Consider the following 72,089-nt stretch of genomic DNA (forward strand, 5'->3'; position numbering starts at 1 on the left):
CACAAACGGTACCTCATCCCCCCCCTGGAAGCCGAAATGTGGAGTCCCGCAAGGCTCCCCCCCTCTCCCCTATCCTTTTCAACATCTACATGTCCTCTCTGAAACTACTTCATCTATCCCCCCTAGAAACTCTCTACTCCTACGCTGACGACATCCTCATCCTCCTTGAGACCGACTCGAACCTCTCTAACCTCACTGAAAACATATCCTCATGTATCACGAACCTCCAATCCTGGGCCCAATCTGTACAAATGAAACTAAATGAGTCCAAAACAAAACTACTTTGGCTCGGCCCTATTTCAGACCATTTACCCTCCTCCATTCCACTACCTTCCGGCCCCACTCTCCAGCTCGAGTTTTCAAGCAAAGTCCTAGGCTTCATCCTAGACTCCTCCCTCTCCTTCAGTGATCACCTCAACTCCCTGGTAAAAAAATGCTTCTTTAGCCTCCATATGTTGAGGAAAGTAAGATCCTACTTTCACCATTCTCATTTCGCCATCCTCGTTCAATCCACCATCCTCTCCAGACTGGACTACTGCAACTCCCTCTATATATGCCTAACTAAGAAAAACCTCCACAGACTTCAACTAATTCAGAACGCCGCGGCCAAGCTTATTTTCACAAAGGGCAAGTTTGATCACGTCTCCCCTCTCCTCTCCAAGCTTCACTGGCTCCCAGTATACTCCAGAGTCCTCTACAAATGTGCCTGCTTATCCTTCAAGATTCTACATGGCATCCTACCCCCCGTTATCCCACTCCTTTGGAATTCCTCTAACCCACTCTCCTCTAGATCCTCCCAAAAAATGAAACTATCTTTCCCATCTACAAAAGGTATATCCCGCGCGGGAAAACTTGGAACATCCCTCCCTTTTAGAGCCACAGAACTCTGGAACAACCTCCCATCCCCGCTCAGAAATGTTAGCTCCTTCCAATCCTTCCGTAAACATCTGAAAACTTGGCTCTTTTCAAAAATATAATCACCCCTCGTTCTCTAGTACCCTGTTCCCTCCCTATCTTCTTATTCCCTCTCCATATCCATCTTTGTAGTTTCCTTTTCCTCCTAACCTCTGTAAACCGTGCCGAGCTCTGCGCTTGCGGAGATGATGCGGTATACAAACCTAAGGTTTAGTTTAGTTTAGTTTAGTTTAGTCTGCCTTCTCACCAAAATTATTTCTATATTAGGTAACTAAACTGATCACCCAGTGGTATAGAAAGGGGAGCAGATGGGTAACCACCCCAGGCTCTGTCTTGGTGGGGATTCCAGTACCTCTCTACCTCAATGCTACATTCATACCCTCCCTTCCCCCAACCCTGTGCTTCTTTAATTCTTTACCAGCTTGAACAACCACTCCAGCCTGCTGCTCAAGGCCAGGGAGTGACATCAAATGGAAAGTCAATGCGAGCATGAACAGCAGGCTGAGGAAACTGTTCACGCTGGGAAAGATTTAATGTTTACCTGCTTCTGAGGCCTCAATGCAGCTTCTCTAGCTGCCATATTAGCACATTTCTTGCTATACATTTCATTCAGGGATAGTTCAAGAATTGTACTCCTGACGTTCTTCAAAATGAAATAAAGAACAATCATGCATTCATATGGCATCACACACAATTACTCAGAAATTATATGGGTATGGCTGATTCTCAGTTTTGTACCCACAAACATGACTGGACAAATATAGGACTCCTACATTATGGCTCTACAGTCTAGCAAAGCACTCATCATTTGCAGTTTCTCAATCAGAGCCATTGCAAGCTACATGTGGACTGTGGGACTACTACATATGCTGCCTCTTTGCCTGGTTAGCCATGCAGGTACCAGCTGTGAATATCATCAGTGCATACATAACTCCAAGCTCCACCATACTACCCCTGAAGCCTCCTGACACTACCCAGACAGTGCTTCAGGGGTCAGAATGGATATGTAGTGACACTACAATTAAGTTCCCCCTCCTGACCTATTCAGCACAATACAAGAAGGTTTGATATTTTGAAAATTGTGCTCTTTGGGGCAAATTATATAAACGGTGTCCCAATTGTAGACAGTGATAGGCATTCTATCACTGTCTAACCAGCCAATTGGGATACACATTAAAAAAAAAACCACCCCAGTAGGGTTGCCTAGATTATAAGCATCTTTTCAAGCCTAGGGAGGCATGTAGGGTCACTTTAGTAAGCCCAAGGCTAGGTGTGAGCGTGGTTTCACCTAGAAGTGACTTTAGGTGAGCTTAGGTGGCCTTAGGTGTCTCCCAAAGGCTGCAATAGGTGCCTGAAACTTCAATTAGATGCAGCTGCTATACTGATCACAGTAAGGAAATCTCCCTGCTGCAATCAGTTTAATGGCCATGGCAGGGAACCATCCATTCCCCTGTGAAGATGACCAGTAGGATGGATGCCCACTCCCTCCTGCTGGAATCCCCAAAGCCCCCCTACACCCAAATATCTGCAGCAGGAGGAATATCCAATCATTCCTGCCACCACTTCTAAGACATCCCCACCAGGAGGGATGCCCACTCCTCCTTCTGGAAACTCCCCACCCCCTAAGATCAGCAGGAAGAATGCCCAGTCCCTCCTGCTGTTACCTCCCACACCCCAACATAAAATCTGATGGGGTGGCCTAAGGGATTTGATCAATCAGAATCTTAGGCTACTCCCAGTGCATGCCAGTGCATACTTCTTATGGGAGGAACCATAGGCACCTGGGCCAATCAGGACCTTAGGTCTCCCCCGGTACATCCCACAATGCACTGGAAAGGGGAAGACCCATTCTGCGAAGGTGTACCTGCCGGCTAGAGGGAGGAAGTATCCCTCTGGTCAGCCAACTAAAAAAGGTATTGGTGGGATCACGTGACACCTTCCTATCGACTTTTACACTGGCTGCCGATGGAGGCACGTGTGAAATTCAAGTTTGGTTGTTTTTGCATCAAGGTACTCTATGGCTTAGCCCCCTAAATACATAACAGACCTTTTCTCTTTCACAACCAACAGACACAAGCAAAGCTCACACCCGAACTTTGTTTCTCCACCAGTTAGAGGTTGCAAATTTAAAAGTCATCACCTACATCTTCTTGCACATCAAGCAGCATTATGGGGTAAAGACCTTGAACAATTACTCGTGCCTACTACCTATGGAGAATTCAGAAAATGCCTAAAAACACATCTGTTCCTGAAATACTTAGGAAACCAACCTATTCAATCTTAGTCCTCAACAAACGATCGCAAGAACTATCAATTACTAAGTCTGTACTTTGTTTATTCATTCTCTTTAACTTTTCTAATCATTGTAAACCGCATAGAGCTTCACTGTCCTGTGGTATATAAATTGTTATTATTATTATTACTGAGACTACTACTGTGGGTCACAAATACCATTCTGAATCTTGGCCTGCAATGGGGCAGAAGAGTCTGGTGATCATTGCTGCCTTACCATTGACTCATCAGAGACACTCTAGTAAGTGCTTGGGGACCAGGATGAATGAAAAGATGGTTTAAGATATCATCAGGGATGGAGGAGGTCTGGAATTTCATCAGGAAATGAGAAAAGAGTTGGAAATCGCATCAGTGAAATGGAAGGACATAGGATTCTGATTGTGGAAAAGTGATTGTACTTTTACAGTGGGTTGTGATAAGTATTTTCTGGTAGTGAGTCTTCATAATGCCTGTTCTTAAATGAAGTTGAGTCGCCAAATACTCTATAAATCAACAGTACTGTCACTTCCTGGAACCACACCTTGGAAGTGATGTCAGAGGAAGAGCTGATCCTGGTGTGAGCAGCAGGTTTGGGCTGCTGCTCACACCTGGAATATTAAAGAAGTATTGGGGAAGGGAAAGGGGTTCATGCACATGGAACAGGAGGGGACAGGGAAGGAGAAGATGGGGTGGGGTAGATAAGAGGGCAGAGGGAGGGTTTCCCCCTGCCCACTTGCTACTCCACTAACTATAGAGCATAGACTATATCCATTCTCTTCCCATTATTCACCCAATTACAACCTCTTAAAATAGGGCAATAATTTATAAATGGCCTTGTAAGTTAAGCGGTGGTAGGTGCCCTAATAGTTTTAATGGATTTTAATTAGTGCAGTAATTGACCTTGTTGTTTAAAACCGATTAATAACTTGTTAAAAAAAAGTAGGTGCTTGACAGGCTAGAAGATATTGGTGGTAAATAATCAGCAGTTGTATGTGATGCAAAGGCATGAAGACTGTGATGGCTATATGAACAGTGAAACCCCAGATGAAGCTTCAATAGCGAAATGGCAAGCGCTTCTGTCTGGTGAAAGCTAAGTGCCAACTTATTTGAAACAAAGTTATAATTTGAAAAGTAAATGACACAGTCCGGGAGGGAATTTTGAGCCAATGATGATATTCATTACCCCAGTAAAAACATCAGTTGTTTGCGGGTGTTTGAGGTTCATATCAATGTGATTGGTTTCATTCAACTTGACTCAGATTTGAGGTATGTGCCAGCCTTTACATCAAATTTCAACAAGCATAAGCCCTTCTCCCAAGGTTCCTGGTGCTTAATTTTGTGCACCTTTTATAGAATTATCCCCAAAGTGTCCCCCCACCCTCCCATGTTAACTGCACAAAGAGACTATGGAGTTTGGGAGGGCAAAACTTGGACATCTGAGGCCAGACCTGTTTCTATAATGAATAAGTACCACAAAAGGTGGCCAAAATGACCAGATAACCACTAGAGGAATGAAGGTACTACTGACCCCCCCTCCCACCTCCGAAAGATGTAAATTAAAGAGTACATACCAGCTTGACAGCTTCAGATGTTATGACCAGTCCTAGTAGAGCAGCAAGCAGGTTTCTGTAGTAGCCTAGTGGTCAGAATAGTGCATTGCAAAGAAGAGGACCCAGGCCCCTCTCTCACTCTAATACACTTGTGATAGAAAGTATGAGCCCTCCAAAACCCACCAAAAACCTAATCTGCCAATTTATTAATGACACCTATATGCATATTAGGGTTATATTCAGTTGGGTATGATTGATTTTGGGTAAGTTTTGGAGGGCTTATCATACAATGTAAGGGGGTTGTGGTAAGATGTGTAATCGGGACCATTTATGTGAAGTTCACTGCAATGCTCCTAGGGTGCTCTACTAGTCTGCTGGCATATCTGTATGGCCAGTCTACTAACTAGGAATACTGGCCCTTCCTATGTCCCAATAGATTTTATGTGTCTTTTTCATTTGGACATTATTTTTCCAAATATGTTTCATAAAAGACACACTGAGAACAAAACACATCTAGGAAGTCGCTATTTTTGAAACAAGAAAATATTTTTCTGTTATTAAAATGGTCACATTCCTTACTGGAGGTTTGAACACTTTCTGCAACATGTCTAAAATCAGATTTAGGGCTCCTTTTACTAAGGTGCGCTAGCGTTTTTAGTGCACATAGGAAATTACCGCACGCTATGTGGCTAGAACTAATGCCAGCTCAATGCTGGAGTTAAGGTCGGCACGTGCGGCAAAGTAGCAAGCTCTATTCCTTGCGTTAAATCCCTATCGCAGCTTAGTAAAAGGAGCCCTTAGTTGTCACATTGAAAATGTTCCTCCACCTTGGGATGACCACTGGAGGAATGAAGGCATTACTCACCCCTTCCATCCCCAAAAGATGTAAATGAAACAGTACATACCAGACTGACAGCTTCAGATGTTATGGCTAGTCCTAGTAGATTTAGTTGTCAGATAGAAACTGTCCCTCAGTCTTAGGGAAATAATGTGCGTTAACTGTAGTGTACACAGTAGAGAATGACACGGGGAAATAATCTGTCCCCGTCACCGCCTCGTCCCCGGCTCACCTTCCCCTTCACCGCCCCATCACTGCCATTCCCTTCACCATCCCATCACCGTCACCACCATCCCCTTCACCGCCCTATCATCGTCACTGCCATCCCATTCACCGCCCCGTCCCCATCCCCGCAGCATCCATATAAGCCTCAGTACTGCGAAACACCATGAAGACAGAAGAGAGTCCTGCCACTACTACTACTGCACTGAGAATATGTTTCAGTGCCTCTGCCCTGTAGTAAAAACAGAACATAAAATAAATCAGTTGACTTGTCCTCCCTTGCAATGAGGTGTCCCCCATGTTCACCTATAGCTCAAAACAGGTCAACTGTGCACACTAAAAATGCCCACCTGAGCACATAATCATTCAGATGCTGCAGTACATTGAGCAACAGGAAGATCTGGAATGTGAGCGCAGGCAGGCAGTGATACAAAATCAGCAGACACCCGACTGATTGCAGCGTTCCGCCATCTCCCTCCCTCCACCTCACCTTAGATGTAGAGTATGCCGACTTTCTTTTTTGCCCAGCCGCACGCATTCAAAAAGCCGTGCACATGCAGCTGCTCATTTGTTCTCTGATGCAACCGGAAACAGGAAGTTACAGGAGAGGAGAAGAATGAACAACTCAAGCAGCTGCGCGAAAAAGAAAGCCGGCATACTCTACATCAGTGTTTTTCAACCTTTTTACACCCGTGGACCGGCAGAAATAAAATAATTATTTTGTGGACCGGCAAACTACTAGGACTAAAATTTTAAAACCCCATTTCCGCCCTTTCTCCGCGAGCTCGGTCACCTCAGCAACTATAGAAAAATAGACAAATATAGTGCACAATATAGACAGCAGATTTAAATTCTCAAAACTGACACGGTTTTGATCACTAAATTGAAAATAAAATCATTTTTCTTACCTTTGCTGTCTGGTGATTGATTTCATGAGTCTCTGGTTGCATTTCCTTCTGTCTGTGTATCCTTTCTTTCATTTCTTTCTTTCTGCACTCAGGCCCAATAATTCTATTCCCTCCCTCTTTCCTTCCTATGTCCTTAGTGCCTCCTTCCCATGTCTTTAGTGCCCCCATTGCCTCCTTCCCATGTCTTTAGCGCCCCCTGTGCCTCTTTCACATATCCTTAGTGCCCCTTCCTGTCTTTAGTGCCCCCGTGCCTCCTTCCCATCTCCTTAGTGCCCCTTCCTGTCTTTAGTGCCCCCAGTGCCTCCTACCCATGTCTTTAGTGCCACAAGTGCCTCCTTCCCATGTCCTTAGTGCCCCTTCCTGTCTTTAGTGCCCCAGTGCCTCCTTCCCATGTCCTTAGTGCCCCTTCCTGTCTTTAGTGCCTCATTCCCATGTCTTTAATGCCCCCATTGCCTGCTTCCCATGTCCTTAGTGCCCCTTCCTGTCTTTAGTGCCCGCAGTGCATCCTTCCCATGTTTTTAGTACCCCTAGTGCCTCCTTCCTATGACCCTCTCACTGCCTTCCACACTTTGTCCCACCCCCACCCCCAAAGCTTGCCTGTCTACCTCTGTCCCTCCCTCCAAAGCCAAAGCAAGCCTGCTGCCTCCCTGCCGCTCAAAAAAAATAGCCTCCTTCCTTTTCCCCTTCTCTTACCACCATGCTGCAGCTGCTAAAGCCGACAGGAAGTCTTTCCGACGTCAATACTGACGTTGGAGAGGACGTTCTGGGCCAGCCAGGCAGCGATTGGCTGGCCCAGAACATCCTCTCCGACGTCAGAATTGACGTCGGAAAGACTTCCTGTCGGCTTTAGCAGCTGCAGCATGGCGGTAAGAGCAGGGGAAAAGAAAGAAGGTTGTTGTTTTTTTTTGCACCTGTCCATCTTGCCGGCCCTGCTCTACATCAAAGGTAAGGTGGAGGGAGGGAGATGGCGGAACGCTGTGATCGGGCGGGTGGGGACCGCGCGATCCTTGAATGCCTCACTGTGGAGACAAGTCCATTCACCGCTCCACGGGATGATAAATGGCCTTATCCCCATCCCCGCAGCGACCACTATTTTTTCTTCCCCATTTCGGCAGGTTACCCGCGGCTACTCACGGCTAGCCGCGGGTAACAACCACCGTGTCATTCTCTAGTACACAGTCCAACCCCATTCTCTTCCCACAACTCACCCAGATCGACTCCCCAAACACAGCTTGGACTTTACCCTCAAATTAAAGTGTACTGTCTTAACAGAGCAGTAACAGTGATTGAGCTGGGCAGTATCTGTGGAGGCGAATTCACTTGAAAACTACAAATTGCACTTAAATTCTCTAGATTGCTTTGCAAGAGAGAAAGATGAACAGAAAAGTAGACGTGGAGGCTGCTGATGTTATTTCAGTATAATCAGAAGGAATATGAGTACTCAAAGATCTTTCTCAAATTTAGTATTATTTTAATTAAATCAAATCCAAAAGAAAAGAAGCACAATTTCCTTTCAATATGGTATGAATTCCCTATAGACCTGTCTCTGATAAGGGGGTCAGCAATCACATATTCCTTTGATTTTGGAAATAACTTTGAGAAATCTGGCTCTAACACAGAAAATATTATTCTGTACATAGTGGCCTTTTTATTTTTAACTTTATTTTCTGTTCCTCTAAGCCATATGATTACACTCCACACCAAGCACTCCTTTCAAATTAACATTTGTATTGCATTTAATGAAGGCAAAGCTTCTGTAAAACCATATTTATAAACACAACTTATATTTAATATTAACTGCACAGAGCAGGATGATATCCCTCGAGCATGACCCTTTCAGGAGTAGAGTCCTATAAAAATCACAGGGTTTCCACATAGCTGTTGGATACCCTCTCATATAAGAGTCCACATCAATATCGACAGAAAACTTCTGTGATCATCTGCAATGTTTGAGTCAGTCTGACTTTGCTTGTTAGCATGTGGATCTTTTATGCTCATTATTAAAAGACTACAAAGGGTAGAGTATTCTTCAGTGTGACAATCAATGAATCAAGATCAGAGAGCAGCCGTTTTTCACCTTGAAAGATGGGAGTTCATCCTCTTCTAATTCTATTAACACTTTACGTTAATATCTGTAATACTATGAAGTGCCGATTTTCCCCACTAAATATGATTGGTTTAAAATATGACCACTACTATAGTCATGGGGACATTATTATTGGGGGATTCATTCAAGAGTTTGGTGCTCAGCTAACTAAATCCCTTGACATCCATGCCAATCATATTCAAATAAATGAGTAAGTATCATTGTGCCTTTCCTCCTTTCTGAGACACACTTATGAGTTTCATTGTGAAAGATGTAGCTTGATCCTTTATGAGCAGTAGCTTATTTAGGGGGTGATTCACCCCCGGGTGCCATATTGGTCACCATCTGTCCTCCTCTCTGCCCTCCCACCACTGTGTGCGTGTACCCATATCATTCCCTGTACCTCTTTAATGTTCCTGGTACAAGCAGCAACCCCAACTGGCTTTTCTGTGTGCTTTGTATCATCACTGGAATGTCCAGTCCTCTTATTCTGTGAACTGCCTAGAAATTTTTGTGTGTTGGCATTATAGAAAAATAAAGTTATTATTATTATCACTTCCTGGACCAGCACCTAGGAAGTGGCATCAGAGGAAGAGCCAGCACTGGTTCGGTCAGCATATTGTGGTTGCTGCTCATTCCAGGAACGTTACAGTGGAACAGGGAAGGGATTCATATGCATGGCAGGGTGGGGTGGGGAAGGCATGGATGGGGGTGGGGGCAGAGAAGAGGGCATGGGAGTGACGCTACAATTCCAGGCACTTCTCACCTTCACTACACTACTGTGTATGAGGAATCTTTTGTGTTCGTACTTTCTTGAGAGGTTACACTTTCTTGTCTCTATTCTATAAGATATTACAAAGTTTGAAATTACATTTTAGGGTTCATTGTCTCCATTGAAAGTTAGTAAATATTTTTGCCTATTGTTTAATATCTAAACAGATGAGAGAGTATAACAGGTCAGCTCTTACCAGCCATAAAATAAGCTTCTATACATTGTTCTTTTATCATATACTGGTTTTTTTATTTATAGATTCATATTTTTAAAGTTTAACAATGTTTAAACAAATGAACATGCCTTGATTGTCCTCTCCAAAAATGTCCTCTGTTCAGTACCCCATACCTTTCCTCTCTTCCTTCCTCTTCCATTTCCTTCCATCCATGTACACCATCTCATAGAAACAGAAACATGATGACAGATAAAGGCTAAATGACCCCTCTAGTCTGCCCATCCACAGTACCCATTATCTCTTTTTCTCTCTGAGAGATCTCACGTGCCTATCCCAGACATTCTTGAATTCAGACATAGTCTCTGTCTCCACCACCTCTTCCTGGAGACTATTCCACACATCTACCACCCTTTCTGTAAAAAAATTATTTCCTTAGATTACTCCGGAGCTTATCACCTCTTAACTTCAACCTATGCCCTCTCATTGCAGAGTTTCCTTTCAAATGAAAGAGATTCAACTCATGCACATTTATATTACATTATATTATTTAAACATCTCTATCATATCTCCCCTCCCCCACCTTTCCTCCAAAGTATACAGATTGAGATATTTAAGTCTGTCCCTATATGCCTTATGACGAAGATCACATACCATTTTAGTAGCCTTCCTCTGAATTGATTCCATCCTTTTCATATCTTCTTGAAGGTGTGGCCTCCAGAATTATACACAACTAGTCTTTAAGCCCGTTAAATTAACAGGTTCTAGAATAGATGTCCGTCTGTCTGTCTTTCTTTCTCTCTCTCTATCCTTGGCTAGTGTTTGTCTGGGGGGGAGGTTTCTTTCTCTCTTTCTCTACTGTCTGTCTGTGTTTATTCTATCTGTCTCCCTGGCCCCCTGTCTTTCTTTCTGTATGTCTCTCTGTCTTTCTCCCTGGCACCCCTGCCTACCTGTATTTATCTTTTGTCTCTCTGGCCCCCTGTCTGTTTGTCTTTCTTTATGTCTGTCTCTCTCCCTGGTCCCCTGTCTTTCTTTCTGTATGTCTCTCTGTCTTTCTCCCTGGCCCCCTGCCTACCTCTATTTATCTGTTGTTCCATGCTTGACTGTCTCTACGTGGCCCCCTTCTGTCTCCCTACCCCCTCCCAAAAGCAAGCCCGTTAGATTAACGGGTGCCCTGTGCAGCAGCATTAGCGTTTCCTCTACCCCCGTTTCCCTTCCTGCGGTCCCGACTACAAAGCTGATGATTCCAGCAGCGTGTGCAGCAGTCTTCACACACTGCTTTGGGTACTTCTACTGCCCTGATTTACTCTGGCACGTCCCTGATGACATCATCAGAGACGCGGCAGAGAAAATCAGGGCAGTAGAGGGCCCGAAGTAGCGTGTGAAGACTGCTGCACACGCTGGAATCGCAAGATTCGTAGTTGGGTCCGCGGGAAGGGAAGGGTGGGGTGGCAAAGGACTCGGGTCCCGGGCGTCGGGGTCAGTTTTTTGGTTCGTCCCGGGGGTGAGGGGAAGGAGGTGCTCTTTGTGCCCCAGTCCCGGCTTGTGGAGGCGATCTTCGGCTGGCTGGGAACAGGCTTGTGGAGGCGATCATCAGCGTTTAAAGAAACTTCCGTATTGTGAGGTGGAGAGCAGGGAAGCTTGTCTGGTGCGCATGCGCACTCGTGCCTCCGCGATAAATCAGGGAACACGCGGTGCAAGTGCGCATGCGCGCTTAGCGTTTTATTATATATGTTATTCTAAATTAGGTCTCACCAGAGTTCTATACAGGGGCATCAATACCTCCTTTTTCCTACTGGCCATACATCTCCCTATGCAACCTAGCATCCTTCTATCCGTCACCTTTTCAACCTATTTGGCCACCTTAAGATCCTCATCTACAATCACACCACAGTCCCACTCTTCTGTTGTGCACATAAGTTCTTCATCCTCTAAACTGTACCATTCCTTTGGGTTTTTGCAGTACAAATGCATTTTTTAGTATTAAATTTTAGCTGCCAAATTTCAGACCTTTCTTCAAGTTTTGCTAGGTCTTTTTTCATGTTATTTACACCATCTGGTGTGTCTACTCTATTGCAGATTTTGGTATCATTTGAAAAGAGACAAATCTTACCCAACAATCTCTTCCCTCCCTACCCTTCAAAACTCATAAGAACATAATTGGAAACCGCTGTGACTCCAGGCAGCATATTAAGTTTTTAAATAAATAAATAAAAATAATATAAGAACCTAAGAGCTGCCATACTGGTACTGGCCACAGATCCATCAAGTCCATGTATACCAATTCTTCCTTCTCTTCTCTTCCTCATTCATCCTTTCATGTTCACTATCCCTTTCCTCTCTTCCCTCTTCTGCATGTATCCATCCATGTACCCCATTCCTTCCTCTGTTCCTTCCTCTTCCACTTCCTTCCATCCATGTGTACCATCTCTTCCTTCTCTTTTCTTCTCTTCCCTTCCCCACTAATCCATGTGAACCAACTCTTCCCTCTCTTCATTCCTATTCCTCATCCCTCCATCCATATGCACCATCTCTTTTCTCTATTTCCTCCTCTTCCACTTCCTCCATCCATGTGCACATCTCTTCTGAGTGGAGTAGTGTGTGGCTCAGTGGTTGGAACTACACCATCAGCACCCTGGGGTTGTGGGCTCAAACCCTGTGCTGCTCCTTGTGAGCCTGGGCAAGTCACTCTGTCCTCTATAGCCCCAGATACATTAGATTATGAGCCCACTGGGACAGATAGGGAAAATTCTTGAGTACCTGATTATAAAAAATGCTTAGATAATCTTGATAGGTGCTATGTAAACACCTAATAAACTTGAAACTTCTGCCCTCATCCATTTCCCTTCATTCATGTGTCACACATCTTCCCTCCTATCAATGTTCACCAACTCCTTTTTCTCCCTTCTTGCCCTCCTATCCATCCATCTAGTTGCATCATCACCTTCCCCTCCCGTCCAGCCATGTGCCACATCAGCTTCCCCTCCCATCCATCCAGGTGCCCCTGTTCCTCTCCTTTCAGCCCCCCCCCCCAATTCAGCATGTCTCCCTTATTCTTCTCTCCCTCCCCACCCAGTTTTGAATCTCTGCAATGATGGCACCATCCTTGTAGTTTTTTTTATTCAATATCTTTATTGGTTTATCTAATCTAATCTAATATAAACCTAAGGTTTGTATACCGCATCATCTCTACATTCGTAAAGCCCGACACTGTTAACAAGAGTTAGGGTAGAAAAGAACTCCAATGGGGGCAAAAAGAGGAGAAAAGAATTAGAGGACTAAAATGACCAGAGAGGGAAGAGGAGTTACGTTTTTGAGAATAACCAGGTTTTCAGATGTTTACAGAAGAGTTGGCATTTTGAATCTGCTTTGGTTGTAGCAATTGCTCACAAATTATGAGCTGTTACCTCTGCCTTCTTATAACAAAAATCTATGCAATTAGATATCCAAGATTACAAAGTTCTTTTACTAACAGAACTATTTTCTTTTTGGATCAAAGGAAATTAAAAGCTTTGATGGCCCATACATATCTGTAGTTTCTGGTATAGCCCTTCTACAATCTAATGTATAAAGTTGACACTGGTAATTATTATCGCAAAAAAAAAAACCACAACGCACTGTAACTATGTTTTGCAGGATTTCACAATCATTAAAAAACCCCAAATTGACAGAAATAATAAACACACAAAATAGGTGGAGAAAAACAGACCTCATATTCAGACAGCCGGGAATAATGATAGACAAAGGCTGCCCCATGCACCTTCAAATCAGCAAAACGGTTCAGAAGGCATTCGCAACCATGCACAACTTAAGACGAGTTCGAAAATACTTCAACAACGAACAATTCAAACTCATAGTACAAGTGCTAATCCTAGGACTTCTGGACTACTGTAACATACTTTACCTGTCATGCCCCGTCAACATGCTAAAACAATTACAAACAGTCCAAAATACAGCCCTAAGACTAATATACTCGCTGAAAAAATATGACCACATTACCTCAGCTTTCCAAGACTCACACTGGCTCCCAGTACAAGCACACATACAACACAAATTCTACTGCACCCTATTCAAAGCCCTAAATGGAAATGGACCAACCTATCTGGATAACCGCCTAATCTGGAAAAACACATCCAGACCAAGGAGAACTCAACCAATCAAAGGCATGCAAAGCAAAAAAATATATGATGGTCTACTAGTCAACAGAGCAACAAAAATAGACCACTACCTCTCAAATCTGCTGACCACGACGCCCAACTACAAAACATTCAGGATTGAACTGAAAACCATACTATTCAAGAAATTTGTCAAATGATCTAAACAAACCGTATCGACCATTCCCAGATCCCAATGCATACTTTAGCCCAGGCTTATTTCTTGTTGTAAACCGCCTAAAACTGAAAGGTATTGGCGGGATAGAAGACATCAATGTAATGCAATGTAATATACCCCAAGCCGTCTGCATCATCACCGGTCCGAAAAAAAACTCCACACACAAATACATAATGTTTATAATGTTAAAACAATAGAACATCAGAAACAATGTCATCTTAACAAATAACCAATGTCTGTTAACAAAAATGATAGAAAAACAAGTCCAGATGTTGGCTCTCTATGGGCCAGAGTCATTAAGCAGGTCAAGAAAAAGTTCAGTAAGCCATATAGAAAGATATCATGCAGCAGTAACTCAAGGTCATGTTGTGTGAGGAATACATCAAAGCAATGGTAAATAAGTCTAAACACTAACATTATTATTAGCTATAAGTAGGGTAAGGTAACAGTGATTATAGTAACCCAACAGATAATAAAAAGACTCAACACATATTTGGCACAATGATCAAGTAGAGGGTCCCAGATATCATGGAACCTGTGCATTAACCCAAACTTTTCAGCATAAATCCATTTGTATTTAACTATGAGAAACATTAGACCACCAAGCAGAGTAGGAGATCATAGAAAAGTTCTTCCAGTTCATAAGTATAACCTACATCGCTAAAATAAGCAAACCTTTAAGTAATATTGCAGCAAACCTATCAACTTTGTGTGTAAGTGCACCATCTCCAAAGATAATCATAGGAAAGGATAAATGTAGCACCTCACATATTGTGGTCCATATTTTCTCCAGAAATTAATGAGTAATGTGCATTCAAAAAACATGTATTTAAAATTTCCCACTTCTTTATTACAAGACCAACATTTATTCTGGAAGTTAGATGCTATTTTAGCCAGTCTGTGAGGCACCCAGAATGCATGGTGCATTACAAAGAAAGCAGTTTCTGATAAAGTGGAAGAATGTAAGGCTTTATATGCAGTATCCCTAATAGTGGACCAATACTCTTCATCAATATTACAGGCAATATCCTTGTGCCAGGTTTCTCTGAAACTGTCATCCAGGCAAAATCTGAAATTCCTCACTATCTTATACCAATGTGAAGATTCATTTGGTTTGGAAGCAATCTGGTCACAATGAGTGAGATATGAGGGTTGCTCCATGCTAGTTTTATTAAGTACAAGGTCCTTTTTGATACAATGAGTAGGTTTGAAGCATCTGAAAAATTGAGATATGGGAAGCTTATATCTTACATAAATCCGCAAAGGGAATCCAGTTCTTGCCATCGAACAAGTTGACAATTGCCCAAATACTGTGGGGCTCATAATAAAAAAGTCTAAAAAGTGGCCTAAATTGGTACTTGGATGATCAAAAAGCTTGATCGTTCAAGTACCCATAACCAAAACTGGTTTTAGATGTATCTAAAACCAGCTTAGGCCTTTCCCTGCCTCTAAATACATGGAGAAATAAGAGGTATTTTTAGAAGAGGAGAAAGGGCGGAAGGTGGATGGGAGGTGGGCCGAACCAGACATAATCATACAGCAGGTATAACCAAAACTTAAAACATGCTGCCTAGTTGTCCTTATATGTTTTGACTTAGACCAAGTCAAAATAGGTATAAGTGCCGAAAAAGGGGCCACTGAGCTGATTGCAGCTGCCATGATGAGCTCTGCGGCCTGGCAACCTGCCCACCCCCTACCGTAACTACTGCCGTGATGATGATCTGCCACCCTCCCCTAAACCGCGCCACTTCGGGGTGAGGATCGCAATCCTCACTACAAAGTGCCACAGTTTGGGTGGTGACCGATTGCCATCGTGGAAGAAGAGATACACAATCTCTCCTGTCATGATCCACCCCGATCAGATCAGGCAGTAGGTAGCCCAACCCTTCCTGCCCCGGTGACCCAAAATCCCCCGACATGATCGGGGCAGGAGGGATCCCAGACCCTCCTGCCCCAGCAACCACCCCACCCCGATGATCCAATATGAGCAGAAGAGAGCCCAACCCCTCCTGCCCTGGTGATACAAGATCCCCCAATACGATCTGCAAGCCCTGATGTTAGAGGCAGATCTAGATATTGTCGCTATCACAGAAACATGGTTCAGTGAATCACATGGATGGGATACAAACATACCGGAATATAATTTTTTTAGGAAGGGCAGAGATGGTCAAAAAGGTGGAGGAGTAGCTCTCTATGTAAAGATCAATATCCTAGCGACCAAAATGCAAGGGACCTGGGGAGAGGAGGAAGCAATATGGATTGCTCTGAAAAGGTTTAGTTTAGTTTAATCTAATCTAATCTACTCTACAGCTTGGCTTTATATACTGAGTCATTATTCTAAGAAAGCTTGAATCGGTTTACAATAGTTAACATAACAGAAAAAAACATAAGGAATAATGAAAAAATTTCAAGAAAATTAATTTTCAAAATGTTTAGCAAATAAAGTGTTTTTTAAAGATTTATGAAAAAATTGATGTGAACCATAACTCCTTATAATAAGAGGTGCTAATCAGGAAGAAATCTATATGAGAGTATGTTGCATGTGGCCATGAACAGAATATGAACTCCTTATCCATGAGGTGAGTCGTCCTCAAGGGATCAATGAGTTGAAAGTCAGATATTAAATCATGTAGTTTATACAACATTCTGGATTTCTTATATGGTGAAGAGAATTTTCTGTCTTTGAAATCTCCTCCTATGATATAGGTGCGCTCCATGTTCACTGCTAATTGGTCAGACATCTCATCCAGGAAGAGAGAATCACTTATGATTGATCCGTAAATGTTAAATCAGATGATTTTTTGCCATTAATATCAATAACTGCTCTAACCAACCTCCAACAGGTATCTATACAATGGGAAATAGCACAAATATCCGGCCTATTTCTAATAATCATTAGAACTCCATTCCTCCTATCCACTGTTGAAGATTATAATGGGGCAGTGCCTTCAGCAATACTAGCAATGCAAAGTTTTTGTCTGATAAATGGGATGCTTGTAAAAAGACTGAAAACTGCTGATGTAGTCCAAAATTTCCTGTTTTTTAACTGGGTTGTTTAGCCCCTTAACATGAGGGTACAAAAATTTAGTGATGTAGAAGAGATTATAATAGTGTTTGTAGTTTCCACACAACATGTAAATAGGTAACCAGCGCCCTTCAGCTGATTGAATAATACTGTAATAACGTAGCACCTGGTAGCAGGAAGCCCTGCAAATCAAAACTAAACATTAACATTAACCTACACTAGTTACTGAAGTATATAAAAAGTAAATATACATGAACGACTACTTAAAAAAATTGCGAGCCAAGAAATCGAGGGTGATGTACTCACATGGATTAAAAAATGGCTGGTGGATAGGAAACAGAGAGTGGGGTATCGGAGAAGGTTATCAAGCCACTGTACAGGGCCATGGAACGACCTCACCTGGAATACTGCATCCAGCACTGGTAGCCATACATGAAGAAGGACACAGTGCTATTCAAAAGGTCCAGAGAAGAGCAACTAAAATGGTTAAGGGACTGGAGGAGTTGCCGTATAGTGAGAGATTAGAGAAACTGGACCTCTTCTCCTTTGATAAGAGGAGACTGAGAGGGGACATGATCAAAACATTCAAGATAATGAAAGGAATAGGCTTAGTAGATAAAAGGTTGTTCACCTTCTCCAAGAAGGAATGAGAGGGCGCTCTCTAAAGTTAAAAGGGGGGATAGATTCCATACAAACATAAGGAAGTTCTTCTTCACCCAGAGAATGGTAGAAATCTGGAACGCTCTTCCAGAAGCTGTTGTAGGGGAAAACACCCTCCAGGGATTCAAGACAAAGTTAGACAAGTTGCTGCTGAACCAAAATGTACGCAGGTAAGGCTAGACTTAGTTAGGGGACTGGTCTTTGACCTAAGGACCGCCACATGAGCATACTGCTGGGCACGATGGACCACTGGTCTGACCCAGTAAGGCTATTTTTATGTTCTTATGATATATTTCACTCCAATTTGTTTGAGCCTGCATTTAGCTGCTTGGAAAGGTTGGGGGACGAACAACGAATTACCCTTAAATTTCATGGGGAATTTCAATTTTGTGCATCTCATGATCTCCATCACCTGTGAGTAACAAAGAAGCCAAAGCACTATAGACTTTGGGAACTTAGCTCTGGTTTCCATTCAATGCAGCAGCACATGATGAGTCCAATCAATTTCCAATTCATGCTTGAAATTAATATCCAGGGTTTTAGGAAGCATAGACTGTGTAAAAGTGATAACGTCCTTGCCTTCCCTTCCCTCCGGCAAACCAAGAATCCAGATAGTAATGTGGAGTGATCTGTTATGGGCATCCTCAAGCTCCTGTTCCAGTATGATAATCTTTTAAAATTGTCATTGCAGAACTTTTACATTTGATTCTGTGATTTCAGCTCTTCGTTCCGCAATATCCATTCTCGAATGAAATACAACCATCGCTAGTGTTAGTGAAAGAAGATCAGGTTTGATATCCTTGGTGTCCTGTTTAGTACTCACCATGAGATCACACATGGCGTGAAGCTCCTCCATTATGGCCTGCAGTGCCTTAACCTCAGACTTGCCAGTTGATGACTTTTACGGAGATAGTGGTTCTAAACTTTTTCTCTTACTATTTTTGTTTGAAGTCATCTTTAATGTCTCTTCTGGTACTGAATTTAAGATAATTAATCTCTTGCATGCATCAATATAGGGAGCGACTATACAGCCATCAATGTAGGGAGCAACTATGCAGCCATATTCTGCAGTGCTCACAAGCACCCCAATATCCTTATAGATTTTGAGATGTGGGCTTCTTTGGAAGTGAGAGGGGGATCTGCAGACCACACAAGAGGTTTTAATGGGCCACCATCAGATTGTGGGTCTTGCAATGAAGAACAGTTACATAGATTATAAAAGATCACTCCAGGCTATCCAAACCAGCTCGTCATTTGTGGAATACAGACCATAAAAGTCAGCCCAGCTCTGTTCTCATGTTCAAAATACTGGAGTTTCCATCTTATCTTAAACTGAATTGCAATATACATGGACACAGACAATAAAAGTCTGCCCATTCCCAGTATTAGGTCTTCACAGTCAGAGTCACAACATAAGCACTACTCAACACATCAAACACCCATGCAGCCATTTAAGTTTTGTTTTTACATCATTCATTTTTCTACTGTATTATATCAGTAGTTACAATGAAGAGTGTTGGATGAGGTCTCATAATTTCTAGCACTTTTCAGAAAGTAGGAATGTCCTCTGTGACTTTTGGATAGGGCTGGAGTACAATTACAAGTAGATAGATACAGTACACACTCACATCTATGCTGTCTTTGAAACATGCAAATAATTTTGGCAGATTTTAGGTGCTATTAGGCAATTTCTGTAAGGCTAATTTATAGCTATATCAGCATCTACATCACATTTATAAAATAAATATAAAATAGGTGCATTTTTGCAAATGTTTCTGGGTTCCCTGTAGTAATAAAATTCTCATCGTCATGTTATTACAGGAGTTTTCCAGAAAATACCTATAACTTCTTGGCCTTCGTGTTTGCAGTGCAGGAAATTAACAACAGCTCAGAGCTCTTACCCAACATCACATTGGGGCTCCACCTTGCAGATCATTTAATGATTATGAACAATATATTTTCTGAGGCCTTAAAAATTTTGATAGGACAGAACATTATCATAAATTTCAAGTGCAATTCACCTCGTCCAGTAGCTGCCATCATTGAAAACTTACCAGCTGAGGAATCCTATCGATTCTATGACATGTTCCAGATATACCATTACCCACAGGTCAGAGAGATCTTAATCTTACTTTGGGGCTCATTTTTAAAAAGAGAAAAACATCAAAAAAGGGGTGGATGGACTTTTTCTTGCCAAACCCTTCCAATTCACTATTTTTGAATTTTCTTTTCTAGATGGATTGCTATGCTATTTGTCTATGGTACATCTAAAGGGAAGTGACATTGTAAGGGTGGGGTATGGGCAGATACCCCAGACACCTTCTTGGTGGGGGCACTGGTACCTCTTCAGTCTCCCATACTATGCTTATACCCTTCCTTCCCCATTCTGTATGCCTTTAAATCTTCACTGAATCACACAATGCTCAAATTTATAATATGACTCAAGGGTGCTATATCAATAATGTCAATCTTCAAACCAGATAGTAAACTTTTACTATCGTTTGCTTTGCAGCCCTATATTTTTCACTTTTTCAGGATCCTCAGCGCCACCACTCAGAGCTCAAACAGTTCTCATTGCTCTAAGCTTTACGTGCCAGCTCGTCATCAGGTCCTTTTTCTGCTTATTTTCATATATATAAACTTATTTGCTTTTGTATGCTCTACTTATTTTGTTATTTTGTCATTCTTTAAGCATATACTTAGCTTTATTTTGTGGTCTCTGGCTAGGGTAACATCACGCCAACATGTTATTAAAGCTTTGTCAAGGTTTAATCCCTATGATAGAACAAAAGCTGTAGTTATTTACTTATCCTCTTTATAACTAACACAACTAGTAACAATCTCCACTATGTTGTACTGTATATGACGCAGGTTCGGAAGAACAGGGTTCCGCTCTGTTTAAATTTCAGGATGCTGCGTGATGATGCAGGTTCGGCAGAACAGGGTTCCACTCTATTTAAACTTCAGAAAAGAATGCCGCCGCCATATCTGAGGACAGCGTGGTCACAGGTTCTGGCGGTTAAATAGTAAGGTAAGCAAAAATATACAGTGCAACATATTGGAGATTGTTACTAGTTGTGTTTGTTATAAAGAGGATAAGTAAATAACTACAGCTTTTGTTCATAGGGGTTAAGCCTTGACAAAGCTTTAATAGTGAAACATGTTGGTGTGATGTTCCCCTAGCCAGAGACCGCAAGATAAAGCTAAGTACATGGTGAGTCTGACCTCAGTACCGGGAAGGATGGTAGAGGCACTGATAAAAGACCGCATTATTGATCACCTTGATGGACATAATCTGATGAGGACCAGTTAGCACGGCTTCAGCAAAGGATGATCTTGCTTGCCGAACTTGCTGCACTTCTTCGAGGGAGTAAACAGACAAGGGTGACCCGGTCGACATTGTATATCTGGATTTTCAGAAGGCGTTCAACATGTTCCCGCATGAACGACTACTTCGAAAAATTGTGAGCCATGGAATCGAGGGTGAAATACTCACATGGATTAAAAACTGTTTGGCGGATCGGAAACAGAGAGTGGGGTAAATGGACAAAACTTGGACGGGAAAAGTATCACAAGTGGATTGCCACAGGGTTCTATGTTTAGACCCATGCTCTTCAACATATTTATAAATGGCCTGGAAATTGGTACGAAGCGCGAGGTGATAAAGTTTGCAGATCATACGAAGTTATTCAGAGTACTGAAGACATAGAAGGATTGTGAAGACCTGCAATGTGACATAAACACGCTCAAGAAATGGGTTGTGACATGGCAAATAAGGTTTAATGTGGATAAGTGTAAGGTGATGCATGGCGGTAACAAAAATCTTATACACGAATACAGGATGTCCGGTACGGTACTCAGAGAGACCCCCCAGGAAAGAGATTTGGGAGTACTGGTCGATAAGTCAATGCGACAATAAAAAGAGCGAACAGAATGCTATGAATGATAAAGAAGGTTAAATCAGAGAAGGTTATCATGCCGCTTTACTGGGCCATGGTACACCCCCACCTGGAATACTGCGTCCAGCACTGGTTGCTGTTCACAAAGAAGGACACAGTACTACTCAGAAGGGTCTAGAAAAGAGTGATTAAAATGGTTATAAGACTAGAGGAGTTGCCATACAGTGAGAGATTAGAGAAACTGGGCCTCTTCTCCCTTGAAAAGAGGAGACAGAGAGGGGACATGATCAAAACATTCAAGATAATGAAGGGAACAGACTTAGTAGATAAAGACAGGTTGTTCACTCTTTCCAAGGTAGGAAGAATGAGAGTTCTTTACCCAGAGAGTGGTGGAAGAATGAGAGTTCTTCACCCAGAGAGTGGTGAAAGAATGAGAGTTCTTCACCCAGAGAGTGTTAGAAAACTGGAACACTCATCCATAGCTGTTATAGGGGAAAACAACCTCCAGGGATTCAAGACAATTTCGCAGGTAAGGCTGAACTTAGTTATGGCACTGGTCTTTGACCTAAGGGCCACCGTGGGAGGAAACTGCTGGGCACGATGGACCACTGGTCTGACCCAGAAGTGGAAATTCTTATGTTCTTAAGATTTAGACATTTTTCTGCCATAACTGATCATTTTAGAAACTGTTCAGGGCACAATTTAGATGTCTGGAGCAAATAAGGGTCAAAAGGTATTAAAACGAACCAGATGACCACTGGAGGATTGAGTGCATGACCCTCCACACACCTTCCTTCAGTAGTCATTGCCCCCTGTCTGCCTCTCAAAGATGTGAATGAAACAGTACATACCTACCTGTATGATAGCTTCAGATCACTTGGACAGTCCTAGTACCTCCCTTTTCTAGTGCCTAAGGAAGTAGGGTGAAGAAAAGGAAGGAGCACAGGATTTGTTAGCCTTTTATAAAGCTCTTCCCTGTTGCTATTCAAGAGAAGAATGTTGACCAGAATGGATGGACCATATAGGACTTTATCTGCCATCTTCTACTATATTGGTATGCTATACGATATCTGACAATTAAGTTTCCAAACTTGCCTCTGTGTGCTTACATTTCCAGCACTCTATAAACAACTTGTTGAGCTTTCATAACCTTGGTATATCAGTGTCTCACAGCTGTGTTTGTGTCAATGCATGTCAGTGTCTTGTTGAGTGCCTTTCATTATTGTTGTTGCGTTTTTGTGTTCAATCACAAGAATGTAAGAGCTTGAGTTAGAACAATGAACAAACATTAAATTTCTTGTTAAACTTGGGCAAGAGTGGAAATAAAATCAGGAACATGTTAGTCCAAGTTTATGGGGACAATACCATGAATAAAACGGCAGTGTACAAATGAATTAAACATTTTTCTGAGGGGAGATAAGGTGTCACTGAGGAAGAAAGGTTAAGATGGCCAGTAATAAGCAGAGATTATGAAGACATTGCAAAAAAAAAAAAAAAAATGTGTTGAATTGAGTGTCAAAATTGGCTGGCTGTGAGAAGCATAGCAGACCAAGTAAATATCGATAAACAGTTATGCAAATCTTGGCATAAGAAAGATGTGTACAAAAGTAGTCTCAAAGGAGCTTACTGTTGAACAAAAGCAAAGGATAGTTGTAGTTTATCAAGACCTATTGGAGACCTATTGGAGAGGAAAGAAGATGTTTAGGTCCATGTTATCATGTTATACATTTTATCATATAATTGCAGAAAAGAAATTAAGACAGTTGCAAATTATCCAAAATACTGCAATAAAAATCATTGCTAATTCGAGGAAATTTAATTATGTTATGCCCCTTTTAAAGAACGCTCATTGGTTACCAATAAATTATAGAATTACATACAAAATAGCCTTACTAACCTAAAAAGTACTAATTTGCAAAGCTCCACTATTCTATGAGAGATTACTGATCCCTTATGCGCACTCAAAAATGATAAGATCTGGAGACAAAAATCTCTCCATCCCCGCTATGAGGTTCATTAATACTTGGAGGGATACTATCTTTTCAGCTACAGCCCTCAAACCTGGAATTTACTACCGAAACAATTGAGGGAAGAAAGGACAATAGACAGATTCAAAGGAATATTAAAAAGCTTTTTGTATAAAATCTCATTTGATACATAGGATTGGAGACCAAAGACCAAATCTTAAGCAGCAAGGAATATTTTATAACTGTGCAGACTGCGAAAAAGAGAGAATGAGGTTGGAATTAGAAGTTGGAATATTGTACAGAGGAGGCAAAGAGGTATCCATGCAATATTTGAAGTAATTTAAAAGGCCTGGATTGGCTCATAACCATTTAAATCACTTGACTGTGGCTAACCACAAATATTCAGCAACACTTAACCAGTTAGGCCCTGATTCTAGTAATGATGCTTTAAGGTGTCTTACGGTACATAGCTGCCTAAATACAATGAACCTTGATTTACACAAATTGGAAATTTGAGGTAGAAATGTTAACTGTGAGTGCAGAAGTATGCCTAAATAGTTGACGATCTCAACAGGTCTAATTTTATTACTCAGAGGCATAATGGATTCAGATGTCCAAGCCCTATCTCATCCCCTCAGCATCACTACCACCACTCCTTACTGTGGTAGAGATAATGGGGATAGGGATATGTCAGCCTCTAGCTCCTAAATCTTATACAAATTTGTCAAGGCTTGCTCTATTGTATTTCCTCTCTCCTGCTTTCATATATTGATTGATGTCTACAGAATCCTGACTAGTGTACCATGGACAAGAGTAATTGATTTTGTACCCTTTCAAAAAGTACATTGACCAGGGGATATTCAATTAAATTATATGGAAATACTGGAAGTAACTGCCTGAAGACATTGTTACAGTTGTTGGCATAGCTGTGGTTAACCCTCAACAGGTGCCCTTTAACATAACTTTTTTAAAGTGTCCTGTTGAGGGTTAAGAAAGGTTTGGACAAGTTTCTGGATAAAAAGTCCATACTCTAATATTGAGACAGACATAGGGGAAGCCACTGATTGCCCTGGGATTACTAGCATGGAATCTTGCTACTACTTATGTTCTTGCCAGGTACTTGTGACCTAGATTGGCCACTTTAGAAACAGGAAATTGGGCTAGATGGACCACTGGAATGACCCAGTATGCCTGTTCTTATGTTCTTATAAATGTTTCTGATCTAGAGATGCTAGAGTCACTGAGCCTTAGCAGGAGAGGCAGAAATAGCTGGTTGGATCTGGTCCAATTTTTTAGCTTAATGCATATTTTCACCCTTTTGAATAATTATGTTTTGTTAGGTTAGAATAAATATGTAAAATCTCTGTCCTGCCCCCAAAACACCTGAAAATTAAGAAAAACAGTTAAATAAAATGATGTTTATTTGTGTATTGATCAATATTTTATTAACCATTTAGACAAAAAAGAATAAAATAACCCAAAGTGGGTTCATCTCCTTATAAAATGCCTTTTATGGAAGGTAATTCTATAAAAGGAAGCTTAATGGAGCTTATTCCCCTTTCCTTAACAGACTATCAGTGTCAGCGGATAGGTACATGGGTAGGGCTTAGACCAAGTACTTAATCCAGTCATAGAGCTGGTGGAAATGCTCATGTAGACATCCTGGAGATAGGCACTCAATTTTGTATTGTACAAAATTATGTGTTTAAGTGTGCAAACCCACCAACACTCCATGCAGACTCCACCTATTTGCACGTCCACCTGCACACCATATACCAACAAAGTCTGTGACCTGTGTGATTTAAACTCTTCTCCCACAGTGACAAAGATGGTGACATGTTCATATATTTTCACCTTATTTACAAAAAAAGATCTTCATAACTATATATAAATATTCAAATAATTTTCTGAAAAGTGAGTGAATTGTGCTCAGATGAATTAACCCTCAAACCACTGGCAATGGCATTACTAAACACATCATAGCACCCTGCCTGCATTGTAGTAAGTTCTCAACAGGATAGAATGCAAAAGGCCACTCGTCTTGTCGTTGTCTTTGTCTCAGTTTAATAGTCCTGAGTTTGCAGGTCAGGGCATGCCAATGGCTAAATCCCTCAGTGCAACGAGAAAAATATTCAAAACACTACCAAAATAAAATCATATCCAGCTCCATTTTCAAACTGTTTGTCTTTCGCAACACGGATATATTCCTCCATTAGCTTCATCAGGAAGAAATATAGAACAGACAGAGCTGAAAGCCAAATGCGCCTTGTTAATGAATACTGCCTAGTCCAGGGGTAGGCAATTCCAGTCCTTGAGAGCCGGAGCCAGGTCAGGTTTTCAGGATATCTACAATAAATATGCATGAGATAGATTTGCATCTCAAGGAGGCAGTGCTTACAAATCCATCTCCTACATATTCATTGTGGATATCCTGAAAACCTGACCTGGCCCCGGCTCTCGAGGACCAGAATTGCCTACCCCTGGTCTAGTTGATGATTTTATATAATTCTATGAATTTCCTTAATATTGGAAACACCTAGATTTTAGGTGATCTATAAATGTGTTAAATAAATAAATTAAAATATGAAGATCTTATAATTTTTTTAACAGTCTCCCGTTTTAAGTTTACTTCATTATATTTTTTACACCAGATCAGCTATACCTCACAAAGTCTTCATATGAGTGACACCAATAAGTTTCCTTATTTCTACCGGACTGTCCCCAATGAGATGCACCTCTGTGCTGGGATAGGCAAGCTGATGAAGCATTTTGGCTGGAACTGGGTCAGCATCATTTCACCCGATGATGACCGTAGTATGATGGCTGTTCAGATCCTGAGAGAAGGGATTGAGCGGAGCGGTGGCTGCATTGCATTCCATGAAACCTTCTCTCTCCATGGTAGAATCTCAGAAAATCAAGGAAATAAAATGATGGCATTAATTGAAAAATCATCTGCTGTGAACATTCTGTACTTTAATGAAAACTATGCTTTTAAAATACATGAGAATTTCAGATATATTGTTATGGAGATACCTAACAAGGTTTTCATTACCACAGATAAGATAGAGTTAAATAGAGAAGTTTTATTTCACTTATCTGTAAAGAACAACTCCTTGATCTTCACAACACATCGGAAGGATATACCAAACTTTATCAAATTTATCCAGAAGATGAAGCCTATCTCTCTTTCACTTTACATCTATAGTAAGAAGTGGTGGTTGGGACTGTGTGATGACCAATGCCCAAAGAATATCAAAAGACAATGCAACTTTGCAAAAGCTCTCACACCTAATGAAAAAGCTGTATTCAGCTCTCACTGTCACACCACCCACTTTGCAAGCAGCTATAGTGTGTACAATGCGGTTTATGCCGTGGCACATGCACTGCATGATATGATCGTGTCTGGTTCAAGAAATGATACCACATGGACTAGAGAAAATTGGGATTTTATTAATTATTTGCCTTGGGAGGTAACTTTAATATTTATTAGAGGAATTCTTTATTCAAAAAAAAAAAAGAGTGGTATTTTTGGCACAGTGTGAAAGGGAAGCTTTCACTGAAGGAGGAGAGAGATGTTGTGTGATAGTAGGAAATAGGAAGATGAAATTCAAAAATATCCCACCAATAGAAGAGCAGAGACTGTAAAAACCTAAAGCAAATTGCATATACTGTAGAACCTTTACCAGAAGAAAACTATCTACCAGTAGTGTGTATGTATATGAATGTAACTTATTTTGCAACAAGGCCTTAATAATAAAGGACCTGATAGCAAATAGCCAAGTGGAAGTAATATGTATAGTAGAGACGTGAATACAATTTGATGACTCACCAGTGCTAACTGATCTTTGTCTCTCACTATGACATTGACAACCCAAATTTAATAGTCATAGGTAACCTAAACCTATATCCGGATGTATAATATGATCCAAAAGTATGCACCTTCTAAAGCATAATGGAGCAACTAGAAAAAAATTCTGCCAGTGGGGGAGGGAAAAGGAATTAAGAATTGTTGGATATAGGTTTGTGGCGTGAGAGAGAAAGAGAGATGATGTATATGGGGAAAGGAAGATAGAGTGAAAATTGTTGGACATGAAAGTGGTGGGGAGGAGGGATGGAGAAATGTTACTCTGGGAGGGAGGAGAGATGGCCCAAAGAACACTGTAATGGGAACGAAAGTGACAGAGATACCAGATCACAGAATGGAAGAGAAGGAGGGGAGAGAGAGATGCCAGATGGCAGAAAGGAGAGGAGAGAGATGTTAGACCTTGGGAAGAGGGAGGGAAGGAGAGAGAGATGCCAGACCATGTGAGAGGAGAGAGATTCCAGGCTATAGGAAAGAGAGGAGATAGATGACAAACCATATGAGGGGTAAAAGATAACACATAGATGTCTGACAATGGGAGAGGGATGAGATGGTGTATAGGCAAGGTGACCATTTTCAATGGGACCATCCCGTTATTGGACCGATCATCCCACTGTCCTGACCCCCCATTTCGAGATGCCGAAATGTCCAATTTTCAGGGACAGCATCCTGAAGCTGTGCACAGGGACAACGGACCAGCAATCTCTTCACCACCCTGCAGGGCCGGATTTAGATGAAAAGAGGCCCTAGGCTATTCCACTTATGAGGCCCTTTCACCTCTCATTTTTAAGTTTGTAAATTACATGATAGATAATAAAATCATCAATATGTTAAATGAAACATGTTGTTATTGGTACTAACCTTTATAAAAAATGTGACACGGATAATAAATAAAAAAAAGTCGAGAACACTTATTTGAACATTTATTCTCAGCACCATATATAGTCCTTGTAACAATAACTAATCAAACATAACACACAATATTGCCCCTTCCTATGTCTATAGTGCCCCCAGTGCATCATTCCTTACATCAACCCCCCTCCGATGCCTACCTGCCTCCCATCCCCCTTCCATTGAACACCCCCCCATGCCATCCTGCCTTCCTGCCTTCCATTAACCCCCCCACCCCCTCTCAGATGCCAGCCTGCCTGCCTCCCATCCCCCTTCCACTGAAACACCCCACCCCGCCCACCTCCCCGATGCCAGTCTGGGCCGCCCTGTCCTGTTGGATCCACGTTTTGCTTCTCTCCCCGCGGGGCTAGGCTTTGCCCAGCTGTTTCCGGACTGACGTCTTTCCCTCCTGATCCTCCTCCCAGGACGAGAAAAAGAAAGGGAGAAGCCGAGTCGGCGCCCCGTTGCTGCCGGAGCCTGATCCGATCCTGAAGCGTAGAATTTCTCCTTATTTTCGGTTCAGTGTTTTAGTGTTCACTGTTTTTAGAATAGTGTAATTTTAATTTTGCTAACAATTTGAATGTAGGCCCCTCTTGATCTTGAGGCCCTAGGCTGAAGCCTAGTTAGTCTATAGGAAAATCCGGCCCTGCCTCCCTGCCACACTAAAGCCTACCTCCCTCCCTGCCATGTTGATTCAACCCCCCCATTCCGCCACATCCACTGCTTCTTGATGCCCAGAAGCCTTCTTCCTGACATCAATTCTGACATCGGAGAAGAAATTCTAGGCAATGGCTGGCCCGGAACTTCCTCTCAGATGTCAGAATTGATGTCAGGAAGAAGGCTTCTGGGTGGCAAGAAGCAGTGGCTGCGATGGACCCGGGGGGTTTGAATTGGCATGGTAGGGAAGAAGGAGGAAGGTAGGCAGGCTTTGGCATGGAAGGTAGTCAGGAAGGTAGGGATGGGGCACTATGGACATAGGAAGGAGGCACTGGGGGCACTAAGGATATGGGAAGGGGCACTGAGGGCACTAAGGACATAGGAGGGGCACTAAGGACATAGGAAGGAGGCACTGAAGGCACTAAGGATATAGGAAGGAGGCAGTGGTGGCACTAAGGACATGGGAAGGAGGTACTAAGGACATAGGAAGGAGGCACTGAGGGCACTTAGGACACAGGAAGGAGGCACTGAGGGCTCTAAGGAGGGAGGGAATAGAAAGGAACAATTGGGCTTGAGTGCAGAAAGAAAGAAAGGATGCACAGTCAGAAGGAAATGCAACCAGAGACTCATGAAATCACCAGACAGCAAAAGTAGGAAAAATGATTTTATTTTCAATTTAGTGATCAAAATGTGTCAGTTTAGAGAATTTATATCTGCTGTCTATATTTTGCACTATATTTGTCTATTTTTCTATAGTTACTGAGGTGACATTCCATTTTTTAAAGTCATCTGCCTTGACATCTTTGAAACCCCCTAAATATAAATGATAATTTAACATTTTCTCTGCGTATAGTGTGTTTTTTTAATTTTATGGTTACCATTATGAATTAATATGAATTAATATCTGTGTTCTGCATGTGTGACCAAGGCCAGGTATTCTGGTAAGAATGAATGTTGAGAAACATTCAGTGTTCTTTGCATAGTTTAATTTTGTGGTTTACCATTATGTATTGTTACTAAGATTATATTGTGTGTATATATGAAAAATGAAATGAAAAAATTATGAGGATGGTGGTGGGGGCAGAGATTGGGAAGAGTCTGGGGCAGAGCTTGCGGTCCACCCAAAGAAAAAAGTGTTCTGCTGCCCATGTCCTGAACTTTTACCTATAAATACCTGGAACATGCAATATAGACAATAAAAGAAAAAAAAATACACTGAAAAATGTGGTAAAATTCCTACAGAGGAATTTGGACAGAAATTACTGAAGAACTATAGCCAATGGATGTAGATATAGATGAAAGTATTACAGCATGGCAAAATCTAGTAAATACAGTTCTAGAAAGAATAGCACCAATATAAACCATAAAATTGAAACAGCAAAATAACCATGGTTCACAGAACAGCTATAGACCAAGAAGAAAGAAGTATGGAGAGCAGAAGGAATCTGGAGAAAAGAACATAGACTAGAACACTACATTACCTGCGGAAAGAAATGAAGCAATACAGATTAAGTGGGGATGGGCGGATCCGCAATGCCTAAGGCCTGATTGGTCCAGGCTTCTAGAGCCTGGGCCAATCAGTCCTTAGGCTCCGGCAGGATGGGTCGGGAAGGGGCGGGCCCGCCTCATTTCGATAGGCGTGCCTGCCGGCTCGACGTGCAAGACCCATCTCACCGTAAGAACAGGTTTGGTGGAGTGGGGGTTGTTAGCGCCGGGGGGGTGCGTCTTCGGGAAGGAGGGATTGGGCACCCTCCTGCCAGCGATCAATATTGTCGGGGGGGAGATCGGTAATGTCGGGAGGGGTGGTCGGTAGTGTCGCGGGGGGGCGGTCGGTAGTGTCAGGAGGGTGCTTCTTCGGGCAGGAGGGATTGGGCACCCTCCTCCCGGTGATCGGACAGGCCGCGGCCCGCTATACTTATAGCAGCAGAGAGATCCCTTGCCACGATAAGTATAGCGGCCGCGTCTACTTACAATGTAGACCAGCATTTTGCTGGCCTACATTTTAAGCTTCTCCTCTACTAGGGAGACGCGTAGGGCCGCCTAGGTTCAGCCTAAGGCCCGCCTAAGGCCCTTAGACGAGCTTAGGCATCTTGCGGGTCTCCCTAGGCTCACGGAGGCACCTTCAGGCCTGCCTGGGGAGCATTTTTTTTTAAAAAACGTGCATCCCGATTGGCTGATTAGACAGCTGTAGGACGCCTACAGCTGCCTAAAATCGGGACGCACTTTTAGAGAATCAGGCCCTTAGTGCACGCGTTGATTCAACATGCACTAAAACACTTAGGGGTCCTTTTATCAAGCCGCGCTAGCAGGGTTAGGACGTCGGACATTTCATCATGCGCTAACCCCTGCAACCGGCTAAAAACTAACGTCTTATCAATGCAGGCATTAGAGGCTAGCGCGGCAGGTGGTTTAACGCGCAGTATTACGTGCGTCAAACCCCTACTGTAGCTTGATAAAAGGACTCCTTAGTGCATCTTTGTAAAAGAGGGGGGTAGTATAAGTCTCTGGTGAGAACTCATTTAGAGTACTATATCCAGAGATCACGCTTTCAAAAAGATATTGACAAAATGGAGTTAGTCCATAGAGCAGCTACCAAAACAGTTAGTGGTTTTCACCATAAAGCATAAGGACATAAACTTAAATATCATTATATTTATAAATTGGGAGAAAAGTGTGAGCAGGAGATAGGATAGAGACATGGCATTAATGCACAGGATCCAAGTTCTCATACCTCAAATAATATGTCCTATTCAAAATGCTCTCATTTCACCCTCCCAAGTTTGGAGGAAATACAAAGATGTATCAATTCACTTAATCTAAAAGGGACTAGCACAGAGGTTATTCCCCCCTCCATTTTAAAATTATTTTTTTCCATCTTTGGTCCCTACATTAAAGACATGATCACATCAAGTTTATCTGCTGGATCCCTACCTAAGATTTGGAAACAATCAATTAACTATCAAATCATCAAGGATCAAAGCATTAGCACCCACGTTTTGTCCAACTATCGTCCCATAGCAAATATACCTTTCATGGCAAAACTCACCGAAAAAATAGTTTTCAAAAAAATTTCCAACTTCATCGAAAAAACTAATGTACTCCATTCCAATCTAACAGGTTTCCGTCAGTGTCATTCTACAGAACTTTCCCTGTTAGGTCTTATCACTAAAATACTATACCACCTCGACCATCATCAACCTCTGCTGCTCATTTCCTTAGATCTTTCTTCCGCTTTCGATACCATTGATCATAGTCTACTCCAAGAAATTGGCATATCTGACCAGGTCATGGACTGGTTTCTTTCTTACTTTACAGACAGATCTTCAAAAGTCATCTTTAATGGCACATCTTCTGAATCCTTCTCTTCTAAACATGGAATACCAAAGGGATCCATTCTATCACCATTGCTTTTTAACATTTTCTTATCGCCACTTATGATGGTTGGCCAATCCATCGGCTTCACCTCGTATGCTTATGCAGACGACGTGCAACTAATTCATCGCATCGATCTCAATAATATAGAAGAAGTAGCCTCCATCAACGATAAATTAGGAAAAATCAAAACTTGGTTAGATTTGAATAAACTGTCACTTAATAAAAACAAATCAAAACTTATGATTTTTCAATTTAAAGAAGAAACATCAATCCAGGCTCCCCTGAAGTTTTATTTACTCCCTATCAAAATTGTCCCAACATTAAAATTATTAGGAGTTAACCTTCGATAGTAAATTTTCTTATAATTCTCATATTACCACAGTTGTTCAAAACTGCTTTTACTGGCTTAGAATGATACTCTTTTGCTAAGTTGCTTGAACCGGCCTTTATAAACACGCTGATCCATTCTTTAGTAATCTCCTGCATAGACTACTGCAATGCCCTATATAAGGGCATCACAAAAAAGGAAATCAGATGGCTTCAGATTGTGCAAAACACAGCTATTAAGATCATTTGTGGTGCAAAAAAATACGATCACATTTCACCTCTTCTGTATAACGCACATTGGTTACCAGTTAAACACAGAATCAGTTATAAAATTCTACTTTTAGCATTCACGACTAAAACAATCAACCTGATTTTATTAACAGACTTTTAATTCCTTATAATACATCAAAATCTCTACGTTCTACATTGCACTCCAATAACTTTGCTGTCACAGCCCCCTCTCTTTGGAATTTGATGCCTAACTATTTGCGTAGTGAACCAGACTTAAAACAATTTAAAGCAAAACTGAAAACATTCTTGTTCCAAGATGCCTTTGGATAACTACTGTCCTTTTAAGGGCATATTTTAATACTCTATATTTTAATACTTTAATATTCTATCTTGTTAAACTTTTATAATATAATATTTTGATAATTTAAAATTTTTAAAGTTTAAAATTTTTTAAAAATTTCAAAAACTTAAAATATAAAGTAAATTGTTAATCTTTTACCCTAGCCTATCGTACTTTCCCTTTATGTTGAATCTTTTCTATAAAAATTGTAGTTCTCTCCCACTCCCCTATTGTTGGCAGTTAGTCCGTACATCTTGTACTTTTAATAATCAGATTGTCTTCCAGTTCCCCTTGTTTTATTTGTTTTTATAAAGTTATATGTTTTTATGTAATTCTACATTGTAAATCGCTTAGATATTTGATTAAGCGGTCTAAACAATCTTTTAATAACATTGAAACTTGAAACTTGAAACTTTCTTGTAACTAGAATGAGGGAGCATAAGATAAAGGTGAACGGTGTCAGACTCAGGAATAACTTGAGGAAATTCTTCTTCACAGAAAAGGGATAGTAGATGATATGGCTGGGCAGACTGTTCATTTTCAGAGATCTCTTCTCATAGCTTCTGCTCCTTCTGAGGTATCCACTCTATTGGCTATCTTCTTGTCAACCACAAAAAGACAAATGTTTCCTACTAACCCTTCAGCAATATCTCTCACAAATATATTGAACAGAAAGGGCCCCAGTGCTGATCCCTGTGGCATTCCACTACCCTCCTTCCTTTCCTCTAAGAACATAAGAATAGCCTTACTGGGTCAGACCAATGGTCCATCAAGCCCAGTAGCCCATTCTCCAGGTGGACAATCCAGGTCCCAAGTACTTGACCAAAATCCAAGGAGAAGCAACATTCCATCTGACTATCTAGGGCAAGCAGGGGCTTCTCCCATGTCTTTCTGAGTGAATTCTAATTATCACTAACCTCTATCTAACTCAGTTAGATAGAGGTTCACCGCTTTTGTTCTTAAATTCAACCATCTCAGGTATGATATCGATAAATTCAAGATTAACTTAAAAACATTCCTTTTTAAAGATGCTTTTGATTAACAAGTTTTTCCCCAGAATTCAATAATGCTGTTTTTCAACAATTCTTTTGAACTCCCATCCTTATGTTTTTCCCGACCTTCTTTTCTATTATAAATTGTAGTTCATTTCCCCTTTTCCTCTTTACTCATGTTTGTTAGTTCGTATATAGTTCTTTTTATTTTAATGGTTATATATTAATTAATGTTTTATTTTTAATTTTAAAATTGTAATTTTATTTTAAAATTGTAATTTAAATATTTTCTTTTATGTATGTACATCGCTTTGAAGCAAGATTAAGCGATTAATCAAAAATTTTAATAAACTTGAAACTTGAAACTTGATTTCAGCTTTGTTGAAATCCAAGTAGATTACATCTGGCATATGTTCTTTATCCATTTCTTTGGACACCCTGTCAAAGAAATCAATCAGATTAATTTGCCAGAATTTTTCTTTGGTAAAATCATGTTGCCTTGGGTCCTGCGATCCTTTGGATTCTAGAAAGTTAGCTATCTTTCCAATCCAAGTTTCCAAGTTTATTTAATCTTTGATATATCAAATATATGCCATTCCTATAAATAGAGAGGAAAAGGCCTTATTGGACCTACAGAAATGGTTTTGGATTTTGTTCTCCTTTGTTCTTTATAATTATAAAGAAAAGAAATTGTTTTGTAACTGGCACTAATGAAAATTTACACCTCACTCTATAGCTTCATCATTATTTGAGGAACCTTCACTTTAAGAATGGATTGGGGGAAGAGATGTATATGGATGAAAATGGAGATCTTGCCATTGGATACGATATTGTGAACTTGTTCTTCCTGCCTGATAAGACATGGAAATATGAAATTGTTGGAAGTTATAACCCTCTCGCTCCTCCAGGGCAGGATTTCACCATTGATGAGAAGGCAATTGTGTGGGAGAGTTCATTTATTCAGGTCAGATTTAAGCGATATTAGGACATAATGAGAAGTGTTGATCCACATAGGTATCAAGAATCTTGTTATAGAAAGGTCAAAAGGATGACTGTCAGTCATTGGCTGTTACAGATTTGGCCCCAACAGTAAATTGTGTATGCTTTGTGCATTCTGACCTACTTAGAGGTCAGAATGCACAAAGGAACATAGAGGGAAGGATTATTTGGGTGGGCAGACTTGTTGGGCTGTAGGCCCTTTTCTTCTGTCATATTCTATGTTTCTATGTTACTGGCCAAAAACATGGTAGGGTAGGATAGAACTGAAAGTTCAAGTTTACTATCTATTCTGCCATAGTGCAAATATGTCCCTTAAACTTCTACTCTAAAACAAAACTAGACAGTGATAATTAGCTGTTGCATGAGGATTTTTTTTTTCAGCCAGTTTGATCAAACCATATCTCATCCCTATGTAACTGAATGTATTTTTTAAAATATCTTTATATACGTATATCACATTGTAGTAGTGTGAATGAAGGTTGAACCTGGTCCTTTACAGATACAGATATTGAGCAAGATTTTTTATGAACTCAAAATATGGTGAAGCTCAATACTTATTCACAAGTGCAGTCATTTAGAAGTCTCTTAAGATCCAGTTGCAATCTTTATACACAGTAGCATAGTAAGGTACCATCCTGGTGGGGTCACTGGCATCACTCCTCTTCTCTGCCCCCCAATCCTTCCATCTTTTCTCCTGCTACACTCTCACATTCACTTATACCACTGTACCTCTTGCTCTTCACTAGTGTGAGCATAAAACCTGCTGTTCATGCTAGCATCAGCTCTCCTTCTGCTGTCACTTCTGCATCCTGTGCCTAGGAAGTGATGTCATAGGAAATGCCCTCAAGGAACAGGTTTGCTATAAGATTATAAGTTTAAGTTTGGCCTATCTTAGCCAGACTGAAAATAAAGTATGCGGTATTCAAAGAAAATGGTAATCGGAAAAGGAGCACTGCATTTTAGAAACAACCATCCAGGGTCAAATAAAGTTACATAACTTGTTTTCATAATCTTCAGACACCACCACAGCCCAGATGCAGCCCAAGATGCCATCCTGGCTACAGGAAATTACCCAGGGAAGGAGAGCCCGTCTGCTGCTATGACTGCATTCCGTGTGCAGAGGGAGAATTCTCCAACCAAACTGGTGGGTGATATCATGGAATATAAGGGGTGAACATAGATATGGGTTATTCATTGTGGTGGAAAAAAACAAAAACAAAAGCCAGCAAAAGAGTATATAAACCAAGAAATGGGTAACTGTGGGGGGAAAGGACTTCAGAAAACCAAACCGAAGACAAAGTCTGAAGTGTAGTTATATTGGTTTAGTTGTCGTTCATTAGCCCAGAAAACCCATTTTATTATATTATTTTTTTTCTGCTTTTTGTGAAAATTTTTATCTTTAACTTGGGTCAAATCTTTGAAATATCAAAAACTATTTTTTAAATCAAAATCCTATTTGGCTCACAATAAACCAAAAACATTCAAAAAGTGGCCTAAATTGGTACTTGGATGATCAAAAAGACAGATTATCCAAGTACCAATAATCAAAGCTGGTTTTATATGTATCTAAATCCAGCTTAGGGCTTCATCCTGCCTCTGAATGCCTAGAGAGAAAATAGGCATTTTTGGATGATTGGAAAGGGCAGGAGGTGGGCCCACCTAGACTTAGTCATACTGCAAGTATAAACAAATGTTTAATGAGATTGTAATGGGAAGGGGCAGGCCCACCATTCCGAGGATGGCAGGCCTGCTGGCCGGCTGGACAGGGGACTCGGCCGGCATGCCAACTTACAGGTTAGTGGTAGGTGGGTCTGAGGTTGTGGGAGGCCATGGTACTGGGGGGTATTTGTGGGGGGATCAAGAGTATAAGGGGTTTCACAGGAGTAGGGGTGCATCTTAGCAGGATGGCTTGGGGTTCCTCCTGCCAGTATTCAAGGGGAGTGAGGGGTTCAGGAGTATATCTTAGGTAGGAGGGTTTGGGGTCCCTCTTGCCAGTTTTGTGGGGGGGGGGGGGTTCAGGGGTGCATCTTTGGCAGGAGGGTTTGGGATCCCTCCTGCTGATTCGGGGTTCTGTGGGTGGGGAGTGCCAGCAGGAGGGTTTGTAATCACTCCTGCCGGTTCATGCCAGTTCAGAAGGGATCACGATCATGGCAGGAGAGACTAGGCATCTCTCCTGCCGCGATCATTGCGGTGGGGAGACAGTTACAGGATTCTGTAACGGGTGTTGTTTTTTGACAGACGCCGGTTACAGAATCCTGCCCCTCCTTCACCAAAAAGGTCTGGGTTTGGGCATTTGGGACTTGGGTGATTTTTGGGGGGTTGGGAATGTGTTGTAGGGATAGATGTGGTGGCAGTCTGAGTGAGCAGATTATTGAACGTGGAGGTAGGCCACTCTCAAAAAAACCCTCATTTTGGACGTTTTTTTTGAGAATGGACATATTCCTGCTACCAACATCAGCATCTATTGATTTATACAAAAAATGGACTTAGACATTTTTTTTATTATTATGTCCGTCCACACTATAAAGAGAGCAATAATTGTATATGTGTTGGAAATTTTATACTGAAAAGGATCTAAGGTTTTTAATGAAATGGGGAGAAGATATATTTTAGGGGCCCAGAAAATGATTTAGATAGGTGTCAAGTTTGGGAAAGTTTATTAGGGGGTCTTTACGGGTTTGATAAGACATTTGGAGCAGCACCAGAATGAGGCTTGCAGTATACTGAGAAAGGCTATTGGAATACTAGAATGAGGCTTGGAATACACATGACTACTGGAGCACCAGACTAAGACTTAAAAGTCTATTGGAGCACTGAGAAAGATTTCATAACACAAAATGAGGGAAAACACAGGAGGGAAGTTTAGTTGATAAAACCATGAGGTTGAGCTCTTCATACAAAACACAAGGTTCACAAACACAGAGGAAGCAAGTTAGGTTCATAAAAGCATGACTTCAAGACACAACCTGGGTGCTTCACAAGCATACAGGAGGGCAGTTATACTGTTAAAAGCATGATTTGAAGACATAATTAATAATACTTCCCCGAGTAAAGCTCAATCTTCCAGGTACTGGTCTCAAACCTCAATTTATTTGAATGTCCATATAGAAAATGCACTTAGCTTAAAGTATAGCCAAAGGGGCCCCTTTCACCATATAAGATGGGCTTCATCAGGGCTGGTATAAGTGCAGATTCCAAATTTTCTACAACATCTTTCCAAGGTTCCTCCACAGTTTATGTGAATACATGGCTGCTCTGTCTCAGCCATTTAAAGGGTTTTCAGGACATACCCACTAGAATTAAGATTTAGTCTATGTTTGGTTTTCTGAAGGCTTTCCCCTCCCCACAGAGTTACCCACTTGTTGGTTTATATACTCATTTCCTGGTTTTTTTCACTGTTGTGTAGTTTTGCACGTAGCCATTTTTGTTTATCCAGTCATTTGTGTGCAATTATGGAGGGAATCCAATCCCCAGGAAGTGTGATTGATTATTCCACAGGTTATTGGCAAAATGAGAAAAAAATAATCCATGTTCCCTATTTACAGTCAACTGGACCACCCACTATGATGATGGCTCAGGATTATTAGTTAAAGTGCTATATGGGCATGGGTCCCCCTCTCCATAGTCTACTACACTGACCACTAGGCTACTAACCAGGAACCTACTTTCTACTCTACAAGGATAGGTCATAACATCTGGAAATACCATACAGGCAATTATGTACTTTTTCTTTCATATATTTGAGGGGTAAGGGGGTGAATGATCATGAGGGGTTGTGCCTTCACCCCTTCAGTGGTCATATGATCAGTTTCAGCATCTTTTGTTCCAGTGATTCAAGGCTACATTGGAAAAGGCTTGTTGGTGGGTGTCACATCATGTGATTTCTTTGGAGAGGGTATGAGAAAGATCCAATTCTTCAGGTGCTCAGGCTCTTTTTCTTTAAAGACATTAAAGATCAGAGATACATTTTTAAATTTCCCTTATTGACTAGGCTCCTACCATGTGCCCTGTTACCAAATTGTCCTACATTTGAAGGTGTACATCAACTGAATTTTAAGGTGTCCATCATGGGTTAGTATTCAGAAGAAATGATCCCCCAAAGGATCCTGCATTTTTGCCAGCACAGATTCAAAATAGTGATTCTGAATATAGCCTTATTCTTGCAGTAATACCTCTAGGAGTCAAGTTGCCAAATAGCGGTATATTGTCTCCTAGTGTTAGTACTCTGAGACTACAGCTGTGGTCACAGACAGCATTTTGAATCATGGCCTTCAATGGGGCAGAAGAATCTGGTGATCATTGCTGACTTATCACTGAACCATCAGAGACACTCTAGTAAGTACTTGGGGACCAGGATGAATGAGAAGATGGTCTAAGATCTCATCAGGGAAGGTGGTCTGGAATTTCATCAGTATTTGAGAAAAGGGTTGGGAACCTCATCAGTGGAATGAAAAGGGATAGGATTCTGACTGAGGAAAAAGTGAATGTACTTTAACAGTTGGCTGTGGCAAGTATTTGCTGTTCTTAAATGCAGTCACTTTATTTTCAGGCCTGAGTGTTAAAGTTTGAAAATACCATGCGTAAACTCTACCTATTCTGGTAGCAGGAAAATTAGAATGCTCTATCTTGGTTGAGTGGTGACAGTTACAAGGCTTGTGATATATCAGTGTACTTTAGTAAACAGATCCCATGGTATTGGTGAGATAATCAGACAATAATCTTCCTTCTCAGATACGGATACCTGTACAACATGCCCAGAAGACCAATGGCCAAATAAGAAGAGAGATGCCTGTATCCCAAAAGTGAAAACATTCCTGTCTTATGAAGAGCCTCTAGGGATAGCTTTGACTTCAATTGGCCTTTTCTTCTTTCTAGTCACTGCTGTCATACTGGGAATCTTTATTTATTACCGAGACACTCCTATAGTGAGAGCCAACAACCGAGACCTCAGTTACATTTTCCTCATCTCCCTCATGCTCTGCTTCCTCTGTTCATTGTTATTCATTGGGCACCCTGAGGATGTCACCTGCATTCTCAGACAGACTACCTTTGGGATTACTTTCTCCATCACTCTGTCCTCCATACTAGCAAAAACGATCACTGTGGTCATGGCCTTTCATGCCACCAAACCTGGAAGCAAGTTCCGGAAATGGATGGGATCCAGGGTCTCTAACTCTATCGTTCTTTCTAGTTCCTTTATTGAAACAATTTTGTGTCTTTCCTGGTTGTTCTCTGCTCCCCCATTTGCATATCTTAATATGAAATCAGAAACAGGAACAATACTAATTGAATGTAATGAAGGGTCAGTAATTGCATTTTACTGTGTTCTGGGTTACCTGGGATTTCTGGCTGGTGTCAGCTTCATCATAGCTTTCCTAGCCCGAAATCTACCTGACAGTTTCAATGAGGCCAAGTACATCACCTTCAGCATGCTGGTCTTCTGCAGCGTCTGGATCTCCTTCATCCCAACATACTTGAGCACCAAAGGCAAGTACATGGTAGCAGTGGAGATATTTGCTATTCTGGCCTCCAGCGCTGGACTGTTGGGTTGTATCTTATTCCCTAAATGCTATATTATTCTGCTGAGGCCTGAAAGGAACAGCAAGAAGTATCTAACAAAAACATAATGACTTAAAGGCCTAAAAATGATAGTAGTAACATTTTCTTTAAAAGGGAGAACAATAAATCCTATAATAAAGAGAAGAATTTGAGTTTTGTTTTACTGTTATATTTGATTGCATACAAAATAGAAATACATTTCAACATGTACAGAATATATGATTAAATGATTACTTTATATGAATTAAAGGAAAGGTTTGAAAATCTGAACAATTTGCCATTTTATCTGTCCAATCGACCTATAAAATTTTGAAACATAAACACAGAACCAGAGAAACTGATGGCAGAGAAAGACCATATTGCGTATCTATTCTTCCCAAGTTGATGAAATTAAGGGGTAATTGTCCCCATGCTGATTGCCCTAAGAAACAGTGTACATTAAGTTAGCTAACTGCAGGCAGTGGTGTAGTAAGGGGAGCAGGTGGGCAGTCTACTTCAGCTGCCATCTTGGTGAGGACACTGGTACCCATCCACCTCTCCTTCTCGGTCTCTTCCCACTACTCCATGCATGGACCAATTCTCTTTCCTCGTACTTCTTTAACATTTCAGGCACAAGCTGCATCCCCAACTTGCTGCTCGTACCTATTGTCGGCTCTTCATATGATGTCACTTCCTGGACCCACACCTAGGAAGTGATGTCAGAGGAAGAGCTGACCCTGGTGTAAGCAGCAAGTTTGGGTTGCTGCTCACACCTGGAATATTAAAGAAGTATTGGGGAAGGGAAGGGGGTTCATGCACATAGAACAGGAGGGGACAGGGAAAGAGAAGATGGGGTGGGGTTGATAAGAGGGCAGGGGGAGGGTTGCCCCCTGCCCACTTGCTACTCCACTAACTGTAGAGCATAGACTATACCCATTCTCTTCCCATAATTTACCCAGTTACAACCTCTTAAAATAGGGCAATAATTTATAAATGGCCTTGTAAATTAAGCAGTGGTAGGTGCCCTAATAGTTTTAATGGATTTTAATTAGTTCAGCAATTGACCTTGTTGTTTAAAAACAATTAATAACTTGATAAAAAAAAAAAGTAGGTGCTTGATAGGCTAGAAGATATTGGTGGTAAATAATCAGCAGTTGTATGTACGGTGATGCAAAGATATGAAGACTGTGATCTGTATTAAAAGTGAAACCCCAGATGAAGCTTCAATAGCGAAATGGCAAGCGCTCCTGTCCGGTGAAAGCTAAGTGCCATCTTATTTGAAACAAAGTTATAATTTGAAAAGTAAATGACATAGTCTGGAAGGGAATTTTGAGCCAATGATGATATGCATTACCCCAGTAAAAACACCAGTTGTTTGCGGGTGTTTGAGGTTCATATCGATGTGATTGGTTTCATTCAACTTGACTCAGATTTGAGGTATGTGCCAGCCTTTACATCAAATTTCAACAAGCATAAGCCCTTCTCCCAAGGTTCCTGGTGCTTAATTTTGTGCACCTTTTATAGAATTATCCCCTTAGTGTCCCCCCACCCTCCCATGTTAACTGCACAAAGAGACTATTGAGTTTGGGAGGGCAAAACTTGGACATCTGAGGCCAGACCTGTTTCTATTATGAATAAGTGCCACAAAAGGTGACCAAAATGACCAGATAACCACTAGAGGAATGAAGGTACCACTGACCCCCCTCCCATACCAGCTTGACAGCTTCAGATGTTATGACCAGTCCTAGTAGATTTAGTTGTCAGATAGAAACTCTCCCTCTGTCTTAGGGAAGTAATGTGCGTTAACTGTAGTGTTCACTGTCCAACCCCATTCTCTTCCCACAACTCACCCATTTCTACTCCCCAAACACAGCTTGGACTTTACCTTCAAATTAAAGTGTGCTGTCTTAACAGAGCAGTAACAGTGATTGAGCTGGGCAGTATCTGTGGAGACGAATTCACTTGAAAACTACAAATTGCACTTAAGTTCTCTAGATTGCTTTGCAAGAGAGAAAGATGAACAGAAAAGTAGGTGTGGAGGCTGCTGATGTTATTTCAGTATAATCAGAAGGAATATGAGTATTCAAAGATCTTTCTCAAATTTAGTATTATTTTAATTAAATCATATCCAAAAGAAAAGAAGCACAATTTCCTTTCAATATGGTATGAATTCCCTATAGACCTGTCTCTGATAAGGGGGTCAGCAATCACATATTCCTTTGATTTTGGAAATAACTTTGATAAATCTGGCTCTAACACAGAAAATATTATTCTGTATACAGTGGCCTTTTTATTTTTAACTTTATTTTCTGTTCCTCTAAGCCATATGATTACACTCCTCACCAAGCACTCCTTTCAAATTAACATTTGATTAATGAAGGCAGAGCTTCTGTAAAAACATATTTATAAAAACAACTTATATTTAATATTAACTGCACAGAGCAGGGATGATATCCCTCGAGCATGACCCTTTCAGGAGTAGAGTCCTATAAAAATCACAGGGTATCCACATAGCTGCTGGATACTCTCTCAGATAAGAGTCCACATCAGTATCAACAGAAAACTTCTGTGATCATCTGCAATGTGGTTTGAGTCAGACTGACTTTGCTTGTTAGCATGTGGATCTTTTATGCTCATTATTAAAAGATTATAAAGAGTAGAGTATTCTTCAGTGTGACAATCAATGAATCAAGATCAGAGAGTAGCCGTTTTTCACCTTGAAAGATGGGAGTTCATCCTCTTCTAATTCTATTAACACTTTACGTTAATATCTGTAATACCATGAAGTGCCGATTTTCCCCACTAAATATGATTGGTTTAAAATATGGCCACTACTATAGCCATGGGGACATTATTATTGGGGGATTCATTCAAGAGTTTGATGCTCAGCTAACTAAACCCCTTGACATCCATGCCAATCATATTCAAATAAATGAGTAAAGTATCATTGTGCCTTTCCTTTTTTCTGAGACACACTTATGAATTTCATTGTGAAAGATGTAGCTTGATCCTGTATGAGCAGTAGCTTAGTAAGGGGGTGATTTACCCCCGGGTGCCATATTGGTGGGTATGTCACCAACTGTCCTCCTCTCTGCCCTCCCACCACTGTGTGCGTGTACCCATATCATTCCATGTACCTCTTTAATGTTCCTGGTACAAGCAGCAACCCCAACTGGCTTTTCTGTGTGCTTTGTATCATCACTGGAATGTCCAGTCCTCTTATTCTGTGAACGGCCTAGAAATTTTTGTGTGTTGGCATTATAGAAAAATAAAGTTATTATTATTATCACTTCCTGGACCAGCACCTAGGAAGTGGCATCAGATGAAGAGCCAGCACTGGTTCGATCAGCATATTGTGGTTGCTGCTCATTCCAGGAACGTTACAATGGAACAGGGAAGGGATGCATATGCATGGTAGGTTGGAGGAAGGCGTGGATGGGGGTGGGGGCAGAGAAGAGGGCATGGGAGTGACGCTACAATTCCAGGCACCTCTCACCCTCACTACACTACTGTGTATGAGGAATCTTTTGTGTTCGTACTTTCTTGAGAGGTTACACTTTCTTGTCTCTATTCTATAAGATATTACAAAGTTTGAAATTACATTTTAGGGTTCAATGTCTCCATTCAAAGTTGGTAAATATTTTTGCCTATTGTATAATATCTAAACAGATAAGAAAGTGTAACAGGTCAGTTCTTACCAGCCATAAAATAAGATTCTATACATTGCTCTTTTATCATATACTGTTTTTTTATGTATAGCTTCATATTTTTAAAGTTTAACAATGTTTAAACAAATGAACATGCCTTGATTGTCCTCTCCAAAAATGTCCTCTGATCAGTACCCCATACCTTTCCTCTCTTCCTTCCTCTTCCATTTCCTTCCATCCATGTACACCATCTCATAGAAACATGATGGCAGATAAAGGCCAAATGACCCCTCTAGTCTGCCCATCCACAATACCCATTATCTCTTTCTCTCTCTGAGAGATCCCACGTGCCTATCCCAGACACTCTTGCATTCAGACATAGTCTCTGTCTCCACTACCTCTTCCTGGAGACTATTCCACACATCTACCACCCTTTCTGTAAAAAAATTATTTCCTTAGATTACTTCGGAGCCTATCACCTCTTAACTTCAACCTATGCCTTCTCATTGCAGAGTTTCCTTTCAAATGAAAGAGATTCAACTCATGCACATTTATATTACATAGGTATTTAAACATCTCTATCATATCTCCCCTCCCCTACCTTTCCTCCAAAGTATACAGATTGAGATATTTAAGTCTGTCCCTATATGCCTTATGACGAAGATCACATACCATTTTAGTAGCCTTCCTCTAGACTGACTCCATCCTTTTCATATCTTTTTGAAGGTGTGGCCTCCAGAATTATACACAATATTCTAAATTAGATCTCACCACAGTTCTATACAGGGGCATCAATACCTCCTTTTTCCTACTGGCCATACATCTCCCTATGCAACCTAGCATCCTTCTATCCATCACCTTTTCAACCTATTTGGCCACCTTAAGATCCTCATATACAATCACACCACATTCCCACTCTTCTGTTGTGCACATAAGTTCTTCACCCTCTAAACTGTACCATTCTATTGGGTTTTTGCAATCCAAATGCATTTTTTAGTATTAAATTTTAGATGCCAAATTTCAGATCATTCTTCAAGTTTTGCTAGGTCTTTTTTCATGTTATTTACACCATCTGGTGTGTCTACTCTATTGCAGATTTTGGTATCATTCGCAAAGAGACAAATCTTACCCCACAATCTCTTCCCTCCCTGTCTCTTCCCTCCCTTCCCTTCAAAACTCATAAGAACATAATTGAAAATCGCTGTGACTCCAGGCAGCATATTAAGTTATTAAATAAATAAATTAAATAAATAAAAATAATATAAGATCCTAAGAGCTGTCATACTGGTAGTGGCCATAGACCCATCAAGTCCATGTATACCAATTCTTCCTTCTCTTCTCTTCCTCATTCATCCTTTAATGTTCACTATCCCTTTCCTCTCTTCCCTCTTCTGCATGTATCCATCCATGTACCCCATTCCTTTCCTCTCTTCCTTCCTCTTCCACTTCCTTCCATCTATGTGTACCATCTCATCCTTCTCTTTTCTTCTCTTCCCTTACCCACCAATCCATGTGAACCAACTCTTCCCTCTCTTCATTCCTGTTCCCCATCCCTCCATCCATATGCACCATCTCTTTTCTCTATTCCCTCCTCTTCCACTTCCTCCATCCATGTGCACATCTCTTCTAAGTGGAGTAGTGTGTGGCTCAGTGGTTGGAACTACAGCCTCAGCACCCTGTGATTGTGGGTTTAAACCCCGTACTTCTCCTTGTGAGCCTGGGCAAGTTACTCAGTCCTCTATAGTCCCAGGTACATTAGATTATGAACCTACTGAGACAGATAGGGAAAATGCTTGAGTACCTGATTATAAAAAATGCTTAGATAATCTTGATAGGTGGTATATAAACACCTAATTAACTTGAAACTTCTGTCCTCATCCATTTCCGTTCATTCATGTGTCCCATATCTTCCCTCCCATCAATGTTCACCAACTCCTTTTTCTTCCTTCTTGCCCTCCTATCCATCCATCTATTTGCACCATCACCTTCCCCTCCCCTCCAGCTATATGCCACATCAGCTTCCCCTCCCATCCATCTAGGTGCCCCTGTTCCTTTCCTCTCTGCCCCCCCCCCCAATTCAGCATGTCTCCCTTATTCTTCTCTCCCTCCCCACCCAGTTTTGGATCTCTGCAACGATGGCACCATCCTTGTAGTTTTTTTATTCAATATCTTTATTGGTTTATAATGTTAAAACAATATAACATCAAAAACAATGTCATCTTAACAAATAACCAATGTCTGCTAACAAAAATGATAGAAAAACAAGTCCAGATGTTGGCTCTCTATGGGCCAGAGTCATTAAGCAGGTCAAGAAAAAGTTCAGTAAGCCGCATATAAAGATATCATGCAGCAGTAACTCAAGGTCATGTTGTGTGAGGAATACATCAAAGCAATGGTAAATAATTCTAAACACTAACATTATTATTAGCTATAAGGTAACAGTGATTATAGTAACCCAACAGATAATAAAAAGACTCGACACATATTTGGCACAATGATCAAGTAGAGGGTCCCAGATATCATGGAACCTGTGCATTAAGCCTGTTTTGTGCATCTCATGATCTCAATCACCTGTGAGAAGCCAAAGCACTATAGTCTTTGGGAACTTAGCTCTGGTTTCCATTCTATGCAGCAGCACATGATGAGTCCAATCAATTTCCAATTCATGCTTGAAATTAATATCCAGGGTTTTAGGAAGCATAGACTGTGTAAAAGTGATAACGTCCTTGTCTTCTCTTCCCTCCGGCACACCAAGAATCCAGATAGTAATGTGGAGTGATCTGTTATGGGCATCCTCAAGCTCCTGTTCCAGTATGACAATCTTTTAAAATTGTCATTGCAGCATTTTTACATTCGATTCTGTGATTTCAACTCTTCGTTCTGCAATATCAATTCTCGAATGAAATACAGCCATCGCTAGTGTTAGTGAAAGGAGATCAGATTTGATACTCACCATGAGATCACACATGGGGTGAAGCTCCTCCATTATGGCCTGCATTGCCTTAACCTCAGACTTGCCCGTTGATGACTTTTGCAGAGATAGTGGTTCTAAACTTTCTCTCTTACTATTTTTGTTTGAAGTCATCTTTAATGTCTCTTCTGGTACTGAATTTAAGATAATTAATCTCTTGCATGCATCAATATAGGGAGCGACTATACAGCCATCAATATAGGGAGCAACTTTGCAGCCATATTCTGCAATGCTCACTAGCACCCCCATATCCTTGTAGATTTTAAGATGAGGGCTTCTTTGTAAGTGGGAGGGGGATATGCAGGCCACTCAAGAGGTTTTAATGGGCCACCATCAGATTGTGGGTCTTGCAATGAAGAACAGTGACATAGATTATAAAAGATCACTCCAGGCTATCCAAACCAGCTCGTCATTTGTGGAATACAGACCATAAAAGTCTGCCCAGCTCTGTCCTCATGTTCGAAATACTGGAGTTTCCATCAAAACCTCCTTTATCTTACCTTAAACTGAATTGCAATATACACGGACACAGACTATGAAAGTCTGCCCAGTCCCAGTATTAGGTCTTCACAGTCAGAGTCACAACCTAAGCACTACTCAACACATTAAACACCCATGCAGCCATTTAAGTTTTATTTTTATATCATTCATTTTTCTACTGTATTATATCAGTAGTTACAATGAAGAGTGTTGGATGAGGTCTCATCATTTCTAGCACTTTTCAGAAAGTAGGAATGTCCCCTGTGACTTTTGAATAGGGCTGGAGTACAATTACAAGTAGATGGATACAGTACACACTCACATCTATGCTGTCTTTGAAATATGCGAATAATTTTGGCAGATTTTAGGTGCTATTAGGCAATTTCTGTAAGGCTAATTTATATAGTAATATCAGTATCCACACTATAAAGAGAGCAATAATTGTATATGTGTTGGAAATTTTATACTGAAAAGGATCTAAGGTTTTTAATGAAATGGGGAGAAGATATATTTTAGGGGCCCAGAAAGTGATTTAGATAGGTGTCAAGTTTGGGAAAGTTCATTAGGGGGTCTTTACGGGTTTGAAAAGACATTTGGAGCAGCACCAGAATGAGGCTTGCAGTATACTGAGAAAGGGTATTTGGAATACTAGAATGAGGCTTGGAATACACATGACTACTGGAGCACCAGACTAAGACTTAAAAGTCTATTGGAGCACTGAGAAAGATTTCATAACACAAATGAGGGAAAACACAGGAGGGAAGTTTAGTTGATAAAACCATGAGGTTGAGCTCTTCATACAAAACACAAGGTTCACAAACACAGAGGAAGCAAGTTTGGTTCATAAAAGCATGACTTCAAGACACAACCTGGGTGCTTCACAAGCATACAGGAGGGCAGTTATACTGTTAAAAGCATGATTTGAAGACATAATTAATAATACTTCCCCGAGTAAAGCTCAATCTTCCAGGTACTGGTCTCAAACCTCAATTTATTTGAATGTCCATATAGAAAATGCACTTAGCTTAAAGTGTAGCCAAAGGGGCCCCTTTCACCATATAAGATGGGCTTCAGCAGGGCTGGTATAAGTGAAGATTCCAAATTTTCAACAACATCTTTCCAAGGGTTCCTCCACAGTTTATGTGAATACATGGCTGCTCTGTCTCAGCCATTTAAAGGGTTTTTAGGACTAATGAACCAACATACCCACTAGAATTAATATTTAGTCTATTTTTGTTTTCTGAAGGCTTTCCCCTCCCCACTTGTTGGTTTAAATACTCATTTCCTGGTTTTTTTCACTGTTGTGTAGTTTTGCACGTAGCCATTTTTGTTTATCCAGTCATTTCTGTGCAATTATGGAGGGAATCCAATCCCCAGGAAGTGTGATTGATTATTCCACAGGTTATTGGCAAAATGAGAAAAACATAATCCATGTTCCCTATTTACAGTCAACTGGACCACCCACTATGATGATGGCTCAGGATTATTAGTTAAAGTGATATATGGGCATGGGTCCCCCTCTCCATAGTCTACTACACTGACCACTAGGCTACTATCCAGGAACCTACTTTCTACTCTACAAGGATAGGTCATAACATCTGGAAATACCATACAGGCAATTATGTACTGTTTCTTTCATATATTTGAGGGGTAAGGGGGTGAATGACCATGAGGGGTTGTGCCTTCACCCCTTCAGTGGTCATATGATCAGTTTCAGCATCTTTTGTTCCAGTGATTCAAGGCTACATTGGAAAAGGCTTGTTGGTGGGTGTCACATCATGTGATTTCTTTGGAGAGGGTATGGTTGGGATACTCCTTAGGAGGACTTTAGCAACACTGGAGGTGCAAAGAGAAAGATCCAATTCTTCAGGTGCTCAGGCTCTTTTTCTTTAAAGACATTAAAGATCAGAGATACATTTTTAAATTTCCCTTATTGACTAGGAACAGCAAGAAGTATCTAACAAAAACATAATGACTTAAAGGCCTAAAAATGATAGTAGTAACATTTTCTTTAAAAGGGAGAACAATAAATCCTATAATAAAGAGAAGAATTTGAGTTTTGTTTTACTGTTATATTTGATTGCATACAAAATAGAAATACATTTCAACATGTACAGAATATATGTAAAAATTCACATGATTAAATGATTACTTTATATGAATTAAAGGAAGGGTTTGAAAATCTGAACAATTTTGTTATTTTATCTGTCCAATCGACCTATAAAATTTTGAAACATAAACACAGAACCAGAGAAACTGATGGCAGAGAAAGACCATATTGCGTATCTATTCTTCCCAAGTTGATAAAATTAAGGGGTAATTGTCCCCAGATTGCCCTAAGAAACAGTGTACATTAAGTAAGCTAACTGCAGGCAGTGGTGTAGTAAGGGGAGCAGGTGGGCAGTCTACTTCAGCTGCCATCTTGGTGAGGGCACTGGTACCCATCCACCTCTCCTTCTCGGTCTCTTCCCACTACTCCATGCATGGACCCATTCTCTTTCCTCGTACTTCTTTAACATTTCAGGCACAAGCTGCATCCCCAACTTGCTGCTCGTACCTATTGTCGGCTCTTCATATGATGTCACTTCCTGGACCCACACCTAGGAAGTGATGTCAGAGGAAGAGCTGACCCTGGTGTAAGCAGCAAGTTTGGGTTGCTGCTCACACCTGGAATATTAAAGAAGTATTGGGGAAGGGAAGGGGGTTCATGCACATAGAACAGGAGGGGACAGGGAAGGAGAAGTTGGGGTGGGGTGGATAAGAGGGCAGGGGGAGGGTTGCCCCCTGCCCACTTGCTACTCCACTAACTGTAGAGCATAGACTATACCCATTCTCTTCCCATAATTCACCCAGTTACAACCTCTTAAAATAGGGCAATAATTTATAAATGGCCTTGTAAATTAAGCAGTGGTAGGTGCCCTAATAGTTTTAATGGATTTTAATTAGTTCAGCAATTGACCTTGTTGTTTAAAAACAATTAATAACTTGATTAAAAAAAAAAAGTAGGTGCTTGATAGGCTAGAAGATATTGGTGGTAAATAATCAGCAGTTGTATGTACGGTGATGCAAAGATATGAAGACTGTGATCTGTATTAAAAGTGAAACCCCAGATGAAGCTTCAATAGCGAAATGGCAAGCGCTCCTGTCTGGTGAAAGCTAAGTGCCATCTTATTTGAAACAAAGTTATAATTTGAAAAGTAAATGACATAGTCTGGAAGGGAATTTTGAGCCAATGATGATATGCATTACCCCAGTAAAAACACCAGTTGTTTGCGGGTGTTTGAGGTTCATATCAATGTGATTGGTTTCATTCAACTTGACTCAGATTTGAGGTATGTGCCAGCCTTTACATCAAATTTCAACAAGCATAAGCCCTTCTCCCAAGGTTCCTGGTGCTTAATTTTGTGCACCTTTTATAGAATTATTCCCTAAGTGTTCCCCCACCCTCCAATGCTAACTGCCACAAAGAGACTATGGAGTTTGGGAGGGCAAAACTTGGACATCTGAGGCCAGACCTGTTTCTATAATGAATAAGTGCCACAAAAGGTGGCCAAAATGACCAGATAACCACTAGAGGAATGAAGATACCACTGACCCCCCTCCCATACCAGCTTGACAGCTTCAGATGTTATGGCCAGTCCTAGTAGATTTAGTTGTCAGATAGAAACTCTCCTTCTGTCTTAGGGATGTAATGTGCGTTAACTGTAGTGTTCACAGTCCAACCCCATTCTCTTCCCACAACTCACCCATTTCCACTCCCCAAACACAGCTTGGACTTTACCTTCAAATTAAAGTGTGCTGTTTTAACAGAGCAGTAACAGTGATTGAGCTGGGCAGTATCTGTGGAGACGAATTCACTTGAAAACTACAAATTGCACTTAAGTTCTCTAGATTGCTTTGCAAGAGAGAAAGATGAACAGAAAAGTAGGTGTGGAGGCTGCTGATGTTATTTCAGTATAATCAGAAGGAATATGAGTACTCAAAGATCTTTCTCAAATTTAGTATTATTTTAATTAAATCATATCCAAAAGAAAAGAAGCACAATAAGACCACTGAGACATAACAAAAATATAACATGGAGGGCTATGTACGTCAACGCACACAGTTTAGGAAACAAGATCCTGGAATTGGAAACAGAAATAAGGAATGCCGACCTGGATGTGGTGGCGATATCCGAAACCTGGCTCACAGACTCCCACGGGTGGGACATGGTCATACCGGGTTACAACTTGCTTCGCCGGGACAGAGAGGGTAGGAAGGGAGGGGGTGTATCATTATATACTAAAGATGACATTAAGGTCACGAGAATCTCAGATGTCCAGTATATTGGGGAATCCCTTTGGGTTAATTTGGCCAGAGGGAAGGACAAATGCTTGTATCTTGGCGTAATTTACAGACCCCCAAGACAACAGGATGACCTGGATATGGAAATAATCAAAGATATAGAAAATATCACCTTGCGTGGGGACACAGTATTGCTAGGTGACTTCAACATGCCTGATGTGGATTGGGTTACACTTACCTCTGCTTCCGGCAGCAGCAGGAGGCTATTAAACTCTATGAAAGGAGCAAGCCTCAGGCAACTGGTGTTGGAACCGACAAGGGATCAGGCAATACTGGACCTGATACTTACCAATGGAGAAAGTGTCACAGAGGTCTTGGTGGGCGACACATTGGCCTCCAGTGACCACAACATGGTATGGTTCAATATCAGGAAAGGTTTCACTAAATCTACTACACTAACCAAAGTCCTCAAATTCAAGGACACAAATTTCAAAGAAATGGGAGACTTCGTTCACCAGGCGCTACAAAGCCAAGAAGAAACCGATAACGTGGAAGACATGTGGTCGACTTTGAAAGCAACCATACAAGAAGCAACAAACCGCTATGTAAAATCAGTAAGTAAACGGCGAAGGAACAATAAGCCACAGTGGTTTACTGCGGAGATCTCAGACCTGATCAAGTAGAAGAAAAAGCATTCATCTCTTACAAACAATCAGGGAAGTAGGACTCTAGAGCAGACTACCTGGCCAAATCAAAAGCCGTCAAAACAGCAGTCAGGGAGGCTAAATTCCTCATGGAGGAGTCTCTAGCAAAGAACATCCAGAAGGGAGATAAATCCTTCTTCAGGTATATCAGTGATAGAAGAAAAAACTCAGGCGGGATTGTACGTCTTAGGAAACCAGACGGAGACTATGTGGAAAAGGATTCGGAAAAAGCCCAACTATTAAATGAATACTTCTGCTCAGTCTTCACCCGAGAAGCGCCAGGGCTCGGCCCTCAGCTACAGACAAGGGTTGGCTCAGTTGACCCGTTTAGTAACTTTGAGTTTACGCCCAGCAGTGTCTACGGTGAGCTGTCAAAGCTCAAGGTTAACAAAGCAATGGGGCCGGACAACCTGCACCCCAGGGTGCTTAGGGAGCTGAGTGATGTCTTGGTGGAGCCACTGTCCGCGCTCTTCAACCTCTCCCTTAGTACAGGCAGCGTCCCGTTGGACTGGAGGATGGCTAACGTCATTCCACTCCACAAGAAAGGCTCAAAGATGGAGACAGCAAACTACAGACCAGTGAGTCTAACATCGATAGTGAGCAAACTAATGGAAACTCTAATCAAACACCAATTAGATAAGATCCTGGATGAGGAGAATCTACGGGATCCCCGACAACATGGATTTACTAAGGGGAGATCCTGCCAATCCAACCTGATCAGCTTCTTTGACTGGGTAACGGGGAAGCTGGATATTGGGGAGTCCCTGGACATCGTGTACCTGGACTTTAGCAAAGCATTTGATAGCGTACCACACCGCAGGTTACTGAGCAAGATGAGTTCAATAGGATTAGGTAACACATTGACAAAATGGGTTGGGAGCTGGCTTGGAGGTAGGCTCCAAAGGGTGGTGGTGAACGGCACCCCCTCCGAAATGACGGAGGTGATTAGTGGAGTACCACAGGGCTCAGTCTTGGGCCCAATCCTATTCAACATCTTTATAAGAGACTTGGCAGAAGGGCTTCGAGGTAAAATAACATTATTCGCCGATGACGCCAAACTGAGTAATGTAGTAGGCAAATGCACAACAGACGAAGATTCAGTGCCCGACAACATGATGCACGACCTAGTCCTACTGGAGCGATGGTCTAGGACATGGCAAATCAACTTCAATGCCAAAAAATGCAAAGTTATGCACCTGGGCAGCCAGAATCCATGCAAGTCTTATACCCTTAATGGCGAGATCCTAGCAAAAACGGTAGCAGAACGAGACTTGGGGGTAATCGTCTGTGAGGACATGAAGTCTGCCAATCAAGTGGAGCAGGCTTCGTCCAAGGCAAGACAAATCATGGGCTGCATACGAAGGGGTTTCGTCAGTCGTAAGGCGGAAGTCATTATGCCATTGTATAGATCCATGGTGAGGCCCCACCTGGAATACTGTGTGCAATTCTGGAGGCCGCATTATCGCAAGGATGTGCTGAGACTGGAGTCGGTGCAAAGAATGGCCACCCGGATGGTCTCGGGACTCAAGGATCTACCATACGAAAAACGGCTTGACAAATTACAGCTATACTCGCTCGAGGAGCACAGAGAGAGGGGGGGACATGATCGAGACGTTCAAGTATCTTACGGGCCGCATCGAGGCGGAGGAAGATATCTTCTTTTTCAAGGGTCCCACGACAACAAGAGGGCATCCGTTGAAAATCAGGGGCGGGAAACTACGAGGTGACACCAGGAAATTCTTTTTCACTGAAAGAGTGGTTGATCGCTGGAATAGTCTTCCACTACAGGTGATTGAGGCCAGAAGCGTGCCTGATTTTAAGGCCAAATGGGATCGGCACATGGGATCTATTCACAGGGCAAAGGTAGGGGAGGGACATTAAGGTGGGCAGACTAGATGGGCCGTGGGCCCTTATCTGCCGTCTATTTCTATGTTTCTATGTTTCTATGTTTAATTTCCTTTCAATATGGTATGAATTCCCTCTAGACCTGTCTCTGATAAGTGGATCAGCAATCACATATTCCTTTGATTTTGGAAATAACTTTGATAAATCTGGCTCTAACACAGAAAATATTATTCTGTATACAGTGGCTTTTTATTTTTAACTTTATTTTCTGTTCCTCTAAGCCATATGATTACACTCCTCACCAAGCACTCCTTTCAAATTAACATTTGATTAATGAAGGCAGAGCTTCTGTAAAAACATATTTATAAAAACAACTTATATTTAATATTAACTGCACAGAGCAGGGATGATATCCCTCGAGCATGACCCTTTCAGGAGTAGAGTCCTATAAAAATCACAGGGTATCCACATAGCTGCTGGATACTCTCTCAGATAAGAGTCCACATCAGTATCAACAGAAAACTTCTGTGATCATCTGCAATGTGGTTTGAGTCAGACTGACTTTGCTTGTTAGCATGTGGATCTTTTATGCTCATTATTAAAAGATTATAAAGAGTAGAGTATTCTTCAGTGTGACAATCAATGAATCAAGATCAGAGAGCAGCCGTTTTTCACCTTGAAAGATGGGAGTTCATCCTCTTCTAATTCTATTAACACTTTACGTTAATATCTGTAATACCATGAAGTGCCGATTTTCCCCACTAAATATGATTGGTTTAAAATATGGCCACTACTATAGCCATGGGGACATTATTATTGGGGGATTCATTCAAGAGTTTGATGCTCAGCTAACTAAACCCCTTGACATCAATGACAATCATATTAAAATAAATGAGTAAGTATCATTGTGCCTTTCCTTTTTTCTGAGACACACTTATGAATTTCATTGTGAAAGATGTAGCTTGATCCTTTATGAGCAGTAGCTTAGTAAGGGGGTGATTTACCCCCGGGTGCCATATTGGTGGGTATGTCACCAACTGTCCTCCTCTCTGCCCTCCCACCACTGTGTGCGTGTACCCATATCATTCCCTGTACCTCTTTAATGTTCCTGGTACAAGCAGCAACCCCAACTGGCTTTTCTGTGTGCTTTGTATCATCACTGGAATGTCCAGTCCTCTTATTCTGTGAACGGCCTAGAAATTTTTGTGTGTTGGCATTATAGAAAAATAAAGTTATTATTATTATCACTTCATTGACCAGCACCTAGGAAGTGGCATCAGATGAAGAGCCAGCACTGGTTCGATCAGCATATTGTGGTTGCTGCTCATTCCAGGAATGTTACAATGGAACAGGGAAGGGATGCATATGCATGGCAGGTTGGAGTGGGGAAGGCGTGGATGGGGGTGGGGGCAGAGAAGAGGGCATGGGAGTAACGCTACAATTCCAGGCACTTCTCACCCTCACTACACTACTGTGTATGAGGAATCTTTTGTGTTCGTACTTTCTTGAGAGGTTACACTTTCTTGTCTCTATTCTATAAGATATTACAAAGTTTGAAATTACATTTTAGGGTTCAATGTCTCCATTCAAAGTTGGTAAATATTTTTGCCTATTGTATAATATCTAAACAGATAAGAGAGTGTAACAGGTCAGTTCTTACCAGCCATAAAATAAGCTTCTATACATTGCTCTTTTATCATATACTGTTTTTTTATTTATAGCTTCATATTTTTAAAGTTTAACAATGTTTAAACAAATGAACATGCCTTGATTGTCCTCTCTAAAAATGTCCTCTGTTCAGTACCCCATACCTTTTCTCTCTTACTTCCTCTTCCATTTCCTTCCATCCATGTACACCATCACATAGAAACATAGAAACATGCAAACATGATGGCAGATAAAGGCCAAATGACCTCTCTAGTCTGCCCATCCACAGTACCCATTATCTCTTTCTCTCTCTGAGAGATCCCACGTGCCTATCCCAGACACTCTTGAATTCAGACATAGTCTCTGTCTCCACTACCTCTTCCTGGAGACTATTCCACACATCTACCACCCTTTCTGTAAAAAAATTATTTCCTTAGATTACTTCGGAGCCTATCACCTCTCAACTTCAACCTATGCCTTCTCATTGCAAAGTTTCCTTTCAAATGAAAGAGATTCAACTCATGCACATTTATATTACATAGGTATTTAAACATCTCTATCATATCTCCCACCCACCCCCCCCCACCTTTCCTCCAAAGTATACAGATTGAGATATTTAAGTCTGTCCCTATATGCCTTATGATGAAGATCACATACCATTTTAGTAGCCTTCCTCTGGACTGACTCCATCCTTTTCATATCTTTTTGAAAGTGTGGCCTCCAGAATTATACACAATATTCTAAATTAGGTCTCACCAGAGTTCTTTACAGGGGCATCAATACCTGCCATACTGGTACTGACCACAGATCAATCAAATCCATGTATACCAATTCTTCCTTCTCTTCTCTTCCTCATTCATCCTTTCATGTTCACTATCCCTTTCCTCTATTCCCTCTTCTGCATGTATCTATCCATGTACCCCATTCCTTCCTCTCTTCCTTCCTCTTCCACTTCCTTCCATCCATATGCACCATATCTTCCTTCTCTTTTCTTCTCTTCCCTTCCCCACCAATCCATGTGAAATAACTCTTTCCTCTCTTCATTCCTGTTCCCCTTCCCTCCATCCATATGCACCATCTCTTTTCTCTATTCCCTCCTCTTCCACTTCCTCCATCCATGTGCACATCTCTTCTGAGTGGAGTAGTGTGTGGCTCAGTGGTTGGAATTACAGCCTCAGCACCCTGGGGTTGTGGGTTCAAACCCCGTGCTGCTCCTTGTGAGCCTGGGCAAGTCACTCAGTCCTCTATAAGAACATAAGAAGTTGCCTCCGCTGAAGCAGACCAGAGGTACATTAGATTATGAGCCCACTGGGACAGATAGGGAAAATGCTTGAGTATCTGATTATAAAAAATGCTTAGATAATTTTGATAGGTGATATATAAACATCTAATAAACTTGAAACTTCTGTCCTCATCCATTTCCCTTCATTCATGTGTCCCACATCTTCCTTCCCATCAATGTTCACCAACTCCTTTTTCTCCCTTCTTGCCCTCCTATCCATCCATCTATTTGCACCATCACCTTCCCCTCCCCTCCAGCCATGTGCCACATCAGCTTTCCCTTCCATCCATCCAGGTGCCCCTGTTCCTCTCCTCTCTGGCCCCCCCAATTCAGCATGTCTCCCTTATTCTACTCTACCTCCCCACCCAGCTTTGGATCTCTGCAATGATGGCACCATCCTTGTAGTTTTTTTTATTCAATATCTTTATTGGTTTATAATGTTAAAACAATAGAACATCAGAAACAGTGTCATCTTAACAAATACCCAATGTCTGCTAACAAAAATGATATAAAAACAAGTCCAGATGTTGGCTCTCTATGGGCCAGAGTCATTTAGCAGGTCAAGAAAAAGTTCAGTAAGCCATATAGAAAGATATCATGCAGTAGTAACTCAAGATCATGTTGTGTAAGGAATACATCAAAGCAATGGTAAATAAGTCTAAACACTAACATTATTATTAGCTATAAGTAGGATAAGGTAACAATGATTATAGTAACCCAACAGATAATAAAAAGACTCGACACATATTCGGCACAATGATCAAGTAGAGGGTCCCAGATATCATGGAACCTGTGCATTAACCCAAACTTTTCAGCATAAATCCATTTGTATTTAACTATGAGAAACATTAGACCACCAAGCAGAGTAGGAGATCATAGAAAAGTTCTTCCAGTTCATAAGTTTGACCTTCATCGCTAAAATAAGCAAACCTTTAAGTAATAATGCAGCAAAGCTATCAACTTTGTGTGTAAGTGCACCATCTCCAAAGATAATTATAGGAAAGGATAAATGTAACACCTCACATATTGTGGTCCATATTTTCTCCAGAAATTATTGAGTAATGTGCATTCAAAAAACATATATTTAAAAGTTCCCACTTCTTTATTACAAGACCAACATTTATTCTGGAAGCCAGACTGTGAGGCACCCAGAATACATGGTGCATTACAAATAATGGGATCTTTTCCCATGAAAGTAGTGGAGTCGGATGGCAGCGGCGCCCTCGGGAGACCCTTGATAAAACACAATTCTGTGAAACATGTCGGGTCTGACTCCCTGGGTTTAACGCTGAGATAAGTATCAAGTACTTTTAGAATCATGACATTCATAAACTGAAGAGTCTTTGAATATTTATTTCTTAAAAACTTCTTAAAGTCTAAGTTTAATGATTGAAAAAACATACAAAAAAAATTTATTAAAAATATAAAATAAATAAATATAATGATAAAATCCCGACAGCCAATGATGAGGCACCCATAGTAAATCTCCCGCTCTTTGAATTTAACATTGCGGTGGAATGGTGGGGCTGAGGCGTCAGGTTTGTTAAAACCAACACAATCTGGACATTTTCTGACATACGCATTACAAATAAAGCAGTTTCTGATAACGTGAAAGAATGTAAGGCTTTGTATGCAGTATCCCTAATAGTGGACCAATACTCTTTAACAATGTTACATACAATATCCTTGTGCCAGATTTCTCTGAAACTGTCATCCAGGCAATATCTGAAATTCCTCACTAGCTTATATCAATGCGAAGCTTCATTTGGTTTGGAAGCAATCTGGTCACAATGAGTGAGATACGAGGGTTGCTCCATGCTAGATTTATTAAGTGCAAGGTCCTTTTTGATACAATGAGTAGGTTTTAACCATCTGAAAAATTGAGATATGGGAAGCTTATATCTTACATAAATCCACAAATGGAATCCAATTCTTGCCATCGAACAGTTGACAATTGTCCAAATACTATGGGGCTCATAATAAAAAAGTCTATAAAGTGGCATAAATGGGTACTTGGATGATCAAAAAGCATGATCATTCCAATACCCATAACCAAAACTGGTTTTAGATGTATCTAAAACCAGCTTAGGCCTTTCCCTGCCTCTAAATGCATAGAGCAATAAGAGGTATTTTTAGAAGAGGAGAAATGGCGGAAGGTGGATTGGAGGTGGGCCGAACCAGCCATAATCATACAGCAGGTATAACCAAAACTTAAAACATGCTGCCTAGTTGGCCCTTATACGTTTTGACTTACACCAAGTCAAAACAGGTATAAGTGCCAAAAAAGGGGTCAGTAAGCTGATTGCAGCTGCCGTGAAGAGCTCTGCGGCCCTGGCAACCGGCCCACCCCTACCGTAACCATCATGGCAGGAGAGATGGCTCATCTCCACTGCCGCGATGATGATCGGCCACCCTCCCCCAAACCGTGCCACTTCGGGGTGAGGATCACGATCCTCAGCACAAAGTGCCACAGTTTGGGGGTGGACGATTGCCATCGTGGAAGAAGAGATGCCCAATCTCTCCTGTCATGATCCACCCCGATTAGATCAAGCAGGAGGTAGCTCAACCCTTCCTGCTCCGGTGACCCAAGACCCCCCCAACATGAATGGGGCAGGAGGGATCCCAGGCTTTCCTGCCCCGGCAACCACCCCACCCCTATGATCCGATATGGGCAGAAGAGAGCCCAACCCCTCCTGCCCTGGTGACACAAGATCCCCCGACACGATCGAGGCAGGAGGGATCCCAGGCCCTTCTGCCCTGGCAACCACCCCACCTGCTAATCTGATATGGGCAGATGGGACTCCAACCCCTCCTGCTCATACGAGTCCCCTACCGCCCACATCCACTAAGATACAGGCAGGAGGGATCCCAGGCCCTCCTGCCAATGACATACCTCCCCACAAATGCCCCCCTGAAACCTACCCACCCACCGACCCTGTGACACCCCCCTCGGACCCTGCAACACCCCAACCTCGAGACCCCCCCTTTACCTTAAAGAAGTTGTCCGGATGGATGGTCCCAAAACCATCCACTTGACAGACTTGCCATCCACAGAATGGCGGGCCTTAGGGACTGATTGGGCCAGGCACCTAAATCTCCACCCACAGAAGGGGCCTTAGGCACCTGGACCAACCGGAATTGGCCCAGTTGCCTTAGGTCCCTCCTTTGGGTGGAGCCTTAGGCACATGGGCTGGGTGATAGAAGGAGGAAAGGGAGCAGAGGGGGAGAGAATTGGGGAGAGTGTTGCTGTACCCAACTGGAGGGACATCAGAGGAGGGGGTGGGACCGCGGTGGAGGAAGCAGCGCCGAAGCAGCGCAGGGATCGCTGGCATCGCGATCCTGCTGCGGGATGCTTCAATACCGTAGGTGGTGCGAGGAGGTCAGAGGGGCGAGCGATCCTTCGGGGTCGGGCGGACAGGCAGGCCTTCAAGGGGGGAAACGGGCAGGCAGGTAGGCAGGCCAGGGGGACAGGCAGGCTGGCATTCAAGGGGGGGACACAGGCAGGCAGGACAGGCAGTGGGACAGGCAGGAAGGCCTTCAAGTGGGGGACAGGCAGGCAGGCCTTCAAGGGGGGAACAGGCAGGAAGGCTTTCAAGGGGGGGACAGGCAGGCAGGCCAGGGGGACAGGCAGGCATGCCTTCAAGGGGGGGACAGGCAGGCAGGCCTTCAAGGGGGGGGGGGACAGGCAGCCTAGGGGGACAGGCAGGCATGCCTTCAAGGGGGGAGGACAAGCAGTCAGGCCTTCAAGGGGGGGACAGGCAGTCAGGCCTTCAAAGGGGAGCCAGGCAGGCAGGCCTTCAAGGGGGGGACAGGCAGTCAGGCCTTCAAAGGGGAGCCAGGCAGGCAGGCCTTCAAGGGGGGACAGGCAGGCAGGCCTTCAAGGGTGAGCCAGGCAGGCAGGCCTTCAAGGGGGGGACAGGCAGGCAGGCCGGCCTTCAAAGGGGGAGGACAGGCAGTCAGGCCTTCAAGTGGAGAGAAACAGGCAGGCAGGCCAGGGGGACAGGCAGGCAGGCCTTCAAGGGGGGGACAGGCAGGCAGGCAGGCCTTCAAGGGGGGGCAGGCCTTCAAGGGGGACAGACAGGCAGGCCTTCAAGGGGGGAAAGGCCTTCAGGAGGGGTGCAGGCCTTCAGGAAGAGTGTAGGCATTCTGGAGGGGTGCAGGCCTTCGGGAAGGGTGCAAGCCTTCAAGGGGGGGGACAGGCCTCAGGGGTGGGATGCAGACCTTTAAGGGGGGACAGGCCTTCAGGGAGGGGGCCCTGGTGTAGAAGTATACGGAGGGAAGGGGGGGGTTCAAAGAGACGTGCATATGCCAGACTTTGGGTGGGAAGAAATAATGGGTCTGAAAATAGAGGAGAGGGAGAAACATGATGGACCATGGTTTTTAGGGAGGGAAGGAACAGAAAGGGAGAGAAGTTGGACACAAGGGATGATGTGGAGGGGGGATAGAGATACTGGATAGGAGGGTAGTTAGGAAAAGAAAGGGAGAGACGGTGGACCCTGGGGTGGTGGGGAAGGAGGGAGAGATGCTGGATGAAAGGGTAGTTAAGAAAAGGTAGATCTGTAGAGGGAGACGAAAAAAGGAAAGATGCCAGACATCTGGGGGAGGGAAGGGAAATGGAAGGGGAGGATAGGGATGGCAGATGGATGGTTAGCATGGAGAAAGAATAAAGAAGGAGACCCTGGCAAGCAAGTTATCAGAAGACAACCAGAGCCTGGGACCAACAAGATTTGAATAATGACCAGACAACAAAAGGTAGAAAAAATAAAATTTATTTTCAGTTTTGTGATTACAATATGTCTGATTTTAAAACATGTATCCTGTCAAAGCTTGTGTTAGACTGCAAACGTGAGCTAGGATTTAACAGAGAGGAAAAGTCATTTTTGTTTCTTTATTTTATTTACACCACAGCACCAGTGTGGTTATGAGAAGCCAAAGGGGGGTGAAAAAGCTATAAAATAAACCCACCAGGATGTTTGAAAAAACAAAACAAAACAAAACACCCAATTGGGCAGGAAAATTGAATCGAAAAACCAATTCAATAGGCTAAATCGAATCAAAATTTTTTTTTTCCCCTGTATTGGGCAGCACTAGTTTGCTCTACTGTCTTAGACTTTAGTACCTGGGATTGGGGAGAGATGGCATCCTCAGTACTTTATAATGCAAGTGAAACGAGGATTTGGTCAGACTTTTGAAGGGTCTGCAGAAGAAAAATATTGTATAGGCTGGGGACATGAGACAGCAGGAAACGGGAACTTTTCTTCCTTCTATTTTTGTGAATGGCAAGGCTGAGGATGTCAGAGAGTTCAGTTAAAATATGTGCTTTATAAGAAAATATAATAATGTATTTTATAAAGTTTATAAGCATTGCTTGCCTACCCGGTGAAGTGTTCCTAATGGTGGTGGTGGTAGCAGCGTGTCAATGTGCTGAGAGGAAGAGGTGGTCTGGGAAATTCTGCTGAGCAAACTCCGGGCCAATTTCCACCCCCCAGTTAGTCCACTCCACTCAACTGGTTCACACACTGAGTGGGTCTTTGGGTGTTGTGCCTGGGTAGTTGTTTTGGGATTTCTTCCAGTGGTTTGTCAGTATCTCCTTGTGGTCCAAGGAAGGAAACTTTGTCAACCTTAGCATTGACCTTCAGAATATGTTTGTAACAGCGCTGCTTATGTGGCATTAGGCTATGTAGTGATCGAAAGAAAAAAACAGACCTTTGCGCATTTTTTGCACTATATGATAGGTTTATGAGAAGATTCACATTTCCTGCACAGCTAAGTCCTTGTGAAGTTACCTTGTCCTTTCTGTATTTGATATCTAGCAAGGTCTCTGTATGGAAGGAAAGATCTAAGCTTTAAAATGAAGTGGCCAGAAGTTATGGTAAAAGCAGATAGCGTAGCTGGTTTTAAGAAAGGTTTGGACAAATTCCTGGAGGAAAAGTCCAAAGTCTGTTATTAAGACATGGGGGAAGTGTTTACATGCCCTGGATCGGTAGCATGGAATGTTGCTACTCTTTGGGTTTTGACCAGGTACTAGTGACCTGGATTGGTTACCATGAGAACATAAGAACATAATGAGAATGAGCTACTGGGCATGATGGACCATTGGTCTGACCCAGTTAGGCTATTCTTATGTTATGTTCTCATCTGTAGGGGCCTTTGTTTTCACTTCTTATTTTAATGTATTTTTTTTCTCGGAACTTATCAGTGTTTTTTATAATGGGAACAAAAATGGAAGAGAATTAATGTGGGGGTAACTAATTTCTTCAGCTAAATAATTCAATCCACTTCAACCAGACATAGGAGAACTCATGCACCATTCACACACCCTCCAACCAAAAACATCAAAAGAAAAAAAACTGTTCGACAACCTCCTAGCCATTCGAGCTGCAAAACTCGACCCCCCAACTCTACAACCTATTGACCTCGACCACAGAATACAAAACCTTAAAAGAAATAAAAACCCTTCTATTCAAAAAACAGATAAAACCAAACTAACACAATCAGAACTGTCCCAAGCATCACCTGCAACTACTCCATATGTACTTCTGATGTCATGACAATTCAGACATAATTTATGTTATGTTTGGAATAATGGTTACATATATGAGGTTCAATAAAAGAAAATTTTCACTACCTGTTTCTATTCTGAACATTTATTCCATTCCATGGTTACAAAACCATTACAAAAAATATTTTTTTACATTGGGGGGGGTGTCAAAAAATGACGGGCCCCGGGTACCACATACCCTAGGTACGCTACTGGTGTCACTGTTTCTGTGGTGTTGCATTGTATGCAGTGTCCAGCTTTTTGCTGGTTCAATTTAACCTTTGTCTATGTATTTCTATTTTAGCCCCCTTTTACAAAACTGTGGAGCGTTTTTTGCGCCAGCCATGGTGGTAGCAGGTCTGATGCTCAGAATTCCATGAGCGTCAGAGCTGTTACCACCATGGCTAAAATCCACACTACAGTTTTGTAAAAGGGGAAGGGGTAAGTTTGTGATGACATTCCATACTAGGCAAAGGTGTTTTCTGTGTTCTGTGTGTTCAAAAGACATGATTTTCTGTTAGGATTGACTGCAGGATTGATCCGTACTAGTCTGGCTTGTTTAGTTTTACAATGGGTGCATTGCTGTTGTACTTCTCACTGCAGTATGTAAGATGCTGCCTTTTCCTAGGTACTCATGTGTGATGTGTGGCTTGTTACTAAAAATCATGTTTTTCGTACAGATGGGGGGTGCCAATAAATGATGGGCCCCGGGTGACACACATGCTAGGTACGCCACTACTTGCCTCTGACTCTCTTACCCCAGTCCCGACAGTTTACTGCAACGCCAAATCCGCATGCAACAAGACTCAAATTTTGAAGGACCTACTTGAGGATTTTGACCCTGGATTCTTGTGCATCACGGAATCATGGATTGCAAAAGATGACTTATTTACACAAAATAAACTCTGTTCCCATGGTTACCAAGGCCTCTTCTCTCCCAGAAATAACCGAAAAGGAGGAGGCCTCAAAAAGGGTAGCCACACCTCACTAGAATATATGCTAGCTTCAGTCAATGATGAAATCCACCGTCACCCATTGGGTATCTTGTTACTATATCGTCCATCAACCCCTTGGAACAAATCCTCCAAATTCGTCCTCGAGACCATAACAAAAATTTCAAAGATTACTGATCATTGGTGATATTAATCTCCACCTAGACGACATCACCAGCAAGAATGCGACTGAATTCAATAACTTCCTCACCTCTCTAGGTTCCCCGCCCCTGCATCCTCTCCAACCCATGAAAAGGGGCACACTAGACATCATCAGTTTCCTTGATCTTACCAATTAGAAAACATTAGCCGATGACACTTGCTGGGAACACGTCCCTTGGTCCGACCACTTCTTAGGGGCTTTCTGTCTCCCCATTTTCATGTCGCACCTTGGGGCCCCACCCTGTACTGCAAATTCCATTACATTCCACAAAAAAATTGCGAGCGAATTGTTCTGGACCAAATTTCTCAACCAATTATCCCCCTGTCCTAAGCCTGTAGATCCAGAAATCAATTGGAACAACTGGGTCACCCTCTCCGAGACTACCTACCACGCCCTCGCTCCACTATCCACTAAAACTGTCTCCTACTCTCGTAAGGCCCCTTGATATCTTCTGTATCACAGAGAACTGAAGCAGAAATGTTGAGTAATGGAGCGTAAATGGAAAAAATCTAAATCCCCTACAGATAGACAGTCCTGGAGGGTAAATATTAAGTTCTACAATACAGTACTAAAAAAAGCAGGGAAGAACTTATACGGTGATAAAATCTCCAGATTCAACAACCAGAGTAGTGTATTGTTTAACATCTGGTACTCCTTAACCTCTAAAAATGACTCCACCATTCTTCCCTCCTCTCCATCAGCCGTTGATCTAGAAAAATTATTCAATGAAAAGGTCAGTACCTTAAGATGCTCCTTCCCACCAGCAGTCTCTTACAACTCTCTGGTGTCCACTGATTCCAACCCTACCGTAGCCATCTCCAACCCTATCCCAGCTGACAGATCCTGGACTGTCTTTTAGCATGTATCTGAATTCCAGGTCTCTAAACTCTGCCTCAAACTGAAATCCTGCAACTGTACCTTGGACCCATTCCCCTCTTACCTATATGGGAAAATTCCTGCACAGGCCATCTCATCACTCACCAAACTTATAAACTCTGCCTTACTATCAGGCCTATTTTCTGCAGAAATGGGACATATTGCCTTGACCCCACTACTGAAAAAAGCTGATCTAGACCCTTCCATACCATCCAGATATTGCCCAATAGCAAATATTCCTCTCCTGACCAAGATGCTAGAGTCCATCATATCTACCCAACTCTCATCCTATTTAGAGAGGTTCTGCATTCTCCTACCTTACCAATATGGCTTTAGACCCAACTTCAGCACCGAATACCTATTGGCCTCATTAATCTCAAAGGTTCAACAACTACATTCTCGTAATAAGTTCGCTGTTCTACTACAATTTGACCTTTCTGCAGCTTTTGACGTTGTCCATCATGATATTCTAATTTTCCAACATTCTGAGATAGGCATTAACTCCACAGTCTTAGACTGGTTCTCAAATTTCTTACTTTCCCACTCCTACACCGTTAACATGAATGTCACCTCATCCTTTCCTTGAAACCGATATGTGGAGTCCCACAGGGTTCACCTCTATCCTCTATTCTTTTCAACATCTATATGTCTTCCCTGAAACTCTTCCACCTATCCCCCCTGGAAACACTTTACACTTATGCTGATGACATCCTTGTCCTCCTCGAAGCTCACTAACCTCTCTGAGAACATATCCTCATGTATAATAAACCTCCAATCCTGGGCCTTCACTGTACAAATGAAACAAAACGAGTCTAAAACAAAACTACTTTGGCTCGGTCCAAAATTAGATCAGCTACCCACCCTTATCCCACTGTCCTCTGGCACTACACTGCAGCTTGAGTTCTCAAGCAAAATTCTGGGCATCATCATCATTGACTCTACACTGTCCTTCAATAATCATCTCAACTCCTTGGTATAAAAATGCTTTTTTAGCCTTCACATGCTGAGAAAAGTGAGATCCTGCTTCCACCAACAACATTTTGCTGTCCTTGAAAAATCCATCATCCTTTCCAGACTGGAATATTGTAATTCAATCTACTTAAGTCTAACCAAGAAAAGCCTTCAAAGACTTCAGCGGATTCAGAATACCTCGGCTAAGCTAATCTTTGTAAAAAGTAAATTTGACCATGTTTCACCGCTCTTGTCCAAACTTCACTTTCTTCCAGTAATCTCCAGGGTTCACTTTAAATTGTGCCTGCCTAACTTTTAAGATCCTACACGGCATCCTTCCTCCCCTTATTCCACTATCTTGGAATTCCTCAAATCCTGATACCACTAGATCCACCCAAAAATTCAAACTATCCTTCCCCTCATTAAAAGGTGTATCCCATACAGAAAAACTAGGGACATCCCTCTCCTTCAGAATCACAGAGCTCTGGAATAACTTTTACTATCCCACTTCGGAATCTGAGCTCCCTCCAACTATTCCGAAAACATCTAAAAACCTGCCTATTCACAAAAATATAATACTTCCTCCCACTATGGTAGACTAAGTCCCTCTAAACATTCTTTATACTACATTCCTGTAACCCTTCATTGGAGTTCCTTCTTTATATCAATTCCTGTAAACCGTGCCATGCTCTACGATTGTGGAGAGGATGCGGTATACAAATTTAAGGTTTAGTTTAGTTTAGTTTAATCTAATCTAATCTACTCTAAAGCTTGGCTTTATATACTGAGTCATTATTCTAAAAAAGCTTGACTTGGTTTACAATAGTTAACAAAACAGAAAAAAACATAAGGAATAATGACAAAATTTAAAGAAAATTAATTTTCAAAATGTTTAGCAAATAAAGTGGTTTTTAAAGATTTACGAAAAAAATTGAAGTGAACCATAACTTCTTAAAATAAGAGGTGCTAATTGGGAAGAAATCTATATGAGAGTATGTTGCATGTGGCCATGAACAGAATGTGAACTCCTTATCCATGAGGTGAGTCGTCCTCCAGGGATCAATGAGTTGAAAGTCAGATATTAAATCATGTAGTTTATACAACATTCTGGATTTCTTATATGGTGAGGAGGATTTTCTGTCTTTGTTTGGGTCCAAAATCAAATTGAAATCTTCTCCTATGATATAGGTGTGCTCCATGTTCACTGCTAATTGGTCAAAAATCTCATCCAGGAAGAGAGGATCACTTATGTTCGGTCCGTAAGTGTTAAAGCAGATGATTTTTTGCCATTAATATCAATAACTGCTTTAACCCACCTACAACAGGTATCCATACAATGGGAAATAACACAAATATCAGGCCTATATCCAATAATCATTAGAACTCCATTCCTCCTATCCACTGCTGAAGATTATAATGGGGCAGTGCCTTCAGCAATACTAGCAATGCAAAGTTTTTGTCTGATAAATGGGATGCTTGTAAAAAGGTTATATCTGGTTGAAGACTGCTAATATATGCTATTTTTTTAACTAGGTTGTTTAGCCCAACATGAAGGGTACAAAAATTTAGTGATATAGAAGATATTATAATAGTGTTTGTAGTTTCCACACAACATATAAATAGGTAACCAGTGCACTTAAGCTGATTGAATGAGAGTATAATACTGTAATAACGTAGCACCTGGTAGTAGGAAGCCCTGCAAATCAAAACTAGACATTAAATTTAACCTACACTAGTTACTGAAGTATATAAAAAGTAAATATGCATAAAAGACTACTTAAAAAAAATGCGAGCCATGGAATCGAGGGTGATATACTCACATGGATTAAAAAATGGCTGGTGGATAGGAAACTGGGGTATTGGAGAAGGTTATCATGCCACTGAATGCCATGGTATGACCTCACCTGGAATACTGCATCCAGGTCTGGTAGCCACACATGAAGAAGGACACAGTGCTATTCAAAAGGGTCCAGAGAAGAGTGACTAAAATGGTTAAGGGGCTGGAGGAATTGCCGTACAGTAAGAGATTAGAGAAACTGGACCTCTTCTCCTTTAAAAAGAGGAGACTGAGAGGGGACATGATCAAAATATTCAAGATAATGAAAGGAATAGGCTTAGTAGATAAAAGGTTGTTCACCTTCTCCAAGGCAGAGGGAATGAGAGGGTACTCTCTAAAGTTAAAAGGGGATAGATTCCGTACAAACATAAGGAAGTTCTTTTTCACCCAGAGAATGGTAGAAATCTGGAATGCTCTTCCAGAAGCTGTTATAGGGGAATACTCCTTCCAGGGATTCAAGCCAAAGTTAGACAAGTTGCTGCTGAACAAGAATGTACGAAGGTAAGGCTTGTCTTAGTTAGGGAACTGGTCTTTGACCTAAGGGCACACTGCTGGGCACGATGGACCACTAGTCTGACCCAGTAAGGCTATTCTTATGTTCTGATGATATATTTCACTCCAATTTGTTTGAGCCTAGGGCAATATTCCAGTAACATCTTCCTGCATTTAGCTGCTTGGAAAGGTTGGGGGACGAACAACGAATTACCCTTAAATTTCATGGGGAATTTCAATTTTCTACATCTCATGGTCTCCATCACCTGTGAGTAACAAAGAAGCCAAAGCACTATAGGCCTTGGGAACTTAGCTCTGGTTTCCATTTTATACAGCAGCACATGATGACTCCAATCAATTTCCAATTCGTGCTTGAAACTAACATCCAGGGTTTTAGGAAGCATAGACTGTGTAAAAGTGATAACGTCCTTGCCTTCCCTTCCCTACGGCAGACCAAGAATCCAGATAGTAATGTGGAGTGATCTATTATGGGCATCCTCAAGCTCATGTTCCAGTATGACAATCTTTTAAAATTGTCATTGCAGCATTTTTACATTCGACTCTGTGATTTTAACTCTTCGTTCCACAATATCCATTCTCGAATGAAATACAGCCATCACTAGTGTTAGTAAAAGGAGATCAGATTTGATATTCTCGGTGTCCTGTTTAATACTCACCATGAGATCACAAATGGTGTGAAGCTCCTCCATTATGGCCTGCAGTGCCTTAACCTCAGACTTGCCCGTTGATGACTTTTGCAAAGATAGTGGTTCTAAACTTTTTCTCTTACTATTATTGTTTGAAGTCATCTTTAATGTCTATTCTGGTACTGAATTTAAGATAATTAATCTCTTGCATGCATCAATATAGGGAGCAACTATACAGCCATCAATAAAGGGAGCAACTATGCAGCCATATTCTGCATATTCTCACTAGCACCCCTCCCCCCATATCCTTGTAGATTTTGAAATGAGGGCTTCTAAGAAAGTGGGAGGGGGCTCTGCAAGCCACACAAGAGGTTTTAATGGGCCACCATCAGATTGTGGGTCTTGCAATGAAGAATAGTGACATAGATTATAAAAGATCACTCCAGGCTATCCAAACCAGCTCCTCATTTGTGGAATACAGACCATAAAAGTCTGCCCAGCTCTGTCCTCATGTTCGAAATACTGGAGTTTCCATCAAAACCTTTATCTTACCTTAAAATGAATTGCAATATACACGGACACAGACCATGAAAGTCTGCCCAGTCCCAGTCTTAGGTCTTCACAGTCAGAGTCACAATCTAAGCACTACTCAACACATCAAACACCCATGCAGCCATTTAAGTTTTGTTTTTATATCAATCATTTTTCTACTGTAGTTACTATGAAGAGTGTTGGATGAGGTCTCATAATTTCCAGCATTTTTCAGAAAGTAGGAATGTCCCTTTGACTTTTTTATAGGGCTGGAGTACAATTACAAGTAGATGGATACAGTACACACTCATATCTATGCTGTCTTTGAAATATGGGAATAATTTTGGCAGATTTTAGGTGCTATTAGGCAATTTCTGTAAGGCTAATTTATATAGTTATATCAGCATCTACATCACATTTATAAAATAAATATAAAATAGGTGCATATTTGCAAATGTTTCTGGGTGCCCTGTAGTAATAAAATTTTCATCATGTTATTACAGGAATTTTCCAGAAAATACCTATAACTTCTTGGCCTTCGTGTTTGCAGTACAGGAAATTAACAACAGCTCAGAGCTCTTACCCAACATCACATTGGGGCTCCACCTTGCAGATCATTTAATGATTATAAACAATATATTTTCTGAGGCCTTAAAAATTTTGATAGGACAGAACATTATCATAAATTTCAAGTGCAATTCACCTCGTCCAGTAGCTGCCATCATTGAAAACTTACCAGCTGAGGAATCCTATCGATTCTATGACATGTTCCAGATATACCATTACCCACAGGTCAGAGAGATTCTTAATCTTACTTTGGGGCTCATTCTTAAAAGATAAAAGCATCAAAAAAGTAGCATAAAGGGGCGGATGGACTTTTTCTTGCCAAACCCTTCCAATTCACTATTTTTGAATTTTTTTTTTCTAGATGGATTGCTATGCTGTTGGTCTATGGTACATCTAAATCTTGAGGGAAGTGACATAGTAAGGTTGGGGTATGGGTGGATACCCCAGGCACCTTCTTGGTGGGGGCACTGGTACCTTTTCACTCTCCCATGCTATGCTTATACCCTTCCTTTCCCACTCGGTATGCCTTTAAATCTTCACTAGCACAAGCAACTACTCTGGCTTGCTAGGCTGGCTCCCTCTGAAATCACTTCCAAGGAGTGAGGCAGGAAGTGATGTCAGAGGGAAAGCCAATTCTGGCTGTAGAAACTGCTCATGCTGGAGAAGATTTAAAGAGGAAAGTGGCTGGGAAGGGAGGGTATGAGTGTTGCATGGGGGCACAGGAGGAACAGTGGCTGGTGTGGGGTAGAGTGAGTGATTAAGAGGAGGGTGAATGGATATCACTGCACTGGATACCTTCTACC

General features: G+C 41.7%; 1 protein-coding gene across 1 annotated transcript; it reads left to right on the forward strand.

Annotated features, from left to right (window-relative positions):
• Nucleotides 1–4,181: 4,181 nt before the first annotated feature.
• On the forward strand, nt 4,182–40,918 carry LOC117346263 (vomeronasal type-2 receptor 26-like). The gene is made up of 6 exons (XM_033915664.1): nt 4,182–4,252; nt 19,573–19,861; nt 26,269–27,087; nt 35,029–35,256; nt 36,309–36,435; nt 40,023–40,918. The coding sequence occupies exons 1-6, from the start codon at nt 4,182–4,184 to the stop codon at nt 40,916–40,918; spliced, it is 2,430 nt and encodes an 809-aa protein (XP_033771555.1).
• The last annotated feature ends 31,171 nt before the right edge of the window (nt 40,919–72,089 follow it).

The sequence above is a fragment of the Geotrypetes seraphini genome, chromosome 12 (genome assembly GCF_902459505.1).
Source record: "Geotrypetes seraphini chromosome 12, aGeoSer1.1, whole genome shotgun sequence".
In the NCBI taxonomy this organism is placed as follows: Eukaryota; Metazoa; Chordata; class Amphibia; order Gymnophiona; family Dermophiidae; genus Geotrypetes; species Geotrypetes seraphini.

What these genes read in the sequence shown, in the direction of transcription:
- LOC117346263 (XM_033915664.1), top strand. Translation starts at nt 4,182, where the DNA reads ATGCAAAGGCATGAAGACTGTGATGGCTATATGAACAGTGAAACCCCA. An exon ending in GAAGCTTCAATAGCGAAATG is followed by an intron (nt 4,253 to 19,572) that starts GCAAGCGCTTCT and finishes ATGTTATTACAG; the next exon opens with GAGTTTTCCAGAAAATACCT. An exon ending in AGAATTCTCCAACCAAACTG is followed by an intron (nt 36,436 to 40,022) that starts GTGGGTGATATC and finishes CTTCCTTCTCAG; the next exon opens with ATACGGATACCTGTACAACA.